The 60,948-nt window shown below is 54.4% G+C and overlaps 1 protein-coding gene across 1 annotated transcript; it reads right to left on the bottom strand.

Annotated features, from left to right (window-relative positions):
- Positions 1–10,328: 10,328 nt before the first annotated feature.
- Positions 10,329–25,698, bottom strand: WNT4 (Wnt family member 4). Its single transcript, XM_055800943.1, has 5 exons — positions 25,465–25,698; positions 13,956–14,191; positions 11,673–11,804; positions 11,198–11,340; positions 10,329–10,970 (listed from the first exon to the last, which is right to left on the bottom strand). The coding sequence occupies exons 1-5, from the start codon at positions 25,539–25,541 to the stop codon at positions 10,503–10,505; spliced, it is 1,056 nt and encodes a 351-aa protein (XP_055656918.1). The 5' UTR covers positions 25,542–25,698; the 3' UTR covers positions 10,329–10,502.
- Positions 25,699–60,948: the final 35,250 nt, after the last annotated feature.

The raw sequence follows: 60,948 nt of genomic DNA, 5'->3' as shown, positions 1-60,948 counted from the left end.
TGACCCTGGGCTGAATGGGTGGATCTCTGTGGAGCAGCCCTGCTAACCCAGGCGCCTCCCAGCAGCCTGTTGAGGCTTGTGGCAAGAGAGTCAGCAGCAGTTTTTGGGGGGCTGTGGGGTCCCCCCTGATCTGTGAGGCGTTTCCAACCAGCTGTCCCTCGTGGCAGAGATTTCGTCCCACTCCTGAGTTCTGGTTTGGAGCGGTGCTGGTGGGAAGGGGATGCAATGTGTGGGCTCAGTGGTGGAGCACTGGGGCCAGGAGGTCAGTCTGCAGCTTGACTGACCCTTGCCATATGGCCATTTTCCCTTGAAACGGTGTCCAAAGGATGGTGAAGGCACCAGGAGATGCCTTCTCATGGGTGCAAGAAAGTTGTGCTCCAAGTAGCTTCTCCCTGCGCCCCTGTGCATGACATGTTCCTCCCATAGCCCACCTGGACTGGGATGACATCCCACCTGAGGACACTGAGGTGGTACACGGGAGGCAGAGGACCAGGCTGGTGGCCACGGTGGCCCAGCGCTGTGGAGCACATGGCTGAGGTAGGATTCTCAGCAGGACTCAGCGTGGATCCAGCTGTTGTAGGGTCATGAGGGCGATGCTCCGTGCTGGTCCCCTCTCGGCACACCTGAATGGCTGCTGTTGGCTCTGACCGGGCAGGGACTCCATGCCGGTGGCTGGTTTCCCTGCCAAACTCCTGCTTTGGCAAACCCAACCAAAAACCGTGTTGGTCCAGCATCCCAAACGAGGAAATCCGGTGAAAGACAACAGGCTTTAAGGTGGTTAAGGTTGGGAAGGCAGAGGTATCAGTTGTTTTGAAGGATGGTGATTTAATTGATCCCATGATTACGGGATCTGGGTCCTGAGGAGAGCAGGCACAGCTAAGCCCAAGGAGCTGAACAGGGATCCCTGGGTGATGGATGTGAGAATGGTGAGTGAAATGCTCCTGACTTGTTTATAGGGCAAAAAGGGATTTCTACCTTGCCATTTTTTCCCTTTGCCCCCTATTTCTGTTGTTCCCCAACTCTGTCATGGCTTGTTTCTGGCTTGCCAGGGTGCTGCTGATGTGCCAGAGGTGCTGCTGGAGTAGCTCTGAGCTCAGATCCAACAGCAAGGATGAGACAGGGCTGGACTTTGAGTGATATGGAAGGAGGACCAGGAAGATGCTTCTCATGTGGGAGTGTTTTGTTCAGCTCCTGCTCGTGGTGCTGTCTGTGCTCACTGGGATGGAGATGGGTGTGAGATGTGTCAGCTCCCTGCTTTGCTGGGGACGTGCCTGTACCTATAGCTGGTGTCCTGTGCACAGCTCAGCATCTCCAGATCCTAAGAGGTGATGGCTGGGGTGGGAGATAAGTAGCCCTCAACAAGGATCTGTGATTAAGAGAGCTTTACACCACAAGTCCAGCCTGGACCAGATACAATAACCTCAGAAGTTGGTGAAATTATTAGGGAGAGCTTAAGTAAAAAGATCTGAAGACAGTGCTAAGGCAGGTGAGATTTTGCTTGGCTTAACGCACAAAATGGAGAAGAAAAGGAAAGGAAAGAATTTCCCCTGCAAAAGTCTCAGCTGGTTCAATTTCTAGTGACAGTCAAAGAGTTAAAGTGATCTGTTGGGAGTTATGAGTGTTTATCTAAAAGAAAAGTGGCAGGTGAAAGGGATAAAATAACACAGTTTGTAAAGCAATGCAATATGTTCGAATTATCCAAGGATCAGAGCTGGAATTTGGAAGGTAATATTGGATAGAAGGAAATGGGAGATGGAGACAGAAATAGGACTGGGAAAAAACAGCTTGAGGTGGCTTCCCCATTGGTTGTCACAAAAGAAAAAAAAAAAAAAAGAGGCTTGGCATTATTAGGACCATTGTGAATTTGTTTATTAGAGGGGATTTTTATTGTACTTTCAGAATTAAGCTCAGGGCCTCTGCTATGTCAGGGTGCAGAGCGGACCCTCCCGAGCCGGGTTTGGCCAAAACCCACGTGCAGAGTCTGTTACCGCGCCTGAGAGCATCCCTGGCAATGGTGCGGTGCTCGGGTCACCTGTGAAACACCCGCTGCCACCCTGGACCGAGTCCTGGGATCCTTCCCTTCCTCCTCTGGCTGCGGGTGCTCAGCCCCACGGCAGAATTGGGATCCCCCCAAACCTCTGATGGGCTGAGCACTTTCTCTGGCAGCAACGAAACTGCTGCTCTCCACCTTCCCAGCCGAGCATCCACTTCTGCTCTTGCCTCCGTAGCACCGGGGGGTCTTCTTCACGGGGAAGCGTAAGGGCGGGTGGGTCTCGGCGCCGTGGGAAGATGCAGGGAATGCAGCTGGGAAGCTGCTGTGCTAGGACAGCTTGGACACCTCCCAAGGGCTGCTCTTAAAACGGTGGCAGAGCCACGCAGGAAGATTTGTCCCACTGCCCTCACTTCTAACTGGTTTTTGCGACCTCGGCTGCATCTGCTCTCCACACACCACCCTCCCTAGTCCTGAGCTCAGCTTCTCCCGGGCTCTTTGCCCGGTTCTGGGAGGTTTCCAGCTCATGCTGCCTAAGAAACTCAGGGCTCGCAGCACCTCCACTGCTGCCTCTGCCCTGAGCCTTGCACCTGGGCAGGCTTCCCAGCTCCAAAATCTCCGTTTGCTTCCCCAGCCACATCTTTGTCCTGACCTCTGCTCCTCTAGATGGCACGTTGTGGCCTCCAGCATCTTCACCTGCTGAAGCCTTTAGGTTGGCGGCTCTCTCATGCCCATGGCGCTGGAAGATGCGCTCCCGCTGCGTGCCTGCCCTCTGATCAGGGCTTCTGCCTTTGACACCACGGAGACCAGGATGGTGTTCAGACCTCTGGTTTGCAGGCACAGCAGTATACACCAGCCTTCTCTAACCAGGAGAAGGTAACAGGGAAAAGCCCAAGAGCAGAGGTAACTGCTGCACTGACTCTCCAGGCATCTCCCGAATCTCCAGGCAACCCCGAGCAGGGACTCCGAGGTGTGCCATCATCCCAGCGTGCTTGTCAGCCTGGCTTTCCCCAGCTGTGGCACATTGAAAATTGAGGTGGCAAAGTGACTTTATTGAGAAAAAAAAAAAAAAAGGACACAAAGGACTGATTTCTTTTGCATCTAATTCAGCTCTGAGGCCCTCGCAGATGTTCCGGGTTTCTGGGTGGAAATGAAACGGCTGCAGATCTTCCAGCTGGCCACAGAAAGCAGAGCACTTGCACCAGGCCAAGTCCCAGATGAGCTATCAGCAGGGCTTCCACTGCTGCTGTTTCACTTGGGCTGTTCTGCCTTTCCCCCTGTTCATCTCAAAGTTCGTTTCCCTTCATAACATCCTGGGGGTCCTGTCTGTCCCACTCCCCCCGTCGCGGTCCCAGTCCTCTCGAGACCGTGCATCTTCCTGCTGTGCTGTGGGTTGTGGGGGTTTTTTTCCTTCTCTTGCCCCGTTGGTTGCTCGGTCATCCCATGTTCCATCCAGACCTACTCTCTTTCTTCCCTCGGCTTTGATGAAGCAGCAAAGATGTGGTACCACCACACCAGCTCACGCGTACGTGAGAGGCAGCCCCGGAGCTGCAAGATGGCCTCTTCTGTGCTTGTTCCCCACTTTATTACCGTGGATCTAGTGAGGTCTACTGATGACTGGGAACAAGGCTGCTTTTTGCTCCAAAACAAAGCAAACCAGCTGGAAGGACGCGTGGCTCGTTGCTAATGAAGAAAATGATAAAGTGCTCGAGTTGACCTCCGGAGAGAGGACTTTGCTCTAGAATGGAAGGCTGCACCATGAAGCCTTCTGAGATGCATTGCCTATAGCCTCCCCCCCCCTCCAGCCTGCAGAGCGGTGTTAGCATGCAAAATAAGATTGAGATCTTGCTGCAGGTAGGCTCCAGAACGTCTTCACAGTGTCCTTGGAAGTGGCCACAAGCTGACCGTCACCCTGTGGTTGGCCTTGGATAGCTTGTCTGTGCAAGGTCTGTTACCACTGGTAATTCGGTGAGGCAATGTGAATACCGATGTTCCTTTTCTTGCAGAATTTCAGATTTTTTCACTCTTTCAACTGAGAGCTGCATCTAAACCACAGTGCCTTGACCCCTGGCACTGCTTTGAACATGTTGTGTGTCTCTGTGGGTCTTTCTTGGACATCTTGTTTTATAGCCAAGTTTCAACTTTGAAGGCATCTATTTTAATTTTCTGCCACATTTAATTTTCTGCACAACTTCCATCCTGGACAGTAGCTCAGCAAGCAACTTTCTGCAGTGCAGCAGGGTGCCTGAACTGTCTTTTTCAGAAGCAGCCTGAAAACTCCCTTTTTAAATTTCTAATTCTTGGGTTCAAGACTTTCCCTCCTTTGGAAAAGTTGAGGTTCTGAGGCTGTGAATTGCGTGCTTTGTCAGGTGCTGAGTCTCTTGGGTTTCTTTGTTGGAAACTATAGATAAGAGGGAAGATGCAGGAGCACTTTTGGTGTCCTACATCCTTTCCTGGCCATGGCAATTTTCCTGACGTGTGGTGGGAGCAGATTGTGCATCTCTTGTTTCTGGACCAGCAAAGCGATGCTTGTACAGCGCTTTTTTTTTTTTTTTTTTTTTTTTTCCCCAAGTTGTACATGCATTGAGCTGAAATCATCTCGCAGGTCAAAGGATGGGAACTCATTATGGTGTGGGGGAGCAGTGACGGTTCTGCTGAGCTCCTGCTTGGTGAGAGTGGCCCTGTTCTGGCAAAGGGGGGCACCCAGGGGTGATGAGGCAGGTGAGAGAGGTGACCAGCCCATCAGGGTTCCTGTTGCTGGTCTGTACACCAGTAGCCACTTGTGAAGGGAGGGTATCTCACTGGTGGTTGCCTGCTTGGCAGCCCTGCTCGATCGCATTCGTTTGGAAAGGGCTGGAGGCAGCGGTGAGACCTTCTCATGGACTGAATTCAGCTGCCCCTCAGCTGAGGGAGGCTGGGACATCTGGAGACAGGCTCTTGTGTTTTCCAACCCCTTTTTTTATGCCTTGCTCTCACTTTGGCATGCATGTGGAGGAGCTCATGTGGGTATTCCTGGGCTGTCTTGCGTGGTTGCAATTACGGGAGCAAAGCAACAACAGTCCCAGGTTGGAGCTGGGAGGGACAAGTGAGCTCAACAGCCACTGAGGGGGTTTGGATGGTTATTTTTTGCGCTGCTGAGCAATCAATTCTAATTAAGGCTTGCAGTTTGTGCTTTCTCTTGTGGCTGGTGGGAGGTCTGGAAGGAGAGGACCTCTGAGGTATGATGGTTTATCTGCTTTGGACCAAGTATCTGGTGTCACGGTGCTTCCCAGGGCAGGTTGGGGATCCACAGGGGTACGGGGGCTCTCCCAGCCGGCACGCCTTGCTCATGTGCTCCAGGAAATATTAATAATCAGATTTGGGATGGGGGAAGGAATGGGTCAGGGGACCAGCCTAGAGGAGCTTGTGGCTCCTGAGGTCAGAGCACTGGCACAAGGATGGGGCTTGTCAGTGGGCGCATCTCTGGGAGCCCCGAGGAGGGGCTCTGCGGCTATGGAAGCTTCCCGGGCATGTCTGCGAGGGATGAGGAGGCGAGTGCCTGGTGCTGCTCGAGGGCCAGATGTTAGCACGGTCCAGCCTAACTGCTGGGATGAAGGGCCTGATCCTCAGCCTGCGTCCTGCCCCCTCCTCCCCCTCCCCTGCACTGGGTGTTACAAGCCAGCCTAAGGCAGGTTGCACAATTTATTTTCCTGTACTTAAAGCAGGATTTTGGCAGCCAGGGTCGAGAGGCCTCTCTGAGGAACGCTGGCTGGCCGCCCTCCTGCTGTCACGGGATCACGCTGCTGTCAAAGGCTCCGTTCCACCAGGCGTCCTTCAGCGTGGCCTTCTGCCGCTGCACCAGGGATGGCGGAGGAAGCGCCTGGGTGGCCAAGACACTGCTGACATCTCCAGCAAGTGTTGGTAGGAGAAATAGTCACCCCAGTGTGGGTGCTCTTGTGCCAGACCAAGGTGAGACTCGCCATTTCCAGTCATCACCGTGACGTGGCAGCTATAAGGACTCACCCTCTTCTGCTGCCTGACCATGCAGAGACCCATCCCATCCTTTGAGCATCTTCTCCCCGTGGTCCCAGGCTCTTGTTTCCTGCTGTCTCCATCACTTGGCTGCCCTACCACCAGCTGGTGAACTCACAGATAACGAGAGAGCAGGAGACAGAGGAAAACTATTGTGGTTGTCGCTGCAGGAATATGCAGAAGGATTTGCTACGATGTTCGCTGATGGTGTAAGGGAGGGAAAGGCTGTGGGTGCTAATTTGTGCTCTGCGTGAGCGCTATTAGCATTGCCCATGGTGATTTAATTGCCTTGTGGGAAGAGCGGCGGGTGAGGCTGAGCATGCCCGGGGAGGGAGCATGAGATAGTTGTGAGTGATGGAAGTGTTCGTGGCCCATAAAGGGCATGAGGGTGATGTGGTCAAAACAGCTGGAGAGAAACAGCAGCTCTGCCCGTGCGCCAGGCCGTGTCATGCTCAGGCTGGAGAGCTGGCAAACGTGAAGCCCAGAGCGTGGAGTAGCTGAGGTTGAAGGTATGTGACACGTGGGATGGGTTTTGCAGGAGAAAAGGTGAAGAAAAAAGAAGGAGCGGAAGATGGTGGCAAAGTTGGGAGTTTGGGGAATGGGAAAAAATCATGGAGTTACCCATCCGCTGGAGCAGGGTGGGGAGGACTTGGAGGGGATGTCCTGTTTTTGCCACGATGATCTCGAGTTGGCAGTGGGACATCCAGGAAGGTTTACAAGTGGGAGAGGCTGGGTGGAGACGTCAGCCTGTGAGTGCCTGGAGGAGACATGAGCTCACCAGGGAGAGGGTGTCAGGGGGGTCGAGGATGAGGAACAAGCGCTGAGCCTGTGGGGCTGGGATGGGGGCGAGCATGTGGAGGGATGCAGTGGTGGGGAGAGACCTGATGTCCTCGGATGCGTGCGGGATGCAGGGGACAGGCTGAGCAGGTGGGGGGCACTGGAGGAGGTGAACATCTTGCTCCATCCACAGTCGCGGAGGAGCTGGCATCTCCCTGCACCTTGTTTCAGCACAACAGTGAAGCATGTTTTGTTTCACCGCCAGGCTGGGAGGAGGCGTGGGGGAGTGGGGAGGGGAAGGGATGGAGCTGGGAGGTTGTGGGGTGGGATCCAGCTGGGGAAGAGAGAAGCTGTTTGAAAGAAGGGGTTTTGGGAGGCTCAGGGCTCATTTTCTCCCGTCCTACCATCCTATTTCTGTGACAACAGTTAAACTTAAAAAAAACAGCCCTCAACCTCTGCCACCCATGGAGGCCGAAGTCAGAAGCCATTGGTTTTACCGTGAATCCTCTGGGAAGGTGAGCTTGGAGAGCACAAAAATGGAGAGCTGCAACTAAAGAAAGGAGACACAGCAGCAGCCTGTGCTGATGCCAGCAGCTCGGGACCATAAGGAACAGAGTGAAAAAGATACAGCTGGGTGCCCTGGGCTTGTGGAGGGACAAGGGACAAGTGAAATGCACTGGCTGGAGGCAGCTTGGAGTGTGCCAGGCGTCTGGCACTGCATCCCCTCCAAATCCGGTACCCAGCAGCACAGGGATGGAGGCCAGAGGCAGCAGGTCCCTGACTGCATCTCTCGCCCCCTCCCAGCCCCAACACTCCTAAGACCACTGGTAAGATGCTTCCAGCAGCACACGTAGTGGCTGCGGGCAAGGGAGGAGAGCAGTGTTTTAAGCAGATAAACATCAGCGCCCTCTCGGCAGGAGGAAGTCACAGACTTAGTGAAATCTAAGATAAGTGGCCTCTTAAGCCAGCGGTGTGTCAAGTGGTTAAGGCAGAAGATTAGGGAGCAAGCTCTCCTTCCACTGCAGGAAAGCAGGGATGCAGCCTGTGGTCCAGCATCTCTGGAGAACAGACAGGAGCAGGGATGAGGACAGCTCTGGTGTCCCCTTTGCGCCAAGAGGCATGACGTGAGCATCTTTCCTCCCAGCTGAGGGCTCTGAGGAAGGGACCAACGATTTGGTGTTTGCAGCACACGCTGGTTTTACACAGCCTGGTGGAGCCCAACTGCTACAAGAAGAAAACCCCATGGCTCATTCAGCACAAACTCATTATTTAATAGATAAAGTAAATATGGGGAAAAAAAAAAAAAAAAGGCATTTCCCACTCCCCCTGTGGTGCTGAAATTTACAGTTGTGAGAAGAGCCAGAGCGCTGCAGAGCCGGGGTATCTCCGGGTGACATTTACAGGGCTCAGCTTTCATCGCAGCTTGAAAAAATCCCATCGGCAGAGATTATCTCCACACTGATCTGGATTGTCTTGTTCAGCTTTGGCCCTCATCCTAGATGGACAGTGAGCAGAAAACTTGGCCAGTGGCCTGAGGTCCGTGACCTCCTCTGCGTGAGCTGGGAAGAGGAGGAACAGTCTCCAAGGTACTTGAGAACTTGCAGCCTTGGGGGGCTAAAGAGATGGAGCTGGGGTGGGTGGGTGAAGCTTAGATCCCCCCCTGAAGACTTAATGCTCCAAACCACTGAGAGAGGCAGTCCTTGCTCTGGTGAGGAGATCTTTGGTTTACATTGAAGTGGATCAACCCAGGGTTGCTCCACCTGATGGTCTCCCCAGGGTGGCAGCCCCTCTGCCAGGCACCCAGCACCCTTTGCTGAAGGTTTTTTGGAGCTGGGGCTGAGCAGGCAGCAGGAAGGCTGACCCTGGGGGGATGACTCGATGCAAACTTCCCTGGCCCTGCGCTGCTTCAAGTCAGTTGTCAGCAGCCTTCCAGCCGGACGGTGTCTGGAGACCTTCCAGCGACCACAGGCTCTCCCCCAGCCCATCACTGCCACGGCACAGACGGGATCTCACGTACGTCTGCGCCTTCCCCCCCAACCTTTCCCCTCTCAAGATGAAGCAAGAGACAAAACCAAGACTGCAGGTTTGCAAGGACCCCCTCCTCCAGCCCAGCGGGTGATGGGCACAGGTCCGGGCTTTTTTGGACCACACAGGAGCTCTCCGCTTGCGCGGGAGGGCTTGGCCATGCCACCCCAGGGTGGGTCCTCGCCACGCCGCCTGCGGATGCTCCTGCTGGCTCCGCGTGCCACTGGGAGGTTTTTCTCTGCTCCCCTTTTGCCTTTCGATTCACAGACAAGTGGGTGAGGGAGAAAGGAACGGGTTTGCTTTCCACCTCCCCTCGCAGTGCCCCTCTGCTTATTAGTTCTCCAAATATTTCGTCCCACAGCCCAGCAGCAAGGATCCCAGGCGGAGGGGAAGGCGGAGGGGGTAGGACAGCGCGTTATCCTCGTGGCATCGCTCCAGGCCAGCCTGCAGGGAGCCAGACAGGGCAGCTGGGGCCCTGCTGCGCTAAATCCCAGTGGTCGGGGCACACATGGCAGCATCCCTCCGGCTCGGCCCTCCTCTCACACTTCTTGAGGGCCAGACAGCGGCAGAGCACGAGCGTAGCCCTTCTCCCCAGCAGCATCTTTCCCCCAGCCCCAACAACGACTCCACTTTATGCTTTTGGTTTTCTCAGCAGCCAACGGGACAGGGACCATCCTCAGAGCTCTCAGGCATGTGGAGGAAGAAGGGGAGACCTGGTTGTGGGATGCTGGTGAGCAAGGTGGGGGCAATGATGGGACAGAGGAAAAGAAATCCCCTGGGATTTTGTCCCATCAGCTCCCAGCTCCGTTAAGTTATGGGATTGTAGGTACCATGGCCTCTCTGGACCCTCTTCACAGTCTCCAGCTGAACAAAATGCTGGAGAAGTGATGGGGGAGGGCAGCTTTCAAGGGGAAAGGGAGCACAGTCAGAACATTGCGTCCTGCGACAGCCCTGGGCAGCAGCTGAGGAGCTTCTGGAAATCAGTGGTCACTGGAGCTGCTCCAAAATCCATCCAGTGCCCAGGGAGGCCATTGAGCATCCCACAACAAGGGGACCCAGGAGCATCCCACAGCCCCCTCATGTACCAATCGCTCTGGCTGGGCTCTCCCCACATGGAGCGTAACTCCTGGGGACGGTGCCACCCCGTCACCATCTGCCCATCCTCTGCAAGGCACCTGGCTGCGCAGGCTGGCCGCACTCCATCCCCTCCGGAGGCTCGGCCAAGGCAAGCAGCGTGCCGGGATGCTCAGTGCATGCCTTAAACAAATAAAAATAACTGTGATAGAAGATACCGAATGCGTAACGCTAACCTTGGCTTAAACACCTCCTGTCTGCAATGCTCCGCAGCCGGCAGGAGCCCATCTGATGAAAGCAGGCATCGCATGGGTCCCCGGCCAGCACCGGGAGCAGACATGTCCCTGCTGGCCCAGGACACCGAGGGGCTCAGGGCTCTGGCTTCAGCAGTAAATAAAGCAAGCAAACAAAAGCAAATAAAAAAAACCAAACCCAACAATGATCGATTTTTTTAAACTTTAAATATTTTTTTTCTTTAAAATCTGTTTTTCTCTGGGGCTGTGTCTCTGTAAAGAGCTGCGCTCTCCCTGCAGCATCTGGGTTACTTCCTCAGTCCTGGCCGTGGGGCAAGGGAGAAGCAGGGTCAGTTAGAGAAGGGGGATGGCTGGCTGCTCCCCTCCGTGCATCACCGGCACGTATGGATTTCCACCACCCGATGGCAGGGTTTGCACTTGACGGAGCAGCACCAGTGGAATTTGCAGCTGCACCTTTCCACAACCTCCACTTCGTCCGTATGAAAGCCTCGGCCGCAGCACATCAGCTCGCAGCCATCGATAGCCTTGGAGGTCTTGTTGCACTGCCGGCCGCTGGTGCCCAGCACCCCGTTCTTGAGGTCGTGGTCACAGAAGTCAGGACTGGAGTCCAGGTAGACGAGGTCCTCGTCTGTGTGTGGCTTGAACTGGGAGTTTTTGGGCACCAACACTTTGGTGGATCCGATCTCGCTCTGCTCGACCTCTGTGGCACCGTCGAATTTCTCCTTCAGGACGTTGCCCACTTTGCGGAAGGGGGGCATGGCTTTCCAGCACGTCTTGAACTCGCACGAGCCCGACACGCCGTGACACTTGCACTCCACCCGCATGTTGTTCAGGATCGCCTGGAGGGACAGAGACAAGAAACCAGACGGGACGGTCGGCGCGGGACGGACATGGCAAGGAGGGTGCGACGTATGGGGGCTGGGAGGGTGGTGCAGGAAGCGCTGCTGCTGCTGTACATCAGCCCACGGGATGCAACGAAGCCCAAACGGCTCAAGCGCCGGCTGCGGAGCCCAGCTGGGATGCTGCACAGCCGCGCCGGCTGCCCAGGTTGCCCCCTCACCATTACCTTCCTCCCTGCCTCGTTGTTGTGGAGGTTCATTAATGCCCTGTTGGAAGAGGCCCCTTTGCTCCTCTCGCGGACGTCGACGAAGGACTGGGAGAAGGCCACGCCGTAGGCGATGTTATCGGAGCAGCCCGACCACTGGAAGCCTAAGGCAGCAAGCACAGATGAGATGGACAAGCCACCCCGCATTGCTTATCCCCTGCAGCCGTGCCCCTCCTAAAAAGCAGCTGACCTGCCCCCCCTTCTGTCTTTGGGCTGTCTGGGGCACCGGGGACACACACCGACCTTCCCTCCCCCATGGGTGATGCTCCAAAATTGAGGGCACTCCTGGGGACTAACAGGAGGGTTTTTTGAGTTTGGTTATTTTTTTTATTTTGTTTTTTCCTCCTTTCAGGGTGGCTCCAGAGAATGGGCATTTCCATGCTTGGCTATTTTGCATCCCCGCTCAGTCTCCCCCCCCCGCTCTTTGCATGCTCACCCTGCGGGCTGCCCCCCTGCACCGTGCGGTCGCATCCACACTTGTCCAGCTCGCCGCTGCTGCAGGCTCGGGTCACTGCGAAGGCCACCCCTGCCGAAGAGATGGCATAGACGAATGCTGCCTCCCGTGTCCCTGCAACAGTACAAACGATGGTGGGAAACGTGGCAGCAAGTCCAAGGCATGCAAAGGGGGCTTTCTGGGGGGTGTGTGGGGGTGCAGCCAGGTGGCCAAAGCCCCTTGGTGGGCTGTTGTGTGTGTCTCTGCTCCTCTTCCCTCCTAACGCTGGTGTTGCACCCTTGAAAAGCTGGTCTGAAAACTGGCTCTTGGCAAAACACGCTATGCGGAGCTATGGAGTCAAACCCTTTGCTCTATCTCTTCCTCCCAGAATGGGGTACCCCACGTGGGATGCTCCATCCTCCCTGCTCCCAGGGATGCTTTTTGCTTAGTGCCAAGCCTGGACCAGTCTCAGCAGAGACACCTCGGTGCTGGGAGATCATTTGCAGCAGCGAGAGCCCGGTCTTGCAATAGTGAAGGAGCCAGGAACTGCCCCACGAGGTTAAAAACGTGGATGTGATGGGCAGATGATAACCTGGCAACGTGGCGATGGCTGTATTGCCAACGTGGGGAGAGCTCTCCAGAGTTTATGTGGAGAGACTGTCCTGCCTGGTGCTTGCAATGCACCTCTGCCGTGAAATCCCTCCTGCATCCAAACTAGTTGCCTGCTTTCCATGTCCAGGAACATCCCCTGCAGCTGCAGCTCCTTGCCATCCTCTCACACAGGGTCCTGTGGTTTCCAGCACCTCCCAAACCACCCTGCGAAGCCCTATGCCGCTCCCAAAGCGCCTTGCAAAACCTCGCCGGTCCCCAGGGTGCAGCCCCTTCCCAGCTCTTCCATCTACCTCTGTGGTGCCACACGGTTAGGAAACACTTGGTTGGGAAGTCAGGGAGCATCCCTGGGGATAAACACACAGGGCGGCGTAGCCAGGGATCAGCTCCCACAACACCCTAGTCCTCACCATCCTCCAAGGCTGGTGGAGGACACGGCCCCTCCATCGCCAAGCAAGGAGGGCTGGCGTTTGGGGTAGCCCCATGCTTGGGGTAGAGGAGGGGATGGCTTGTAAGCAGATGTCACCCTGGCTCGCCGGTCGGACAGAGGGCAGCTCCTTTGGTGGTCGCAGCCCAGCCTTTGGTGGCCCAGCTGTAATCTGGGCGGCAGCGGCTGGGGAGGACCCAGCCAGCGCGGGGACTGAACCGCCTCCAAGTTAATCGAGGTTAATAGTAGGATCGTGTTGGTCGGTTTGTGCTGTGGCTGCCTAAAAAGAGACGACTTTTAGTTTCTGGTATTTCTGGTATTTCCAGTCCCTGAACCTTCACAAGGAGAGATCTTCACCCCTGTGTGGAGGGGAGGAAAGTCAAACAAGGAGCCGGGGGGGTGGCTTTGGTCTATGGGTCCTGGGATGGGAGGCGAGAGGGTACATCACAGGCGGCACCTAAGGGGAGCCAAGGGCTGCTTTGGTGGTCTCCAGGGCTTGCGGAGGGGCTTTCCCCTTCGTCTCCTCACCCCGCTGCTCTGGGTCCTTGCTTGGTTTCATCACAGCCCCGTGCCTCCAGGACGCCTGCGTGCAGCTGGGATCAGATGGGCTGGGGGCTGCCCTGGCCAGAACTCCCCCCCCGAAGGTGGGCAGCTGGGTGGTGGTGGGCGATGATGATGATGTCCTCGGAGGGTCCATCCATAAAAAAATGTGTTTTACTCCCATCGGGCGGCAGAGGGCTGTCCTCCCAAGGGCTCCTCTGGCAGCGCTCATCGCTTCGGCTGCCCGGAGAAGAGGAGAAGAGACCAAACAAATGCGAACGCAGCCACGGCTTTGTGGAGAGCGGCTCCTGGGCTTGGTGGGGAAGAGATTAGACCGCAGCGTGACTTTAGGGCCCTCACCCGAGCTTGGAATTGTCCTTGTAAAAGGTCCGGGCTCTCCAGATGCCCTGGGCTGGTGCCTCGGGTGGTGCAACGGGCACCCTCTGGGTGCAAAAAAGGTTTGGGAGAGGGAGCACCCAGCAGCTGAGGAATTCCAAGGGTCTGGATACGCTGCCCCTTGTACTGTGAAAAGAGCCCTGCTGAACGCCCAGGGAAGGCTGGTCAGCCCCAGGATCCAACACCAGGCCATTCCCTTCTCCCTGCAGCTGCCGGCTCAGGGGCAGGCGAGCCAGACCCCCGTGCAGCCCACCGGGCTGCTGTGGCAGCCAGTCCCCCACGTAGCACCCTAGGCACACATCCTCATGGCTCACCTTGTGTTACCACCTTGCCGAAGACGGGCAGGGTGTCCAGCGTGGAGCAGTTCCAGCGGCGGTTGCGGAACTGGTACTGGCACTCCTCGATGGCCAGCTGGGCTCCACGCCGCACTGAGTCCATCACCTCCAGGTTCCTCTTGCACATCTGCACCTGGCGCTGGATCAAGCCCTTCAGCTTCTCACAGGTCTCCTCCTCGGAGATGCTCCCCACTGAAGACAGCTTGGCCAGGTACCTGCCACGACAGCCAGCACGACCGGTTAGGAGGCAAGGAGGGCTCGGGGGAGCACAAACCTGTGTTCAGCTGGGACACCCTGCACTGCAGAAGGCAAGGAGACCTACCCTCTCATCTCCTCCACAGCTGAGACCTGGTGCCCATCTGGGGTCACCTTCAATGTGCCACTGCGGTGGCTCCTCAGGATGCATTTTTGGCTGGCAGAGAGCAAACCCAAGCAAAACAACCTTCCCTCTGCAGCCTGGTCCCCCGTCTCTCAGGGAGCCCAGCTGCTGGCTCCCCTTTGCCTCTGTTGCCTGCAAGGAAGATATTTTCGGCGTTGTCTGAATGTGCCCGGTCAGGTCTCCTGAGTACCGGCACATCCAAGTGCTACTAGGAAAAGCCAGAGGCCTCTGAAGTCAGCCAAAACAAGCAGGACAGGGGCTCAGCTGCCAGCTCCAGCTGCCACACTGCTCCCGCAGCGTGGCTGTGCTCATCACCGACAAACATCACCCTCCAAACCACTTCCCTCCTGGAGCCTGCTCTTAGCTCCCCCGGCCCCCAGCAGGCAGGGATGGCCTCCGGGAGCTGCCAGGTTTCCCATCACCTGGGATTCGAGCAGGGCTTGAGGTGGGCAGGACAGAATCAGGAGCCTGCCGTGGGTAAGATCGCACGTGCTGGGCATCTCCTCCACCAGCACAGCTCGTGGACGTGGCCATGAGGTGACCTGGAAAGGACTGGTCCTGTGTGGGGGTGACCAGGTGCTCTGCTTTCCGTGGCCCATCCTCAGCAGAAGGAGTTACAGAGCTGCTCTTGGGCTTTAGAGGGAGGAGGGACCTTACTCCTTTGGGGCAAGCGCCTTGCAAGCTCCTGGCATCTCCTCACCGAGTGCTGGGGCACAACGGTCCATGCTGCCCACCCCAGTAACCCACCCCACCACCCCCTGCACGTGCCCAAGCTCACCCATCTCCCAGGTCCATCCTCCCGCTCCAGCCTCTGGATCCCAGAGGGGGCTTAAGGCAGCCCCGGTCAGATTGTCCAAGGGCTCATCAGGCCGTTGGATAATCCAAGATCTACAGCTGCCTGTGCCAGCACGCGCGTAGCTGAGCCACCCTCCTTCCCGTGGCTGCTGGCACCTGCTTTAAGTGACACTGCCACCGCTGGAGCCCCATCCTGCCATGCGGAAGGGAGGTCCCCTACGTGGGACAGGCAAAATGCACGTTTGCACGTGCCGAGCTTTAACGTCCTTGGGAATCACCAGCGTCAGCTCACGCTGCTCCCTCAGCTGCACCAAGAGATGTGGGTCCCGAGCGAAGGCTTTTTGGAAACCTCACTCCTTGACTCTGCATTTCCCAGCCCTACAGAGCTTGTGGGTTTTTTGTTTGCTTGTTTTTTTGCCTCCTCCTCCCAAGTTGCGACATCCTGCTAAGGATTTTTCCTTTGAAGCCCTGCTCGCCTCCGAGAAGTGACTGTGCAAAAGTGGCTCCTGCTCCCTGCCTGTTCCCATGTGTCCCAGGAGCCAGATCTGCTGACTCCAGCCACAAAATCAAGTTGTCACAGCCTCTTCCTCTCATTAGCCCTGCCAGTCTGCCCCAGGAGGAGAGAACAGGATTTTCTCTTCTGTGCATCAGCAGAATTATTCACCAGCTTGGTTTCACGCTTACAACTGGGGGCCGTGGGAGACGGTGAGAAAGCCGGCTTGGCTTGCAGCGTCCGTGGGGAGTCTGCATGGCGAGCCGTCAAAAGCATTCAGCTTTCCTTGTGCGCGGAGATCACTTGATGCAATGCCTCTCGGACAGCGGGAAGTGGCAGGCTGCCCTGCTTTCAGAGCCAAGTCCTCTTCTAGCCTTTGTACCAGCTAAACATCTCTGCCCAAGGCTTTCTGCTCCTCTGAGGGCATGGCTGTGCGGCTCCCTGCTGCAGATGGCTGGCTTGGAACCCTCACCGTGGCAAAACCCAGGGTTGCCACCTTCCTGCTGGCCCCCCACACCGTGCAAGAAGCATCCCCGGCCCCATGCTGCGGTCCCAGACATGGGATGCAACAACTGCCCTTCCCACATCTCGCTGCAGTCGGCTGAGCCAGGATAAAGGCAGCAATCCGCCCTTGGGAGCTTCGAGGATGTTTGATGCTGAGCGAGCCTGGAGTGGCTGTGACAGGTCTGCCCCCTTCCAGGTCCAGCCATCGTTTCAGCTTGGGCACGGGGAAACAGACACACAGCAAAGCGGTGAGATTCGCCGCAAGACACCGTGGGTCAGTCGATCAGATTTAAGCCTGGAAGCCAAGAAAACCAGATTATGCCTCTGGAACTCACCTCTTGTGCCCGTTTGGCTTTCACCCCCATCCTGCAACTTCAGCAGCATTTATCATAGCAGGGAAGCAGCTCCTGCGCAGCAGCGGGGCTGGTCGTGCAATGAGTCAGTGCCTGACCCGAGTGCAGGCACCTTGGCAGGAGGGAACCGTGCCATGGGTGTAACAGCCCCATTAATATCAGCTCCACTCAGGATGGGGGCATCATCTCCTTTTCTAATATATTTCCCAGCTCAGTGGGATTCTCCAGGCAATGGGGAGCTATAAATTCAAAGCACACATGAAGAAAAGCGTGACAGGAGCCTTTCAAGCCTTTCCAAGTAGATGCGCCTGATAAGATGCCTCCCCAACAAGCATTTAATGCCGTTTGGAATGATAAAATGAAGGCCAAGGATGCTTCAAAGATAGGTACAGCTCTCCAAAAATGGGTCTGGTAATTTGTTTTGCAGGGCAGGCAAATAAGATGAAGCTATCCAGAACAGTGCTCTGGCCTCAATCCTCTGTGACAGGTCCTCTGTGTGCCATCATCCCTCCTCGACCCATGCCACGTCTGCCCCTCCCTAGGGATGGAGGCAACTGTGCCCAGAATGCCATGGCTCCATCAGGCTACCAGTCTCCTACACCCCATGAGTACTATCGCTGTTTAAAAAAAACAACCGAGACCCCCGGTGGTTTCACAGTAGGAGGAGGCTCCCATCCTGGTCCCTGGTCCAGGAGGGATCCAGGGGTTGAGTCTAGGATGTAAGGAAGGACCTTTGCTGGAGGACCTCATCTCTGAGGCTTTCACATGGCATCTCTCCCCAACACATCCAGCGGCACTGGGCAGGAATGTCTCACCCCCTTCCCCTCTCCGGAGCAGCTGAAGGGTGAGATAAGAGCTGTGAAACCTGCTCTGCCCTCACCAGCATTCAAATATGCTTCTACCCCACAACTCACAGAGGGCTGTGGAGCCCAAGCAAGGCACCAAATCCATCCGCAGCATCCCACAGTCACCATGGAAATGCGGCTCTAACACTTCGCCTGGTCCATAAGGAGGATCTTGCTTCCAGGCTTCATTTTCCTGGACTGAGGTGGGAGAAACCACAGACAGAGCCTTCACCTACCTGCACATACAGCAAGGCAGGCGCAATGGGGGGAACCCAACCACTCCTGCCCACTCAAGGACTCGGTGCAGATCTCCATCCTGATATGACATCTTGGTGGTCGTGCAGAGCTCCAGATCATGGCTTAAGTCTCACATACAGCCTCAAAACAGTGGGAAAAAACCCCAACCCAAATCACGGCACATTTTCTTCCTTTTCTAAGACTGGGCAAAGAATCTTTCAAGGGGTGAGCTGCTGCCCAAGCCGTTTGTTCAGGTTTTGTTTTCTTGCTTCACCATGGCATTTACATTTCTTTTCTCCCACCTTCACATCCAGCAGAGTCACTCACAGAACAAGCTCCATTTTAATAAAAGTCACTGCTTTAACACCAAACTGACGGACAGCCCTTCCTTTTTTTTTTCCCCCCATCCACAGCATATAGATCAAGACTGAAGCCCCGTAATTTAAGCAGCTGCAATTGATCCACCCTGCAAGATGGCAAATAAGGAAACCTCAAATCCAGGGAGCTTGGAAAAGGCCGGGGGGGACACACAGACAACATGGAGGGGTGGGGTGGGGTGGGGAGGAGGAAGCCCTGCTTAAATTAAAATGATGATAATTGTTTCAGAAGGAAGAATAATTGGTGGAATGACAAGAAAACCATCGGAAGAACCACAGCGGTTGGCAGATAGAGCCAGAAGGAGAGGGGAGGAGATTCCCTGCCATGGGAAGGTGTGGAAATTTGAGTCATTGACAAATTCTCAATAGAGGCGGGCCAGGAAAGACGTAGCAGATGTCTTGGAGAAAGCAGAAATCTCTGGTGTTTCTTCTATTGAAACAAATGAGTTTCAAGTGTGAGAACTCTTTGTATTATTTCATTTTGGGAATATTTTCCTGAAGCAGCTAACAGCCAGCAGCATCACTGATCCATCACTTAGAGATGCTGAGAAGCCAGACAAGCTCAGAAGCTTCACCTCGTTCAGCAGATGCTCAGCCTGCCTGGGATACCTGCCCGGCCAAGGCCACAAGAAGCTTGTTCCAAGTTTTAAATTGCAAAGATGCTTCAGCTCTGCTCCTCTCCGAGAGGCAGCCTCTGCAAACATCCTCCCTGCTTGTGGAGGAGCCAAGCCAGCCTGGATCAGTGGCGCATCTTGTGGCTGGCTGCATAGTCAGCCAGCGACTCTGGGTTGTATTTAGGATTGAGGCTGCCCTGTGCAGACAGGTTTCTTCTGAGGAAGGAGAAAAGGCTTGTTTAGGATGGAAAAAACAGAAGAGCATGAAGATAGATGGATGGATGCATGCAGAGGTACTGACCAGGCACCGCAAGGAGCCGTCCCACAGCTATGGAGAAGGGGATCATCTCTTCCTTGTTTCTTTCCCCTTCCAAGCAGAGAGAGAAGGCACGGAGAGATGTCGCAGGGCTGGCAGGTCAAAGGATACTCTAGGTGGCCACAGATCCCCCTCTGTGCTTTCTTGTGGTGTCCTGCAGTGGGCTTAGTGCCACTCTGCCTGTGCCAGCAGGGCCAGGCTTGCTGGTACCACCCACGTCCTCGGCACGGTTCAGCAGGTCTGCCAACTCCGGCACGTTCCTGTCGGGATCTGCTGGAGAACCTGCACCCTGCAAGGTTGCTCTTCTCCAGCTGATGGCTCTGCAGCAGGTCTTTTCCCTCCCAGAGATCAGGCATCCCCCTCCTAGGATGAGATATCTTGCCTTTCCATCCCTTGAAAGCGTAAAGCATCATTTCCGAAGCCATTATCTGAGAGCCCGTTTCCTTCCCTGGAAGAAAAGCAGCTCTCGGGCTCAGCCCTGCCCATCGCAGTTACTGCAAGTGTCATCTCTTGGCTGAAACGGCTCTTTTCACACCCTCAGCTCCACCTCCGACCAACAAATGCTGAAACAGTCTCGCAGGAGGAGGCACTGCCATGATCAGCACGACCTGCCCGCAGACCTGAGCACGCAGCTCCACTGCCCAAGCTCAAATCCTGTCCCCCCTGCACCTCAGACCCTGCACCTAACACCACATGCGCCTAGAAAACACCCGCCCACCCATGCACCACACATCGCTGGTGGCCTGCCTCCCCCATCACAGGGCTCGGGGGGGAAGCGAGGTGGCCTGGCTGCTGGTCCCAAGATGCCCTTTCTGAGCATCCCGGGGCAACATCTCCACTTGGTGATGGGGAAGACCAGGGTAGAAGCTGGGGAGAGGCTGGGAGCAGCATCCACTTTGGAAATCTGCTTTGGATGTGTAGGAAATACCCTTTACCGCATCTTCCTTCAGAAGTCGATAGAAGCTGCTCCCGGGCTCGCATACAACAGCAATGCCTTGTTGCAAGAGGAGGCAAGCGCAGGCCACGGGGCTGAGCTCCGTGGGAATTCCCCTCGTGCAGTGCTTCAGGTTAGATCTGGTTGGAGCAAACCTGAGGAGTTTTTAGTTTCGATTCGAATTTGCAAATCCGTGGTGAGAGCAGCCTTCTGCAGGATTAGTTTGATCTCGCCCAACTTGCAACAGACCCCAGGCTGCTCTCCATCGGCCAAGATACTCAATTAATTCCCCCCCCTCCCCAGTAATTTAGTGAAAGCACAATACTGGCTCCAGTTCTGCTGAGCCAGGCAGATCCTGCACGCCACCTTCCCAGCTGCAAACTGCAACAGCCCATGGCAGCAGCTCCTGGGGAGCCTGGGAGGTGCTGTCAGGGGTCCCCCACAGGCATGGGGGAGCAGACACCCTGGGGCTGCAGCCAAACAAAGGTTACCTGCACTTTGTACCCAGAGCAGAGCCCGCTGTTCAGGCAGCCTTGGATGACTGAGATTTTTGTGGATTTGCAAATCTTTCAAGCTTTAAGGCAAAAAAAGTTACCAAGTATTGTAAGAGTCGGCATCGATGCACTTGTAAGGAAACACGGAAGAACCTCCTGGAAACTGTTAACCTCAGGATTGCTCAGTAATTTCATCATTTTAAGAAAGCCCAAAGAAATGGCTGTAATGCATTTCTCTCCACCTGCAAGGGTGAATTGATGGAGAGGACAGGAGCTCTCAGCAGAGTAACGTGTTTTTGGTTTTTTTTTTGCTTCAATGCAAAAGTCCAATTCTGACTCATGAAGTCACAGCAAACCATGGCAAAAAAGGAATCTGCTTCTTGCTGTTGCTCATGCTTGGAGCTGGTCCAGTTCTGCACAATCTGGGGTGCAGAGTGGTTTTATCTCGCTCACGTCCATCCTCCCTAGAACAAGGCTCTGCTGCTAAAGCCTGGGGTGTCATTTTATTTAAGGTTTCCTTAGGAAAAGATAGAGATGCCCATCACTGCTGGCGAGCCAGAGAGCACAGGTCTCTCCTATACCCTGGCAAATGCAGCCCTGAAGATTTCCCACCAGATAGGGCCAGTGCCCAGAGACAAGCCAAACTGGTCAGAAGTCCAGCACCAAGACCAGCAGAGGTTTCTTGCCTCTGCAGGATGCAACCCTTAAAGCCAGCTCATTTTCATTGCTGAGCTAAAATGAGCTGTTTTTGTCAAGCTAAGACTTAAAAGGAAATAAAAATTCAATTATATTTCTGCTGGAGGCTGCTGGTTTTGTTCTCCCTCCCCACAGCCTGGGGGAATGGGTGTCCCTGGTTGCAGGCACCAACCTGATGGAGCCGGCAGGATGCCCAGAGCGATGCAAAGAGACCTGGGCACCCCAGAAGTGGAGAACTGCTTGTCTAACCCACAGTGACCCTCAAAGTGAGGAAATTATCCATCAAACCCGACCACTGCAAGCCACCATCCCAGCTGCCAGAGGAGACAGGACTGGGGAACCTTCCTGGTGTATCAAAACCAGGAGAGAACCTTGCATCAAAACAGGGAGAGGGCAGGGAGGAGAGCGGGGCTCGGCGGCAGCAGCTCTGCCCTGGAGCTAGTTGCACCTGCTGCATCAGCGTGGCAGCGGCACGGCATCCAGCAGGAAAATGCTGGACCGGTTCCTCACCAGGTGGAAAACGGGAGAGTCACGACGATGAGGCGAAAAATCTTGTGCAAAATTAAACCAAGCCAGGCTCAAGGTGAAGTTAGCTCTCCCTGCTCTTCCCAAGCCGGGGAGATTCACCTTAAAACAAAAATAAATCAAATCCAGTTTGATGCAAGCGCAGGACCCAGGCACGCTTCTTCCCAAGTCCTCTACATTGCACAATGACCCAAGGCAGCACAAAATGACCGTTCAAGCTGCTCTTGCAACATCCCCGCGGCAAAGCTGGCAGGGACGAGCACGGAGAAGCGGGCCCTGCATTTGCAAAGCACCTTGTGATACTCAGATGAAAGGGGTCCGGAGAAATCCAAACTCCTTTTATCCCTTCCTCTCCAGCCCTCAAAAGTGGTTACTATTAGAGAGCAGCTGCTTAGCCAGGTTTGTTTGGACACTTGCAAGGTCTTCAAGCTTTCCCAGTGTGCTCAAATTCAGTTTTTTTTTTAAAGGGTTTAAAAGCCCATCTGTGCTCCTAGCCCTTTAAGCCAAGTCTCAAGCCCAGAGGGAAGTTTTAAACCCCTGTAAATAGGGGGTAGACTGAGCTGCTGGTGGCACACCCTGCTCGGCAGCAGCATAACCGCATCTCAGACTATCCAGCATCCATATGGAGACCCTCCTCCAAAGCCACTTGTAGCTGCAAGAAAAACGGAGGGAGGCTGTAATGATTCTCAGATAGCTTGATAACCAGGGGTCTCACCCAGAAAGGACCCCTGCCCGGTTGTATCCGATGCTTTCTGGGCAAGGGGTTTGACTCTCATCACTCAAACCACCCAAACAGCTTTGGATCACGGCAGCCCCAGTGCCACGTGGGGTTAGGGGATGCTTATATCCACACCCCACTTTGCACATTTTCTAGTTCACTTCTTCAGGTGGACTTCCCTCTCTTCAAAACAGATAAAGAAACAAATAAATAACTAAACGGCTGCTGGCCCCTTACCTCCCACTGAAACTGGAGCCTGGTGCTCCCACGCCAGCTTCAGAGAGGTGCTCATAGGGCTAAACCCCGCCCCCCCCCCCCAAAACACCTCCCAGCATCGGGGCGGTTTTGGACCACACTGAGATGACACGCTTCCAAACTCCACCACATCACTGCACGTGCAGGTTCAAGAGCCAAATCAAATCTGTGAAACGCGAGTTGCTTTGGGCAGTAACTCAGCCCCTTCCCCTGCGTAATGCACATCCCGGGGCTCCTCCAGAGACAAAGCAGAAGCCGGAGGGACATTGCTGGGCACAACCAGCTAGATGTAAAAGGCACTAACGACAGCCCTTTATTTAATTTTACAATTCTGTGCCTGAAGAGGCAGGAGGAAAAGCCTTAAAACTCTTTGAGCCTCCAAAGGCAGGAAGAAAAGCCAGCCTGAAGGTTTTCACAAGAAGCGGGAACAGAGCATCTCTTCAGATTGAAGAACAGAGGTTTTCTGGATAGGCAGTAAGCCAAGCAGCAACTCCCTAAACTCAAGACACTGAGAAAACACACCTGAGGTTTGCTTCCTAACCAGAGGGAAAGTAGCTTGGTCTGTTTAATGAAAAGATTCAGCAAAGTGCCTTCCAGCTCTATGCCTGCTAAGGCAGAGCAATCCCCCTGAGAGATACCTGCACCATCTCCCTTTTATATGGGATGGGGTGGCTCAGAGGACACCATCTGCATGGCCAAACCGAGCCCTTCCCCACCAAGCCAGGCTTAACAGGAAACCTTCAGCTCAAGTGTTGCAAGCAGCGTCTTTCCAAAGCGCTGGGGGAATGCGAGTCCGGACAGGTTGAAAGCAGCTTTAAGGGAAGGGAGGAAAAAAAAAAAAAAAAAAAAGTCACCACTGAGCTTAATCACTAATCCAGCAGGTTTCTGGAAAAGCAAACTTCACCGTGCACATGCCGATGCGTGGAAACACGCGGCGGCGAGGCTGGATCTGGCCCCGCTGCGCTGGGCACAGGCTGGCAGCGCCCGAGCACTATGATAAGGCAGAGCACGCCGGAGCCCACACGCGTGAGGCTTCGCGAAGACATACGAGGCACACTCATTCCTCGAATATCTGATAACTCCTGGGATCCTTCTAACTCTGTTTATTGCCTCCGGCAGCCTTTGTTTCTGATGTGAGAAGATAAACAATGGGAATTGTCTTAATCCTAAAGGCAAAGGATAAAAAGCATGGAGCGGCGGACGATCCTTTTATCACAATACATTTACAACATCAAAAAAGTTGACCCCCTTCCTTTCAAAGGCACTGAAATGGATCTGCTTTTCCTCCCCTGTTGGCAGGAATGAGCCCGCTGCTCTCCGGCCGCCGAGCCCCCCGCGCCCACCCCTCGCTTGGCCAGCACGGACGGCTGCACACAGCCCTCCCCGTCTGTTCCCCAGCTTCCCAAATGCGATCCCAGCTGTGCGCGGCGCCGGGGACCTGGGGGGTCCCACCTCTGCACATCCATGTCGACCTCGCTCACAAAACCCCCTTTGCCAGATAGTTCCCCATGCCCGTCCCAGGGCAGCCAAGGCTGCTCCTCTCCAGGGACCTGCCAGGTCCTGCAAGGCTTCCTCAGCAGGATGTTCTCCCTGCAGGAAAAACGCTCCCACAGTTCCTGATATACCTTCGCCAGAAGCATGACAGCTTAAAAGACCACCTTGAGAGCTGCTATGATCCACCCACCACTTGTTGGAGATGCGTGGCGCGCAAGTGGCTCCATCTGGCACAGGAGGAGGGGAAGAGGACTAAGTGCTAACGCATCCCAGGCAGCTACAGATGGGCGAGCACCTTTTCCCATGGGCAGGCCACTTGGAGAATGCTGCTGACCTGGCACTTTCCCCGGGGCGTAGGGAGCATCCTCTCAAACCCACCCACACCCCACAGCCTCCAGCCAGCCAAATCTCAAGGCAGGAGAGACGGGAGTCAGACACGGGATGAGGACACCAGGGATGCGCTCGTGGGACCATGCCCACCTGAGCACAGGTGGCAGGAGAGGCACAAGCCACTTGGGATCTTTCATCCCAACAGCCCCAGGGACCCCCCGCTGGGTCAGGCTGTAGCTAACCCACCGATGGGGAGGTGATGCGGAGGCGGCCCACGTTCCCAGCCCCACAGCGGGGACTAATTTGTTCACGGCAGCCAGCAACGTCGGGAGCAGGGGAAGCACCATCTCCCACCAGAGCAGATTAATTAGGAGGACCCTGTGCCTTCGTTCAAAGTTAGGTGGGAAAGTGCTGTCGTGCTCCATCCCCTCTGCCCTTGGGGGCGGGGGGGGGGGTCTCCCCAGAAGACAGTCCCACCGCCTTGGCAAACACGCAGGAATTTTCCAGAATGATTTCCGCCCCTGTTTACCTTACACATTATTTCAGTGTTTGTTCAGCGGGTTCCCAATGTCACCGGTCTTCCCTGCAGCATCCAACAGCCCCCCCCCCCGCTGTGGCCGGGAGCGGAGGGCCGAGGTGTGGGCAGCCCCCCGGGGCTGGCACCCTTGGCCACCCCCAGCCCTGCTCAACCCTCCCCTGCACCGCTGGCCCCTGCACGGCACCTCGCCAGCCCCCGACCCCTGCGCTGACCCCACGCCCCGACCCCCGGCGTGGTCCAGCTTCCTGGCTGAAGGATAAAAACGGGACGGGGGCTCGGGAAGCAGCCCCAGGCCCACCAGCCTCCGTGACACAGGGGACGCGAGCGGCTGGGGAGGGTCGGCACCCCCGCAGCTCAGCTGCCCGGGCTGCGACCCCCGCCCCCAGAGCTGGGGGGGCGCAGGGGGCGCGGCGCGATGGGGACGGAGCCCGGTGTCCCGCCGGGTACCCGGCAGCATCGCTACAGCGCGGGGAGAGGGGGGGTGGGGGGGTGTCGCACCCCGACCCCGGCAGCACCTGCTCCGCCTCCCCGAGGGGGGGATCAACAAGTGGCGAGTCCCCCCCCGCTTCCCCTCGCCCCGCGGCTACTCACAGCCAGTTGCTGGCGTTGGCCGAGAAGGTGGCGAGGATGATGAGCAGCAAGGAGCGCAGGCAGTACTCCGGGCTCATCCTGGAGCGCCGGCGCGGGGCGGGGGGAGGGCGGCCGGCGGCGGCAGCCCCCCGCCCAGCCGGGGCAGCCGCCGCCGCGGGTGGGCACCGGGCAGGAGCGGGGCGGCGGGCGCTGCCCGCTGGATGCGCCCGCGGCGGCCGCCGAGCCCGACTGTCAGCTCGGCCGGCCCATCCCGGGATGGAGCGGCGGGCCGGGGGCGGGCCGGGGGCGGGGGCAGCCCCGGGGGCCGCCCCAGCCCCGCCGCCGCCTGGGCGGGACCCGCCGGGGACACCCCCGGGGGCGGGACGGCGGCGGGGAGGGCACCGGGGGGGGGTCCTGCCGGCGCCCGCTGCCCCGCTGCGCCCCCCCCCCCGCCCCCGACCCCCCCAACCCCCCCCGGGGGTGCGGGGGGCTCGGGGGTCGCTCCTCCTGGAGGTGCGGGGAGGGATGGGGGTGTCTCGAAGTGTGTGTGTGGGGGGGTCTCCCCTCGCGGTTGGGGCTTTTAGGAGAATTTCCGCGTGGCTGTGGGAAAGCGGAGCCCTTGGATGGGGTCTGGCGCTGGGGGTGCCCACACTGCGGGGGGTGGGGGGGGTGGGGGCAGCCTTGGCATCTCCGGGACTGCCTTCCCCTTCACCACCACCTTCCATCCGGAGGGGTATCCCAAATCCCGTTTTCTAAGGCTTCACTATAAATGCCTAGTTTTGGCACTTGGAAATTCACTGGTGAGGAGAGGGGTCTGGGGGCTTCCATCAGGAGGGAACAGCAGTGGAGTTGGCAGCAGGGGTAGGATGCGAAGCCCCTCGGGAGTAGCTGGCCGCAGGGATGAGGATGCAAAGCCCTTCGGGAGCAGCCGCAGGGATGAGGATGCGAAGCCCCTTGGTAGCAGCTGGCTGCAGGGATGAGGATGTGAAGCCCCTCGGTAGCAGCCAGCCGCAGGACCCTGGCCGTGGGCTCCGGGCTGTGCCTGTCGGTGGTGATGCCTGGTCAAGGATCCAGGATCAAATCCACCTGTGGAGTTCTCCAGGAAGGTCAGCCCTTGGGAATCCCTGAAGCCCTGGAGGTCAGGAGATGTGGTGGGGATCCCAACCTCCTCCCTCACCCACCATGCCTCCGTCTATCCCCAGCAGTCCGTGCGGGTGCAAATGACTTAATTTAAAGCCGGGAGCAACACGAGATGGCTGCTTGGTGTGAAATCTAAGATCCCAGGCAGCCAACAACCGCGCACCAAATCTCCTTCTGACAATGTTGTTAGTTAGGTCCATTACTAAAACCTCTTGCTACCATCTCTAAAATCTTGCCAAGCTGGTTTGGAGCTATTCAAAATTCCCTTTGTCTTTTCAATTCCATTTTCTTGCTCTCAGTGGAGCTGGGACGCACTTATTCAAAGCACAGCAACTTGCACTGGGCTGCACACATGCCTGTCTAAGTGTATTACACCTACTTTAAAATCGCTGCATTAGTTCCCTGTCAAAGCGAGGATTTAATTTCAAAGTGCTTTGACTTATATTCCAGCTCCTGACAGGCAGCAGCCCACCCTCACCTAGTCATTCATCTGGCTTTCACGTCCCTGCTGATTATCCCGGTTGAAAGTGGGATGCTGGCTGAATCGGAGGTTGTTGCTGTGAGCCCCAACCGGGTAATTCAGTGCAACTGGAGCTGATTAATCTGGCTCATCGTTGGAGACAAAGCCGTGGCCTTCCTCTGGCTTCTAATCGCTCTGGGTGTTGAGTGAAGTCGTCAGGAAGGCAAGAGCTAATTGGAAGACTAAGGGGAATGCGAGGTTAGAAGCAAAGCCACGTGGGTCCCTGGGAATATCATACTTTCGCTCTGCTGTGTTATTCCCCCGCCAGGAGGAACACCGGAAAGTTCAGCCGGAGGGATGGGCACGGACCCAGATTTCTGCAGGGGTCCCCAGGGCACGCTGGCTGGCGCGGGTACCTGCAGCCTGAGGAGCATCCCTGGCTGTGATGCTCCTGGTGCCAGGGCTGGCAGCGCTGCCGGCAGGCTCAGGGCACCCTGCGGCTCTGGTCGGGGGAGCTGTGATGGCAAGGTGGTTTGGCGAGTGCCTGCCGTGAGCTGGAAGACCTCCATGAGATGCCGCAGTTTGATTTCCCAGGGCCTTTCACATGGATCCCTGGGTGATGCGTGATGCTCCTCTGCCCGGTGATATCCCCTCCCAGCGCCTGGCTCCAGGCTCATGTCGCTGGCCCTGTGTTAAGGGCAGGTTGGCTGGGTCAAGGAGATCTTTGGGAATGCAGATCCCCCAGCACTCTGCTCCTCACCCTGCAAGCAGTGGTGGAGGTTTCCAGCCACTTGGCCGCAGCACCCCTCGAGATGTTTCCCTCCAGGTCTGCTCCACCTTCCCTTTCACTTCCCACCTCCTGCCTGCAACCATGACACCTCTCCTGGCCTGGCTGAGGAGCTGTAGAGTATGTCCACCTGCTTCTGCAGCAGGTTCAAGCCACTGTCTCCAGCGTAGCAGGTAGAGCAGAGGGGAACATCCCGACTTACCCAGCAGGAAGGGAGGTACACGCGGAGGACAAGGGTACCTGGCCACTTCCAGCAGTCACAGCATGGGGTCTGGTTTGGGAGGGCGTTCACAGCGTGATGGGTGGGAGCCCCGCGCTGGAGGGAAGGCAGATGCAGGCACATCTGGAGTGAGTCACCCTGGAGGGAGGTGCAGTGGGAGCTGTCTGCAGAGACGATAACGACGCAGCAGGGCAGGAGGGGTGTTTATTTTACAGCCTGGGCGGTGGAGGAGATGATGAGTGTGAGCGGACACAATATGGAAATGGACACTCGCCAGGAGAGGGGGGTCCCTTGGTCTTGTCAAAGGTGCCTATGGAGCACCACTCGGTCATTGCCATCGCCCTAGGCGCTTCCTGAGCGAGGTTCTTTTGGCCCCTCATTCGTAAGATGCCAGGTTGCTTTGAAGACTTCAAAGCCCAGCTGATGTGGAAGAGAGGAAAGGCCAGATCCAGGAGGGTGTTTCAAGGAGGTACCAGATCTCCTGGCCTTGTGCATGCCACCCTCTCGGGACAGCAGCCAGGGGCGAAGAGTCCTCGTCACCCCTGGCTGGGGGCTCAGTGCCTGCTGGTGACCCCAGCTTCGCAGCGCAGCGGTTTTTATTACCGCCCATACATTGCTTTAATAAACATCAAAACCCCATTAGATAAGAAGGCTCCCTTTGATGTGTAAATATCCCAGCGGATGGGAAGCGGGATAAAATGCACCTGAGGAGTGTTTCATAGGCTTGCCCAGGTGCTCCTCTATTCAAAGGCTGCAGAGAAATCTCCATCACTGTGTCACAGGCGAGGAAAAGGTCCCAGCGGTGGTGGCAGGAAGGGGGTTCCCACCTCTGAGGCCAAGGGGAAAGCACAGAGCTCGCAGAGGATTTAAGCGATGTAAATACAACTACACTGAAGAATAAGCGCAGGCAGGTAGCACTCTGACTCGGTTCCTGGATCTGACCAGTGCTATTTATTAGTCATTGAGGCTGTGGGAGATATTTTACAGGTTCTTTTCGACTTCCTGATGCCCCTGGGGCTTAGCAAATGGGATCAAAAGTGGGGTAGTCTCCAGTGGGGATGGCGATCTCAGCCGTGTGACGGGGAGAAGAGCTGTGAGAAAGAGGGAGGCAAAACTCACGGGTGAATCTGAGGCTGTGGGGGTTGAGGCTGAATAGAAATAAATTCTGTTTTGAACTTAATGGAACATAAATATCAGACACTTAGCAACAGTACATGTATTAATCCTGTCCTGGAGAAAGGAGAAGCTGTTCTGGGAGCCTCCATACCAGAAAACACAGGACAATTGTACTCCTTTATAGAAACCTGTGGTTTTTCTGATGAAATTTATTTCAAACTATCCAAACATTTCAGAGCGGCGCTGATGACTGCTCAGAGAAGGTGCTGTATAGGAGCACAGTCCACAAACAGAAGCAGCTTTGCAAAGATGAAAATTGCTCCGACAAAAGAACTGTGTCCAGTCCATTATAAACGGAAAGCGAGCGGTTGCTCTAACCCATGCTCACCTGGTCGGCTAAACACGGCACGAAGGGCACTAGAGAATCCAGATGGTCCTTTTTCAGCTGCAACAGGATTAGCGCCGCGTGGATTGCTGAGCATTTCAGGATGCGTGCGTGGCAATGGGGATGTGCATTTATTCGTGTGAAGCTTTAGAAAGCGCCAGGCACAGCGGTTCTGCCCTAACAAATCTGCCGTGCCATCACCTGAAACCTGGTGCCAAGGCTGGAAAAATTCACGCCTCTCAGTTTATTGTCAAGTTGGGCACTGGAAAAAAAAAAAAAAGCAGAGTGACTTTAAGTCACAGTGGGATTTAAGGTTTTTGCTTTTGGATGTTGTTTCTGAACACCGGGAAAATTTATCTGGGAAAAAGGAGTGCCTGTGGTGAATTTGTGGGTGCCGTCCATGCGGGAACTGAAGAGCACCCCTGAATACGGTGAACGCTTTCAAACTGTACCATTGCAGAAAGAACCAAGTTTTCCACCAGCCAAATATATCCCCTCGCACAGGGCTGTGAATGAATTGTCCCTTGGCTTGTACTGTCTGCAGAGGAGATTGTATCACGATTCCAGGCTCCAGGGTTTAAAATATATCACAACTGACTTCATGGCTCACCCGGGTGCCGTCCAACCCAAACAGATTGTAGCACTGCTGCAACAAATCTTGATCCAGGTGCTGGACAAGTGGTCATAACCGGCGGGGCACGTGCAGCGAGCCAGCGTTGGAGTGACAGCCAGCGACTGCAACCTTTGCCCTACTCACCCTGCAAACGAGACTGCAGGCTGGTTGGATACATAACACCCCCATCGACTCCTCTTCCATGCTTATTATACCCCCAGGCATTCAGGAGCATGGAGGCCTCATCCCCCGTTGCAGGAGCTGGTGGGGAGCCACGTTCAGCTGAGCGGGCTGGGAGGAGGGATGGTGGCCACCAAGATGGCAAAGGTGGCCACCAGGCTGGTGATGGTCAGGAAAGGACTTGGCATGGATGAACCCTTCTGACCACTCGTGGCTTGCGGTGGCGTTGTCTTCATGCTGCCGATCAGACCTCCTCCTGCACCCGGTGGTGTTACCAAAGCCAAGGTGCTCAGCTCAGCTTGAGGGACGTCCTCATCTCTCTTCCTGCGTGTGACCATTTCCGAAGGAGCTTGTGGGGATGCGCCTTGGTCCAGCTCTCTCGGCACTACCCAACCTGTTAATGCTCTTACTGGTGTGGTTTTGGCCCAGCCAACTTGCAGCCTGCCAGGCAGTGGCTAAGCAAAGTTCAAGGGACGTCTTGTCCCAAGGCATGGGGTTGGGATAGACGAGGCAGCTTTGTTTTAGGCTTAGCTACGTGGTCTGTAGCAGGTCACTACCATTTAACCTTCTATGACACCTTTGCCTGACCTGTTTTGCTCAGTTGTACAGGCAGAGCCCTTTGGGGATAGAAACCCAGGGTCGGAAGGAACAGAAGGAAATTGAGGAAAAGCGAGATGATGATTGGGATATTAAGTCTACTGATGGTGACAAAAACGCTGCTGGACAAAATCCTTTAAATCTCAGGTGGCAAGAAAAACGACACACTAGAGCCTGGAAAGAGCCTGCAGGTTCCTCCTGGGACAAGGGAAGAGATGAATGGAGAAGTCCAGGACCAAAGTCCTCTGCTGCATCTTGCCCAAGGTGCCTGCCTTCTCCATGCATAAATCCACCCCCCACTCCCTTGTCTTCAGCCAAGAGGCTGCAGAGCTGCCTTGGCAAAGCCCTTTGAAGGCCACATGGAGTATTTTTTCAGTCTGGAGTTTTTTCTGTCTTATGGCAGAGCGTGGCTACGTTTGGAGGGCATCAACCTGTCTTCCCCTTCCCCGAGTGGGGAATGTTTTCAATAAGGACAGCATTTCCACTCCATGCCCATCTTCAGGAAGTCCCAAAGTTTGTGCTGAACCATCTCTTCTACTGGCCTGATGCCAACCATCTGCATCCACAAAGCGGAGGGAGCAGGAACCTGGGGTGTGAGCAGCATCTTCTGGAGAGCTCCTCTTTTGCTCAGCGGGGCCTCTTGGGTGCACGTGGAGCAAAGTGTCGGCTGTGGCTTTACGAATTCGTCCTGCTGGTGGCCAATGAAGGCACTTGGATAGGGCATTGTCTCCTGCTTGGGAGGGTGATGTGGGACTGGGCTTTGGGAGATGACCGAGGGATGGGTTCCTGCACTCAGACCAGCTTTGACCGACTTTATCAAAATGCCATCAATAGGTGACTCTGATTCCTTCTCCAAATCCTTGTTTCTCCTGAAATGCACCAGGAATGAAGCTCACACAGCAGCGCTGGGCTGTCTGGGGCTCTTCAATTTAATTTTCTGTTGTAGTGGGAAACTTTGTATTTAAAGTAATGTTCTTTTCAGAAATGAGGAGGAAATGTAAGAGACAGTAAAATCACCTCAGCTGTCCAGCGCATTCCTAGGTAAATATGGTAGAAAAACGATGAAAACAAAACCTTTTGGACGCAAAGGCAAGCAAGAGACCTGGTGACGCAGCAGTGAAAAATTTGTACTCTGTTATAATAAAGTGTGACCACTGTGTTTATCCTGTGCCTTGGAGGATTTTGCCAGTTCTTCTTAGGAAGGGAGGAAAGCCACGCAGAAATCAGAATAGTCCAGATTTTTGCTAAAATATTTGTACAAATCAGGTTATTCAACTACAGTGAGGGACTTCTTTGGGGCTGTTGCTTTTGAAATTATCCTGCAAAACTGGAAGGACCGTAAATGCTTGGCTTTAATAGCTAGCTACATACAATGCAAACCTAATCAGTGAAGCTTGAAACGTCTGAGGCAGGGAAGAAAGGCAGGGTTTTATGGCTTGACGGGAGGAGTACAGAAGACCAGACAAAAAAGCCACCTAACGCACATGGAGGAAGGTAACCGCTGGTCTCCCATCTGCTAAAAGTCACTTGGTGGTCAGGGACAAGGGGGCGAATTGTCCATGCCTTTTGCCTGGCTGGGGTGTGGAGGCTGGGAGGAGCTGTGCCGCGGGACCCCCCTGGCACCCGACCTCCTCCAGGGTGTCCGACCCCCACCCAGGCTGCATGCTGCGGGGCAGGGACCCAGCAGAAACCATCCCAGCAATCTGGGGAAGAATTAGGGTCACACTGTCTAGCTTTTGGTTTTGCCTCCAGCAAAGGCTAAAAATGTTCCACATCACTTAGAGGTGTCAGGTTTTTTAGCCGTAGGCTGGGAACAGCCCTCAGAACATCTCAGTTACACATTACCCTGAATATCTCAGCAAATTACTTGCAGCTAATTGAAATAAAGGAAATGCAGTGGCTTGGTTTACCCCATGGACTGTATATAGCAACGCAACCACTGCATTTTGCATTGATCATAAATCAGGATTTATTATCCCACCTGGCAAATATTGACTTTTTTTTTTTTTTTTCTCCCTGTCGGTACTTCCTTCTCACGTCAATATAGCAGTGTTCATCCCAACTAAAGTCAATAGTTTCTTATTAACATTTCAGCTCCAGAAGTGCAGAGCCTCTGAATCGTCTTCAGACGTTCCCCAGAATCCCAAAGCCTCTGGTCAGTGGTTTGCAACCTGCTTTGGTTTGCTGAGTCCAAAATTTTTTTCCTGTGGCGATGCAGACCCTTCTAAAGCAACTTAACTGTACTGATAAGAGGCTCCAGGTTGATGAGTTACTTTCTGCGGACCCCGCATAAGTAGGGATTTGTGGATCAGAGGTTCAAAAGTGCAGATCGAAGAGAGATACACGGGAGACGGTCAATCGGTTGGACGTGGAGCGTTTCACATAATGAATTTAGAGGGGTTCTGCAGTAATGAGGTGGCTGTGCTCGGGAAAACCTCCTAACAAAAATCAAAAATCACTAAGAATGGGACTATTGAGGCAAGCCATGGCTGCGGGTGCTCGCGTATGTTTGACCTATAAATATGCATCTATATATATATATATAGATATAGATCTGTGACTTCAGCTTCGAGTTAGAAAAATATCGCATGGGTCAGGGGATGGGCAATCATCCTGCACTGGCGGTGCTGCATCCATCACCTGTCCCTGGCTCATGGAAAAGCTCCTGGGGACAAAGTGGTGGCTGCGGCATGGGGAGTCTGGCCAGCTGAGTCTGCAGCACTGGGATTTCTCCAGAGCGGAACAAAGAGATAGGTTGTAAATACCGCAGAGTCCGGGAAACGGGGGAAAGGCAGAGGGGCTCAGACACAGGAAATTTGGGGAGGAGACGGGATCAGAAAGGCACATGTTCGCAGTCTCACTCAGGTTAGTGAGACGGAATGAAACGGCTGCAGGAAAGAGTGGGGAAACGCCACATGTTTGGAGGACAAGCCAAGGACGGGTGGAAGGAGCCAGGACGTCTTAGAGAAGATAAATAGCAAGTGGAGAGGAGATTACAAACGACAGCATGTGTCGTCTGTGTACCTGTGTTTCTTGTCCTCAATAACCAGGTGGTGATGGGTAGTGGAGCAACATCGTGTCTCCCTGATGAGGGGAGCTGCACCTCCTGGGTAACTGCTGGGGGGTTTCGGGGCGAAGGCCAGTGGAATGGTGGCTGTTGGGCTGTGAGGAGGAGCTCAGCACTGTTTCTAGGGCTGCTAGACCCAATGTCCTCTCTCATCAAAGGGGCAGCACTTGGACTTCGTGGAAGAGATGCTGGGGGCGGGAAGGCACAGCACAGAAACACAGCAGTGGAGATGGAGGATGCAGGGCTTCCCACCACCCCTGGGTGCCTGGGTAGGCAATGCCCCAGAGAAGGGGGGTGGTATGGGTCCAGAAGCTCCCTAACACAGGTATTTTCTGAGGCAGATGCTCAGCATCAAGGGAAGTGATCTGTCTAGGTCAAGACCCTCCAGGCACTAAGCAACCTGGAGACAGAAGTGGAGAGGTCAGCCACGTTCCCCCTCCTAAGGCTTTCTTCGGTCTCCTCTAACATTGGACCCTGGTGGATTTTTTCCTGCCATGGGCACCCATTCCTTCCCTGATGAGGGAGAAACAGCAGAACCCGTGGTGGGAAGGCAGACCTTAGGGATGCTGAGGTTTCATGTGGGGGTGCCATGCTGAGATGTGTAACACCGTACAGTGGTCTTTGAAACACCCAGAGGGCATCCTTGGCCTGCTGGACCCCTTTGAGACCCTCAGGTGGGTCCTTTGCTGTGATTTATAGGATGCAAAGGACAGATACCCAGCGCACTGTGGGGAGCTCACGCATGGCAGTCCACCACTGAGCATTCAACAGATCTTCCTTAAGTGTAACCACCTGAAAAAATGGGTGTCAACTCTAAGATAATCAGCCAGGGTCCCTTCTTAATCCATGGAGAAATTCTGGCTTGTCCAGTGGGTGTTCAGTGCACCTCTTCCCAGTGGGTCGCTCTTACAGAGCTTGTGACAGCGCTGGGCAAAGCTGTAGAGAAGCCCGTGCATGTTCCCAAGCCTGGCTCTTTTTTTTGGGGTGAGTGGATGAGATGAACTCATCCCTGGCCGCCCATGTGAGGAGGACTCAAAAATCAAATTTGTGAACCGCTTGCTGATTTGAGGCATTTTCCCTGGGTGTCTCTGAAGGGGAAATGACAGCAGTGGGTCGGGCTACCCAGACCCACAGAGCTGCTGTCACAGATGCCAGAATTCCTAAGTGCAGTTGTGGGTGACTCAGGGGTCTCCAAGGACTCCCAATTGTAAATGCTGACATTGATATATGGGTCATCTTCCACTCCAGAAACACTGTACCAAGTGACAAGCTTCATACAGCCCAGAAATGTTGCATGAGTCAGGAAATACCTTGGGGCACATCTGGCATCGAGGGAAAGCCAAAGGGAAGATGTTTAACCATCTCTCTGGCTTTCTACCAAGCTGGGATGAGCAGTACAGAGTGGCCAGTGTGCATGGACGCAGGCCTGCTGAAATCAGTAGAAAAATACTCAAAAGTGTTCATTTTTATTTTTTTCCTTCCCAAAGTGCATTTTGGGGTCATCGCTTCATTTTTCAGATTACTGATTTCTGTCGCTCGGGGAAATTCTTTGTTTTCAAGAAAATTGGGAGATATTTAGAGTGCTGATTTCCAAGCAGATCCTCTCCAGAGGTGAAGGAGATGAGAAGAGCCTCACGGTGAACGTGAGCAGAGCCTGCAGAACTCACAGCATCCTTTTCAGCAGATACTCTGATGCTAAGTGTAGAGGGGCTCCTAGTCTGGGGACCCCAATTTAGAAAGAAATTGAAACACACTTTGGTGAGATGCATTTATAGGGATCTGGCCCAATCCCAGCGTACTCAGCAGATTCCCAGGATGTCCCAGCATCTCTCAGAGCTCCTATGGTCACCTGCTTTAGCACCATGTCAAAACCAAAAGCGGGTTTGTGCTCCCACCGAAGGAAATGCTGATTCAACACGGTTCTGCTCCCTTGAGCAAAGCAGGGCCATTTGCATTGCTTACTCTACCAGGATATCTGGAAACACGAAGCTGTGAAACAATTAGGGTTCCTTAAGAGAATCAGCCAGCAAAACAAACACCAAATGTTTGGGAAAGCAAGAGCAGCTACGTCCCATGGCACGCACACAGCTAACAGGGAGCCTATCTGCTGTGTTTTTCAGGACTAAACACGACTAAACACGATAAATGCAGCAGGGAAATAAGTTTTGATCCTGCTCTGTGGTGTTATTATGGGTGGGGGAACATGAATCCAGAACTGCTGAAGTCCCAGTTGACAGTGATGCAGAGTGGTACATTGTCGTGGTGGTGAGGAGGCATCTTGCTAGCTTGGCAGCCTGGAGAGCTGTAACTCATCTCTTCATCTGCAGGCAACAGCTGCCAGAAGTGAATTCCACTTAATCCTCCCATCCCTCTCAAAAAAACCCCTTCAAACAAGGCAGGGGAGCCCTTACAAACTCTGGTACCTGTGACTGGCTGTAACATCGTCCCGCTTGGCCAAGCCATCCTCCAGCCCTTCCTAGTCCAGCTGCTGTAGAGCTCTGGGGGACTGGGAACATCCTACTCACCTTGATGGACCAGCCCTTCCTTACGGAACCTTGCCCTGCCACGGCTGATGGAGGCTGGCAGCACTTTTTCTTGGAGGTCCTCGTTGTGCATCGATCTGACCATGCTGCCACCAAGGGATCACGGATGCATGAATTGGTGGGGACCACCCCAAGGGTGACCGCGGCTGGCTGTGGTGGCCAGGAGCGTGCTGGCTGGGACACGCCACTAGAGGGGGACACAGCCACGTGTAACGGGACGTGGCCACCAGCCACGAGCGTGGACCTGTGGGGCATGCCCGGTGGCCCAGTGGCCAGCGTAAGCCTCGGATCTTCTGGACCTCGCTTGCCCATGGTGCTCACAGCCAGCTCAGACCCAGCCACAGGAAGGCAACATGTGTGTAAAAGTCTCTGTCCCTTTGGTGGTTGGTGAAGCTAAAGGCGGTGGCATGGGATGGGGTGGACTTGGCTCTCCACTCTTCCTGCTCACCGTTGATATGACTCCAGAGGTTGGCCGGCATTTCCTAGGTCTGAAAACCCTGGAAAACCTGCGTTAGGTCTGCTCAGTGTGTGGAGTGGGCGTATGGCATGGTGGGATGTGACCTGTGGGGAAGACCCAAAAATGACTCGAATGAGAGGAAGAGTTTCAAGAGTTTTCCTCTTTCTCTTTACCTTTACTGTGGCATCTCTTTAAAAAGAGATCACTAACTGGGGATAAACAGGCTGCGCGTGTGCCTGGTGTCGTGACCTGCAGCCTTCTGCTTCTCTTGCCTTACAGACCTTTTCTTGGGGACTCTTAGCTGCAGTGACTTCTGATGGTACAGCTGGTTAGATCTTGGATGTACACCTGGGTTGAGACCCGTAGGTGGGGAAGGGTTTCAGAGGAACCTAAAGGAGGATGTGACATGATTCCTAAACTGTAGTGGAATCAACGCTTAATTCTTCAGCCAACTTTGAAAGCTACAATTTTATGGATCAAATCCCCTACAAAGGGTTATACCTGGGCATGAATGATGCTGCTGATCTGTTCATCTGGAACGGAGGTAGCTGTTTGCGTGGTGGCGGGGTCTATCTGCCAAATGAAGCCAGAGGTGTGAGGATGCCCAGCTACAGACACGCGGTAGAGAGAGGACCATGTTCAGAGAGGAGTGTAGGGTCCAGCTGTAGTGTTTGATGCCCCAGGTGTGTTTCACACGCTCATTCAGCATGGGTGATGTCTGAGGATGGGATGAGGTGGAGTGTCCTTCCTGGCTGCTTGTGAATGTCAGTGGGGCACATGTAGCTTGGGTGACATCCCATTGCACGCCTGCAGCATGGACAAGGGTGGTCTGAGTGGACGTGGGGCTTGAGGAACATGTGTGTTTTTGTGTGTGTGTGTTTGGATGGGATCAACCTACTCCACGGCACGTCTCCAGCAGAAGTATTTCACGTGACGTATCTAGTCCTGTGCCTCATTTATGTCAACCTCAGCAGACCACACAAAAGGTCTGATGAAGGCACCTGATGCCATCAAATCGAACAATTCTCTGTAAGTGAGGGGCAATGGCAGGGGACCCCAGTACCTGCAGGTGCCTACAAATATGCAGAAATTCAGCAGAGAGGTCTAGGGAAGGCCAAAGTCTCTGCATCAAAATCTCTCCTGGTTACCTTTTTCTCTGGACAAAAGTAGAGGCTGTTACAAGAGGCAGCGGTCCATGTGGTTTGACTGACAGCTCATGATTTTGTCAAAAAACATGCAACCCCCCATATTTTCCTTCAATGTTTTTCAATCAGCCACAGAAGTTTTGGTTTTCATCTGAAGGCAAAAATGGCTTAAAATTCAAACTAGAGTAAATGAATTTAAACTGGTGGCTTGCAATTCTCAGCAGATCAGAAGAAGTAAAATTACTTTGCATTGTGTTAGCTAATTTGTTGAATCTTACGGTCATTTCTCCTACTCAAATGGTAGGCATTTTATTTATGAGATTTATTGCTAACTGAAACCCTCCACAGCAGTGAAATTACTTAGGATTTCTTTAGTATAAATTATTATGAATTTCTGCAATTGATTGCACAATGAATAGCTCTTTTTATCACTCCAGAGAAATGTAGGGATGGGATTTCATGCCATTAATTTTTATGGGAGTTCAATGTCAGGGCTCCTCAGGGAGCTTTGAAAATCACAGCCCTTAATTTTTAATTTTCAGTCCTTATAAACAATGCTATTTATTTGGGTGTGCCTGTGAGCTGAGGGCCAGTCAAACATCGGTTCTTCGTAGGCTCTGCCAAATGCTGGATCTTTCTCAGTTTATTATTTTAATCTGTAGTTACAGGGGAAGAGCTGAGCCCTGATGCACAACCCGATCCTCCGCTGTCCTTCCCCTGGTTCCTCACCCTGCTTGGCTGCATTGGATGCATTTAGCCAAGGACCCATGCCTGGACCTATATAAGGGCTCAGAGATGTGACATGTGAGAGCCAAAAGGGTACTTTTGGGAAGGGAATTGGCTTTTGTTAGGCCAAATCTGGGCACCTGGGCATCTACAGCAACTGCAGGGGCTTGGAGCAGTCAGAGGGGTTTGGAGGAGTCTTTGGCCACGGTGGTCCCTGGGAGGGTCCAAGTTCACACGCAGACGCTGCACTGGGCTGACCCCCAGGACTTGGGAGCTGCTAAGAAAATCAGTGGGGAAACACCTCTCGGTTGTCCCAGAGAGGAGACAGGAGAGGTTGGGGAAAGTCTCCCTGCAGCATTTGGTCCCATGGAGATCACGTGGGTTTTGTCTTTGTCATCTGCAGCCAAGACCAGAGCTGGCACTCCATGCCTGAAAAATACCTGCAGCTTTGGAAATGGGAACCCACACCATGATCTTCGCTTTTCTCAAGAGAAATGGCATTAAATCCCACATTTCGCCTCAGGGGACAGGCATCCGCCCAGAAGTGTCTCAAGCGGCTCCCACTCCAATGACCTTATTGCCCTGACTCACATCTTCCTGGCCCAGCTTCTCCTCCTCCCTGCTGGCAGGGTGCTGGGGGCACCTCCCTCTGCAGCCCCGGGTGATAGGACCCATTACACAGCCTGGCACCACCTTTGCTGCGCTGCCCTCCATCAGCTGAGGAGCAAATCCACCCCACGCTGATGTTTGGAGCCAACCCAGCAGCTCCCATCCTCAGCAGGGAGCTCGGAGGCTCTGGGCTGACCCAGAGGTGTTTGTACCCAGCTGCGTAGTGGCTGTGGGTGAAATTCACTTGAAAAGATGGGGAAGGTCACAAAAAAAAAAAAAAAAAAAAAAAAAGCTGGGTAAAACCCAGCATCAGCCCTTGTCCGTCAAAAGCAAAGCCCAGGGATGTGAGTTGTCTCCTCTCCCTTGCTCACCACTCCCTCCGCTGTGCCAAGAGGACGATTCACACCTGGTTTGGGTGGGGAAGGGGTTAACAGGGTTCCTCATCCCACTTGGAGCCAGACCTGGGTGATGGGGGGGAAGCAGAGGGGACTTGCAAGGAGGGGCTGGAAGCTCCCAGCATCTGAGGCAGTGGGATGCGGGGAGAAGGGGACACAGTCCTTGGCCTGCCCTTCTGCCCTCTGGCAAGGGGCATGTTGCTCTGGGGTTTTGGATGATGACAAGGGACCAGGATTTTGGAGGGTTTTTTTGACTTTCTTGCAACAATGGGCAACGGGGGTGGGTGGGTGGGGGGAAGAGCTTGCAAATGAGCGGAGGCACTTGCCCCAACATGGGAAGCTCCCTTGAGTGAGCAGCGTCCTCATTGACCCTGGTGGCCCATCAGTTGATGGTGGTCCATTAGCTCATACCTGGCTGTGGCAGGCAGCTGAGGTCTGCTGGATCAGGCTGAAGACGTCCAGGACCCAAGGGAGGCTTTAAGGACTGGGCAGCCCTGAGCATCTCCCATCACCACACACCCCATGCGTGGTGATCTCAGGTGGGAGCCTCTGCAGTGACCCCTTACTGCCAGGTGAGCCCTTGTTTGCGCAGTTGCCCAGCGGATGAGATGTATTTATAGCTGTTGTTAAATCATAGCCATGCAGCTGAGGGACTGGGCTGCTTCCAAGGACTGCTCACGCCGATGTGGTGGGGGATGGAGGCAGGTTACATATTTACACATTAGTTTAAAATGTGGATTCTTTCCCCTGGGGGCCCAGAATGGCTCATAGGCAGCTGCTCCAGCCATCAGCTCAGCTCATATTTATTTGTGTTTTTCAAACATTTAGTCAGTATTTACACAATAGACGCAATATTAGTAATATCTGCAATAATTTATATGATACCAAATGGGATTTCTCACGGCCAGTGGGCTGTCTGGGGACTTGGCCCCTGCTCCCTGTTAAAAGCTCGAAAAAGTACAAATTAACAAGCCGTAAAATAACGTCTTCATAAAAGAACAGGGGAAAAAAGGCCAGATCCTGGGAGGCGCTGAGTGACCGTGACAGCCCTGAGGGCCACCGGGGACGGAGGGTGCTCAACACCTGTGCAGATCAGGGCTCAGCTGTCCTGCAGGGGGAAGGAAGGGTCCTATGTGGCTCTCCTGGCGTGGACAACAGCGTTCCTCTGTGCCACGGTGGGAGCTGGAGCAAACCTATGACTGGGTGCTGGTGGCAGCAGGGGAATCCCTTCGCTCTCCAGCCAGTGGCCGGGGACCTCACGCCACCAAGGTAGAAAGCTCCTGGCTTCCCCATCTCCTTCTTCCTTAGGTGCTGATGGTGAGAGGGGGCAGCCAAGCCTTGGGGCAGGATTGGACCAGGGGGCACGTGCCAGCAGCAGTGCCCAGGAGAGAAGCCCATCCATCACCCTGATGGCTGGACCCTGCTTCCACCCTGGTCCTCTTGGCATGGTGCTGCTGCAGGCACCAACCCAGGGACCACCACACCATGAGGGCACATTTTCCTGTGGGATAGACCAAAAGGAGTGAATGGGAACACCTCAACAGGCCAACGTTTTCCCACCTTCCTCCTGAAAAGCAAGAAACGGCAGTGTTGCAGGGAGGGGGCTGGGGTTGGGGCTCCCTTTCAGTTTATTCCTGAACTTTTGGGTCGTCTGTGAGCAAAAGCTCTTCTGCCAAATCCCAACCTTGTGCCTCAACTTAACACCGGACCCCCTTTTTATTTCCTGGGTATGTTCACCCTGGGAAAAGTGGTTTCCCAGCCTGTATCTTTTCCAGCATGTGCTTCCCTCTGCTCAGGTACCCCTTCACCGACCATCCTTCCCCATGCCACCGGCAGCTGTGTGGCACTGGGACCCAAAGGGCTCTATGCAAGCAGCTCTTGCAGGCTCCCACATCTTTGTGTGATGTTGCAAAGCCCTGGTGAAGCTCTTGCTTCACTGGAGCCCCTGCAAAGCCCGTGACCTTGTGCTAGCTGGAGATCAGGGTGCGAATACAGGGGGAATAAGGGCATCCTCTGCACTCTGGTGTTGCTGGTGCCCCAGCACCTTGCACCCTGCTGCCAGCAACGTTAGATCAAAGGTTACTTCCCTCTGCTGAAATTCTCCTGGCGTGGGCTCCACCTCCCCCTGAGCCAGCCTCAGCACGCTGGGGACAGCTCAGCCCCAGTCCTTTCATGTTCCACTCGCTGCAGCCCCCGCAGTGATCACACGCCACTGCTTGTGGGCCGACGGGGGGGTCTGGGGGGGGTTGGAGTAATAAGCCTTTGGCATCCACCCTGCTTTCTTTTCCCTTTGCACCTCCCCTCCCACCCTCTCCTGATGCCAGGGAATGTCGCCATTTCATCTGTGTCATCCACAGCCATCCTGCCCATCACAGCCCACCCCATGGACGTCACCCTGTGCTGGTCCAAGGGGTTGTCCCCCTCCATCTCCTGCTCCTGCCTTTTGGCCAGGGGTATGACCCGCTCAGCAGTAGCGGTGGCACAGGTCAGGGTGTCGGTGGCCTGAGACGATGGCATGTGGAGATGGTGGCAGAAGTTTGGGGATGCAGGGTGGGGTCTTGAAGCATAACGTAACTGCAGGGCACATGGTCTGGGGCGGGTGGGAGCGTGAGGAGGCGTGTGTTGTATTTCAAGCAGCTCCACACTGTCTCTGCCTCTGCAGCCACTTGCCATATTCAAACCAGATGCAATATCCGCTTGTCAGCAGCGTAGCGTGCATGGGGGGATTTCATTCATATGTTTTGGACCTTTCCCAAGCCAAATAAATGATGGAAAGGCGCAATTAACCCAATCTCAAATCTAATCCGCTCTGAGTGCCTCTCTGTCCTGGGCTCTGCCTGCTCCACATGGTGGTGACTTGCCTCCAGATACGTGTGTGGAGACGTTGGACACTTGGCCAATAAAGCAAATGACAGGAGTTGGAAAGGGGAGGCTGGTGCTGGTGCTGCTGCTGGAGTAGGCTGAGCCTGAAGTGAAGGTGACACTCTTGTGTGGCAGCTGTTTTGTACCGGCATGTGGATGGGGAAGGTGTGTCACAAGGCTGAGATCATGAGTAGGAAGGGACCAGGTCACACACACCACCATCTCCAAGACCATGATGATGGTTGTGGGACATGGAAGTAAGGATAGAGAGGTGATCTATGGACAGCAGGAGGTTCAAAGTCTTTGGTGAGCTATGGCAGGTCCAAGGTGATCACAAGAAGCTCTGATGGTCTTGCGTGGACTCCTCAGCCCCATTCACCAGGTATGTTGCCACGGCCAAAGCAGAGGAGAAATGTGCTGGTTTCCCCCAACCATTCTGCTGTGTCCAGGGATGGTTCCACAGGGCTGTCAGTTGTCCCCAAGGCTGAGCTGTGCCTTTGAACACTTTCTGGCCTGTTCACACCAATTCCCCTCTCATGAGTGATGCTGGGAGATGCTCAGGGCCCTCTTGGGAGAGCATCATTGTGGAGAGATGCTGCGTGAAGAAGCTGGCTGTGGTGCTGCACAGGGAGCACAGTGGAAACATCCCCGGGGCAACCACTGGCTTCCCCCCAACCTCAGGTTCTTTCTCCATCTTGGGTGGACTCCAGGCCTTGGGGTAATGCTGCCTCTGCTCAGGTCCCATGGAAGGTGCCTGGATTTTGGATTTGCAGGTGGGGAGGAGGATTTGGCATTCTGCTGGGCTGGTCTTACCAGCTCAGAAGTAGCTCCAATCTTGCAGCACAGAGACTCTAAGCTGCTGCCAGAGCTCAAGAAACTCCCTGACCTGGTGTGTGGCTGCCCTGCATGACAGAGACCCTTCAGCCATGCTCTGGGTCATGGGAGGGGCCTTTCCCACCTAGCCCTGCTCATGGTAGGAAAGCACATCGTGGTGGACACTAGATAGGAGGGATGATAGGAAAGCACATCACTGGGAAATGGACCCAGGGAGCTCACTGATCCATCACCCATCCTGACTCCATCTTCACCTACCACTTGCCTCCTGCAGGGTCACCTATCCCACCCCCTCTGCCTGCACCTGCAATGACAAATCTCCACCTTTTCCTACAGGCCACCTTCAGCCAGCTCCACCCCATGTGTCCCTGTTCTCCTGCCTCCCTTACCCAGCACAGGTTGCTCTTGCTCCAATACCCCATATCTCCCGCTGCCGTTGCCCTGCTTGCTCTCTCTCCCATCTGCAAGGGGTGGCCCTGCTCCATAGCCACGAGCTCTGCTCTGCTTTCCCAGCATCTTGCAATGCCGACAGCTCCAAGGAAGTCCAGGACGGTCTCTTCAGCTCATGTCAGCCTTGCTTTCTGCCAGGGCCTGCCTGTCAACTTAACAAGCTGTTTGGGCTGGGTTTCTCTGTCTGGGTCTCTTTATAGCTTATTTCATCTGTCTGGATGCCTGGTGACTGAGTAGGCATTGTGGCCCAATTGTGGCAGCCAGCAAGGCCACTTGACCCTTGGAATGTCCTACAGCTATTCTCCTGAGTTAATGTCGCTGCTCCAGCACAGAAGCTCTTTGCCTGAGCTGTCCCACACAGGAGTGGCTTGGGCTGGTGCTAGGCACACGTCTGGCCCTCATCACAAGCCCCAACAATGTTAAAGATGTTGCTTTCTTTCTGGGGGCTGGCCAGTTGCCATGCAGATCAGAAATGTGGGGGACTAGCTCCAAGCCCCTCCAGCACCTTGCCCTTCAGAGCCTCTCCCCGGGCAGAGGCTGGACTCTAGTGGGCAACAACCTTCATGGGACCTCCAGCAAGGTCTGGGTTATCAGCTATAGCCATGTAGTAGCCTCTTTTCTCACCCAGGACCCTAATACTCAGGGCTGCTCTCCAGGACCCTCCATGGGTCCTGAACGCCCTGAGGTGAAGCTTCAACATGCAGGAATGAACGCTGAGAAACACATTGCCTGAGCCCTCTCCTGGATCTGGTGTCCCCAGTGAGGACCAATGCCAGGACATCTTCCTGGGCTCACTGGGGATTGCTGTGACAGAGACACAGGGTGCTGGGGTTCATCCAGACCAGGCTTACTGGTGTGGGTCATAACCGGTATTTCACCCAAACTGGATGGGGGTTTCTGATTCTCCCTCTGCTGATGCTCTGGGCGATGGGAGCAGGAGGGTAGCTGTGCTCAGGAGTGGGATGTGCAGACAGCAGACAGACAAATGCTCCAGAGGAGGAGGAGGATGGAAAACAGCCCACATCTGGGAGTGGAAAAAGAAGTTGGATGTTTTCAGAAAGTGTTTTCTCTGATATGAAAAGGCTTATTGGCATGCTGGTGTGATCTCGCCCAATGTGGCTCCTCCTAGCATCTCCATAACATACGAATAGAAATGTGTTTCTAAATGTGTGAAGGCACTACTCCACCCTCACAGAAAGGAAAAGAAAAAAAAAAAAAAAAGAAGTGCCATTGTGTCATTTGCAGCCATGTACATTTTGGATAAAATTATGCTTGTCCCCATCTGTGTTGCTGTATTTGAGGATGCACGCGCACTTCTGCCTGGCCACACCTGGGGAAAAAGTCACATGAAAGCAGAGTGCCAAATTACCTCAATGCCAAAGGTGAGGAAAGCAGGACTGTCTTTGTTGGTCCATCTGCATCCCAGCAGACAAGCCTACGGATGCAGTATCTAGCTAGTGCTGTGCTCCTTGTCCCCCAGTCTGCCTTTGTCCTCATCTCTGCTAGTTGTTCCTGCAGCCTGGTTCCACAAGCTTGCATGGAGGATGCCAGATGAGGTACATCCCAAGTGAGATATAGCTAAGGATCCCTTGTGGTCCTGCCTCCCTGCCACTTGCACTTCATCACACCAGTTCCCAGCCTGGCAGAGTGACTCTTCAACCCGTGTCTGGTGACCCTGTAGGCAGCTCAGCCAGGGGACTGGGCATCACCCCTGGCACCTTCCCTGCCTCCAAACCCAGGCAGCCACAGGGCCCTGCAGAGGGGGTGCCATGCCGTGGCACTCCACACAGATCAGGGGGTCTGCTGGCTTGGGTGAACGGGGCTCTGGCATGGGGGAACCACAGGGCATCTTCCCTCTGCCAGGCGGAGCAGGGTCTATGTGGGGAGGCAGCTGAAGGCAGCGAGGAGTCTGCCGCAAGGGAGGTGGCTGTAACACGTCCTTGCAAAGTGTTCATGGGTCAGGATGTGGCAAGTCGTAAGTCTGGCTTTAAAAAATGAGATGAAAGCACAGCACACACTCTGCATACTCCTTAGGTGCCATCTGCAAGTGGCATGCTACAAAAAGGTCTTTACAGGTGGGGATGAAGAGGAAGAACACAGCCTTTCTTTGCTAATTCCCTGACTCCAGCAGCTGGGTCTTGAAGGAAACAGCCAATCTTGTCAAATGTGTGCTGGGAGTTGGCCAGACCACGGTGTCCTTGGAAGTCTGGTCTCTTGCTGCACTGCTGGGCATTGCTTGCTCCATCCCAACCAGGGTTCCTGGCATTAGGCCCCTTCACACACACAGGGCAGTGGCTGATGTTGGAGCTTCCTCTTGTGTTGGAGCTGGTGGGAAGACACTGGGTGGGATTTCCATGCTAGGAAAGGTGTTTGGCACCATGGGGCCTGTCTGCCAAGAGCATGTGGTGTGAACACTTGCATGCATGCATGAGGGTGGGATGGCTTCCACCATGGTGGAACTTGGAGTGGTGCTGGACCTCAGTCTTGGCAGGCGGACAGGGACACGGGGCCATCTCACTGTCAAACTCTGTCTAGTGGCACATCTGGGCCTTGGCATGGCCCAACCATCTCCATCCCAGCTGCTCCACATCCTGGACACTTGGAACAACCAGCTGGCCCTATCCTGGGCCACAGGAACCGAAACACCAGCAGATTGTTCCCTACTCCTCTTCCCTGTCCCCAGGCTGTCTTGCCGAGTGCTGGGCAGTTTTGGAAGAGTGTTTTGTAGCAGCGATCTCTTTACGAGCAAGGTGAACAGCTGATGCAGTGGGGGCATTTGCAGCGAAGGCTTTGCTTCATCATCCAGTGGGAAGAGCCAGCGAAAAAGCAAGTTGGGATTTGGCCATTTCGATGGGACAATCCAGCTGGCAAGTTGTGCACATTTGTCCCTTCCAGGGGTTACAGATGTGTGCTGGACACTGTGGGAATGGGATTTTATAACAGTAATTAGTTTATTCCTGAGGTAAGCAGTATAAATAGGAGAAAAATTTGTTTCCTGTTCCAATGCAAATAACCAACTGGCAGCCAGTTGGATAAGGGCCATCGAATATCAAAAGCTGAACAGGGGACTGTGTCAGCTCTATATCCCCTTCTGGCTTATTTGCATGCTGGTTGGTAGAGGAATGTTTCTCTTTAGGTTACTAAATTTACTAGCTTACTGTATTTTTTTAGCTTGGGGCTGGTTATTTGAGTGGCCACTGGCCAACTGGCTGCCTACTGTTTATTTGAATGGCTGGTGGCCAGCATTTGTCACTGGTCCTCCGAGCATCCCAAACCCAGTCGACGTTATTGACCCAGGAGAACGGGCTTCTTCTCAGCTGGGCTGACCCCATGTCAGCAGCAGAGCCCTGCGTCACGTCCCGACAGGCTTCTCCTCCACCAGCCATGAGCCTCTTGCTGCTTTTGCTCTTGGAACAACCCCGTGTTTTCTTTCTGCCTTTCTTGAGAGCTTTTAGTTTTCCCTTCAGTGGAATAAGCCATGGCTAGAAAGAGCTCCTGCTGTTCTCTGCTGGGTGATGCTTTCTAATAACACTTTGGCCTGTCTCTGTGCTGGGGCCGTGAGGTCCTCCTCCTGCTCCAATAAACCTTGCATCTGTGTTTTCCTCAGGCTTCCTTCACGTCTAGTCCCAGACTTGTGGGGGATCCCCACCCTCTGCGCACCGTGGTTTGAGCAGAGCAGGACCCACAGAGCAGGAACTGTGGACTCTCACCGTGATGTCCAGATGGGACAAAGCTTCACTCCTCTTGTGGAGAAGCAGCTGGTTGTTGTCCCATCGACATCCAACCAAGCAGAGATCCCTTGTCTGGCTATTGATGTTGGATTACTGGAATAGTGCTCCACTCCCACCTCCTCAAGACCTGCAACAAAACACAAGTTTGTTTTCCTGCCTATGCTAGAGCCACATGGCCATTTTTCTGGGACTTTTTGTTTGTTTGGCAAGCCACTGGGTTTTCTCCCTCCCACTGATGCTTTCACATGAGAGATACAGCAAGATTTGGGGGAGCCTTGGCCATGACTGTTTCCTCAGGCTCTTGGCAATATCTCCATCCATTTCCCCCTCCACTGCACTTCCTTGCCTGCCATCCCACTTTCCCTGACTATCCCGACAGCTTGCTTTATCACTGTTGCAAGGACAAGCAACTTTTTACAGTGGGGAAAAACACCAGCCCACCTTCATCTTCCTCCCTCCATAGTCACAGTCTTGTGCGTTTGGGGCCTCACTCTTCTCCATCCCTATATCTCCCTGCTAAGTGTGTCCAGCTGCTTACACTGGCGTGAGCTCAATAAATTTTTAATGATAAAAAAAGTCATTTAATGGTAGCAACTGGATGAACATCCCTGGCTTTTCATCTCATCCATGTGGGATCACTGCATAGGACCAGCCCCCTGCTTCAGGCAGATCCTTGGCCCGTGAGGGCAGGACCAAAGGTTATGTCTTTCCTGCGGCTAGTGACAAAGACATTTCATGGGAGCTTTCCCCCAGCTTGTGGCCAGGTCCATAAATTCCTCCTGTTTGCCTGGAGAAACTCCACCCATTACACGTAGGTTGCTCAGTGTCTCCCACAATAGAAGATTCAGCGTTGAGTTCTTCACAGCTCTGCCAAGTCTCATAGCTGAGGCTGGAGTTGTCCCCAGGCTGGTGTTTGGAGTTTGTTTTGCTAGGGAAAGTGGGAAGTTTGGTAAAAACGATCTCTCAAAACAAGGCCAGGAGGAATGCACTGCGTGACCTAGATTAGGAACAAGTTGTGAGTGTGGAAAGTTGGTGGAGGAACAGTCTGGTGTTGGGAAGCTGCTCTTCATCCCCCTCTTGAATGTTTCCCATGCCTGGCTGAGGACCATCGTTGCCTTGCCCGGGAGATGGATACAGTGTGTGAGATGTGACCTCAGCCCCCTCTCTGGGCAGAGCTTCCTTGGGGACCTGGCAGCGGGCAGGGTCACTGCGGTTCGGTGCCAGTGGTTCTGCATAGCCCAGAGGCATGGAGGTTGGCGCGGGGCACTGCACTGACACCAACAGCCCTTATTTACCAGGCTGAGCTCCCTGGAAACCGGAGAGGGCTTCACACCAATCCCATCGGCTTGCATGGGGTCCTTCATAAAATGTTCTTCGCTGTCCTGTGGGAGAAGTGTATATTCCTAAGTGGAGCCTCTTTTCCTGCCTTGCACATGCACGTCAATTAAGATAAGAGGCAGATGCTCCCGTGACGGCTGAGGGCACTGCAGATGCACGGGATGACCCCATGTCTCTGAGGTCCCTGCAGACACCGCAGGGAATCGCTCCAGTGACACCAGATGCCAAACCCCGGAATCATGAGGGTATTTGGATCTATCGCGACATCTAAGCCCCCTTGTGAGGCTAAGCCCATCTCTCCAGCCACTCTGGAGTAAAATGAAAAGATGCCTTCATGCTAAAACACTTCAGAAGAGGCTGTTTGAGTCAGTCTTGGAAGAGCCTTTCCTTGCAGTAATGGTGAATCCAGGACCCGTCAGGGCTGCGGTGTGAAGAGGGAGGAACTGTGGGCTCAAGCCCCGTTCACTTCTCTGGTCAGTGAGGTTGCAGATCCCGGTCAGCACAGCCCATACCAGAGCACTTTATTGTTTTCCTTGCTGCCTTGTTTCTACACCCACTTCTGGTGCTGGGTGGCTCCAGATGGATTCCCGCTCCAGCATCTCCCAGCAGATGCTGGTGAGTCGGCAGGGCTCTGGCTGCCAAGGAGGAGATCAGGGCAGGGCCCCCGTACCCATCCCTTCCCAACCATCACCATACAACTCCCATGAGAGATGAGTCTCCTGCCCTCCCAGCCTTCTCCTAGGACGTGGGCTAGCATCACTCCCCTTTTCTGAGCTCAGCCTGGCTGGGTGCTGCTGGAGAGTCCTCCAGAGACTGGGAGGAAAATTTGTACCAGCCCATCTGGGATGGGAGGTGGAAACCTGACCATGAAGTGCCTGCAGGGGCTGAGAGCATCTCTGCCATTGTGTGTAGAGGAATTGTAGAGGAATTATAGGGGAATGAAGGCAGGTTAATTAACATTGATAGTATACAGCTGTGGGCTGGCTTCAGGGGCGGTGGGTTGGCTGACGTGGATAAGGTGCAGCTGTGGCTGGTTCCTGCTAAGTAGTTAAATAGCTCTGAGGGTCATGGAAGAGGATCTCTGGATGGAGAGAGGCCTGGGAGAAGCAGAGGGAGGAGAAAGAGCACCCTGGATGTAGGAGAGACAAGGAGAAGGATGCAGCAGAGGCAAGAAGCAGTGTGGACTGGCCTGAAGAGGATGAGGAAACAGCGTGGACAGCAGAAGAGCTTTTGAAACCTTGTAGGGCATTGGTGGCTGTGCTGGGGCGAGGTGTGGGAACTGCTTATTGAAGTTAACATGGGATGGTAAAAGTCTCATTGCAGCTGGCCAGTTTTGCTAGTGCTGTGACAATTGTGGGCTGAGCTGTAGGTCCCTGGAGAGCCCCAGGCCCACCTTGACCTTCCCAGGACCCTAGCTCTCCATGCCAGTTCAGAGGGAGGATGTTTGGGTCATACTTATACCTTATGGAAGACCTGCTCTGAGGAGCCAGGGGATGGTCATGGTCTCTGGGCCAACACAGGGCTGTGTTTGGTGGGGATGGGCTTGGGGGTCCCTTGGCCCCAGCATCAGAGGTGGTCTGGGCTCAGCATGGGCTTGCGACTCCTCTTTGTGTCCAGCTGCTGCCACTGGCATGAGCTCAATGAAATGCCTCCTTGCCATCCTCTCATTGAGGAGAACCCCCCACCGAGCTGCCTGGTGAATGAGGAGCTGCCATCACCAGCCCAGCGGCTGCAGGAGACGAGATTTCATCTCCTCACCCTTAATTCCTCCAGCCGCTCTGCCAAATCCAGCCTCCATCCCGCCTGCTGCTGGCTGGCTCTCCGGCACATTCACAGCCCGCCATACAAACCCGCTTGGGATTGTTTTGAATTTAAAATCCTATTAGTCTTAAATTAATTGCCTTTTCTTGCAGAGCAGCGGGTTGGAACTGGCGGGCCTGGCTTGTAATTATTAACTGGGGAAAGGCTTGCACGGAGAAAAGCTGCTTCTCTCCTGCTGGGTTGTGCTCTATAGGCGCAGCCCTTCTGTCCTGCTTTCTTCTCTGGCTTTTATTAACCAGCTCATCCCCTTTCGCTGATCACCCTTTTGTCTGGGAAGGGATGGGGAAGCTTTGAACCTTGGAATTAAATTCTCCGCAGAGCCATGACGAAGGGGCAAGTTTTGGTTCATTTCACTCTGGGGGGGGGGGCGGGGGGGAAGGGGAAAAGCCCTAATGGGAACCAATGTATACTGGTGGGGATGTCAAGGGGTTAATGCAGGGGGGGGCAAGTGCAGCACCTGGGGAGATGATCCCTGTTTGTACCGGCTGTGCTGAGCCTCGGTGCAATGCAGTTGGAGCTGGCACACACTGACCCGGCATCCTTGCTTGCTTCCTGCAGCAGAGCTTTCCCCAGTGCTGGGATCCTCTCCCTTATTCTGGCATAAGGACCCTCAGATCAGAAACAAGCCAGGAGGACCCTCAGGCTGTTCAAGCGAACAGCTTGGGCACAATAGCAGGCGAAGCTTTTTTTTAAGATTAAGTTTTAGGGAATTTTTGACACTAAGCCCTGGTGTCATCTTGATCCCATGGGTGCACTAAGAGGCTGTGCAGACCTGGGGCAGGGCCATGTAGGGTTGTGGGTCTCCAGACCTGCTGTGCTGGGGTGGTGGGAGGGTGGCTGGTCCCAGGGAAGTGGTCAGGATGCCAAGTCCCTGCTTGTGGCCTCACCTGTATGAGGAGCTGGTCCCAAAGCACCCATGGGTTTTGGGAGGGTGCTGGGTACAGGATGGGGGAGGACACTGGGAGTGGTGCTGGTCCCACTAACTGCTTTGGCTTCTCTTCCTTTTGGGTGGAGCTGAGGGCTGGTTGTGCCAGGTCCCATCCCGGCAGCTCTGCCTGCATGGGGCTGGCTCCTGCCAGCCTCTCTCTGCCCAGGAAGGCTGGTGATGGCCAGCGCTGCTCCTGCTGTGGATGTGTCACTGTAGGTTTTCTTGTGCCAGAGCCATCCCAGGTCACTCCCACTCCTGGGCCAGGACAAAGCAGACTCGGATGGGGTTTTGCCATTTCCCCAAGGACACTGCAGGTATCTTGGAGAACATCCTCATACTTTAAGCCCAAGTGACCAGCTGGAGCAGCATTGGTCAATGGGGACCACAGCAGCCCCAGATGCCCTCCATCCCCAGGCAGAACAGTCTGGTGAGCAGGGTAGCAGCGGTCTGGACTTTTCCAGGATTTTTTTTGATTCCCAGCAACAAATCTCTCTTCAAGTCTGTACATGACTGAAATTCATCTTGGCTCGTGGGAGCTCAGAAAGCCCAGCCAGGGAGGAAGGGAGGGGAGGCGAGGCTGGGCAGCGGGCAGCAGCTCAGCTCGCCCAGCCTGCTTGCCGGATTAGGCAGAAACAGCTCTTGCGACGACGGCTCATGGGCAGGGTGAAACAGGAACTCCGGCTTCACAGACAAAGTTATTTTGGTAGCTGTGCGCAAACCCCCCATTGGAAAATGTGACACGCTTCTTATCCCCTTGAATTTGCTCACAAAACACTAATTAAGGCATGTAATGAAGACAGCAGCATCCATTAATAAAGAATCATTATGGAGATGGATTAGCGAGCTTATCGGAAACAGGTGGAAGTGAGCTGGGAGTCTGCTCAGGGCAGCATGTGTGAGCTGAGGCTTTCCCAACCCTCCAGGACAGTGTGCCGGGAGCCTCTGAGGGATGCGCCCTGTGGCCCTCTGCCATGGGGTGGATGGGGCAGGCTGGGGGATGTGCATTCAGGGAGCTCCCCTGCCCCAGGGTTCGTCTTGGGACCTGGCTCTGCACCCTTCCCAAACTGCTCCACCGGCTGGGATGCTGCCAGTGGCACCGGCTCCCTCCCAGTGGGGAGCTGCATCCATCAGATGCAGCAGATAGGAGCTGGAGGGGGACAGCAAGACCCACGCAGCCCCTCGGGAAGGAGGGAGGTGAGGCATGGCTGAAGCATGGGAAATATTACTTCCTTGGAGGAATAATAACTTCTCAGACCAGGGGAGCGTGGTGTCTGCTGCGCCCTTGTTAGCCCCTGACACCTGCCTGGCTTCTGCCCTGCTATTAATATGGAGCTGACTCATGGTCTTTGCAGCCCCTCTGGGCAGGATTTAGGCTGCAAAGGCGCTCAGCCCAGTTATTTGAAGGTGTGTTGCGTCTATTTCTGAGCAGCTTGGCTAAGGGCTGTGACAAATAAAGGAAGCTGGGCTCCCCCTGGCCTTGTAACCTTTGTTCAGGAGATATCCCAGTGTCATCCTGCACTGCTGCCTGTGTGGTTGGGGGCCGCCTGCTGTCCTATGAGCTGGGGATGTGGCAGCCCTGCTTCCAGCCACAAACCCCGGTAGGACACCCTCCCACCCCCTCTGCCACCAGTTCCCATCATGTTCACACAGGGAATCCATCAGCCACCTCTGGTCCTTTGCCAGACAGGGACTCCCACACTGCCTCTGACTGCCTCCTCCTTTGAGCTCTGGGGTCCCAGTCCACCCACACCACTCTCCCTTTATTCCCAGTTACCTGACCAGGTTTGCCCAACTCACCATCCCAGTATCTGTCATCCTTCTGCATCCTCTTTCCTTACCGATTGGCATCCATTTCCCACAGGGTTCAAACCCACCTGGGGTGGTCCTGGCTGCGTGGTCCACCCATGGATGGCTACACCTGGGCTGGAGGTCAAGTAAGCCTTCAGGAAAAGGGCAAGGAATCTTCACTTACTGGCATGCTGGGGAAAGCTGCACTTTTTCTGTCTCCCTCAAGGGCAGGCAAAAAGTGGCTCTGCTCTCCCAAGCATCCTCCCCATGCTGCTGCTTGCATTATCCTTTATCCTGGACTGGTGGAACTTCTTAAGCATTGCCTGGGCTGCAAGAGGACCCAGCAGGGCTGTGGCTGTGGTCCCTTGTGGGTGTCTTGGGAGGGAAGTGAAGCAGCAGGTGGTTTTTCTCGCTCAGGGCATGATGCCCCGTGAAGAGCGGAGGAAGGTGTGAGCCAGCAGTTTGGCTTCATGGAAACGGAAACCGGAGAGGGGAGATTTATCCACGGGCATTATGTGTGGTCTCTACAGAAAGCTGGTAATGCAGAGAGGTCATGCGTTTAGCAGGAGGGATGTTTGGCTGATGGCTGGGGAATATTTTGTGTATTCTGCTTTTTTGTATACCTGCTATCACAGCAGAGGGATTGGGTCTGGGGAGCCCTCCTGCAGCCCTGGTGCTGGGTCCCAGAAGAGCATCACTTACTCCCACACAGGCCACCCATTGCCCTGAGACAGGGAATGTCCTGGCTTCATCTGGGGCACCTGGGACGCAGCATTTGGATGGAGGGACAGTCTATACTGGCATGTGGAGGGACAGAACTATGCGCCTTGTGGTGGGACCAGACCCTGCCTGGCTTTCCAGGGTGAGAGGATGCGTTGTCGTCAGCACTGAGCCCCCTGCTCTGGTGACTGGATGGATGGGGGACACCTGGGCAGATGCTTGGCCCTCAAGTGCCAGGAACTTCACATGTTGTTACTTGTCACCTTTTGGTCTCAGCTTAGTCCCTAAAAGTCTAAGATTAACCCTCCAGCTCGCCTGTGTTTTGATAACGTTGCCAGGTACTGGAGAAGGGACAACTGTGACGAGTCTCACTTAGGTGTTGCTGTCGGGGTAATGCAATGTCCTGGCAGCCTGGAGATGTCTTCACTATGGAAAGAGCTAAGGGAACCCAAAGGCAAGGCGATGGCAACAGCACCAGTGGGGTCTTTTGTGCCAGAGGGAGGCTCCTCTCCAGCAAGCAGCCCCCAACATCCACCCTACGAGGACCTGCTGAAGCTCACCCAGGCCTCGGAGGGCTGGGGCAGGAGCACAAAGGGTGAAGATATTCTTTGGATTGCATTTCCTTCCATGTCTCCAAAAGACAAGCAATATCTTCTTTTGTTTTGGTGGATGTTTACCCCTGCCGGGAAAGCCGTGGCTGGTTGGCAGAACGTTCCCGGGAACCGATTTCATGGCAGATCTCATAGCAGTGGCTATCTCCCAGCTCGGCTGCTCCGGCTTCACATTCCCACTGGCCGTGCCGTGGCTGGGATGTTCAAAGGAGCCTCTACTCCCACTGCATTCCTGTGCCTGCGCTCATCTGCGGATCAGCTCCAGCAGACCAGTGCGGGGCTGGTCAGGAGGCGCTGGCAGAAAAGGAGGAAACGCCTGCAGTTTTCTTACTCCAGACCATCTGCACATCTTCAGTCCAACGCGCTCTGAGTTTTCCCTGGATGAGAGTGGTTGCCTCCACTCAGCCCGGCTCACAGCATCCTGCCTTGTTCCTTTCTGTGGGAACTGGGCTTTGCAGTGGGAACTGATTCTCTCCACCAGTATGGCTATTTCCAAAGTATTTCCAAGACCCTTGGTTTCTTGGACCTGGAGGGAAGCTGCAGAGCCTGTTGCTGGAGTGCAGAGCTTGGCCACCATCCCTGTTGCCCTGGGTGCCCAGTGGTACATCTCCATGCACTTCTCCACACACATCAGCAGGGATGTCTGACAGAGATGCAGATTCTTGGTGGGGCTCCTGCTTGAGCTTCGCACTCCCAGTTTCTGAGCTCCTCCTTGCAAAATTTGTGAGGATGAAATTTCCTGATCTGGGAAGATGAGGGGAGGGTCAGGAGAAGAGCAGCAGACCCTGTGATTTACTGACTTGCTTTCGTCTCTTCCGGTGGATTTTCCTTTCTCCCTTTGGCTTGTTGTTTCTCTCCTCTCCGCTCGTGGTTTGTGGTTTCCCCCCAGCGTAACCTGAGTAGGTTATGTGTTTATCTGCGATTACACGACACGTTTTGTCTGCCTCCTTGGTTTCTGAGGTTATTTGCAGAGCCTCAGCCTTGGCCAGCCCCAGGCTCTTTGGGGTCCCCCCCCCCCGCACAACACGCTGGCATGGCACAGAAGGGTTTCAATGTCTCGTGTCGCCCTGTCCCGAGCATCTGTGGGAAGGCAGAAGTGTCCTGTGGTTGCCCAGGGTGGTAGGGAAAAGCCCGGATTCCCCATGCATGGCAAGGCTGTGCCATGCAGGCTCTTCCTCCCTGCAAACCCTCCTCCTCCTCCTCCAGCAGGCTCTGTCGTTTTCTGCTCAGCCTCTCTCCTCCCTGCTCAGCCCCCGGATGGACTATTGTCCTCCTCCCACTCTCCAGCCCTTGATGTCCCTGCCAGAGCGGCTGGCCAGCCCACCCCGGCAGGCAGCTGTCTGACAGGTCTCAGCTGTGTGCTGCCCGGCTCTCGGGCGGTCCCCGCCACTGGCTGCCCACCCGCTGCCCACCCTGCCCGCACCCACGCTGGCCCCATGGATGGGAGCTGGGGGCTGCGTGTTGCTGCTCCAGCCTGGGGTACCAGCATCTGGGCAGCGAGCGGTGGGAGTGCCCAGAGAGCGGTGGCATGGGCTGGTCCCCGGGATACTTTGCACCTTTTAGGGCTTCTCTCCTTGGCTACGCATCTCTGGCTTCCAGGTCCTGTTGCCCTTGAGGACCCCTTTTGTCCTCCAGTAGTGGAGGAGAGGATTGGGAAGGCTGTGCTGTCCATCTCAAGCTGGTTTTTCCCCTATAGACACCAAAGGAGATGCAGCCCAGCATTTTTTTGGACTCACTGCACAATTTCAGTTCCTCAGAGGTGAAACCAAGCTGAGACCTGTTGAGAAGTGCATGATCCAGGTCTCCTGCTGAGAAGGTCACCATGGTCTGGAAGATCAGACAGCAAGCTCCTGCTCTCCTGCTCCTGCTCTCCTGGCTAAGCGTTTCCCCAGCATCCCACCCTCCGATATCCCTCCCTGCAATTCATGCCCCATGTTGTACCCCTGGGGGAGGATTTATTTTCTTTGCCGCAGCCTTTTAGGGGCTTATGGACTTCCCAGCTGGTGAGAAGATTCATCCCATGGTTTGTGCTGGTGGAGGGTGAGCTGGTCCCACTGCTCTCTGAAAGCATCCCATCCCTGCTCTCTAAAGGCACTGACCAACACTACCACCTGTTCAAAATCACAGGCCTTTTTTCTTGGGAAACAACTAGTTTAGGAGAATAAAAGGAAGATGCCCTGGGTTGCTGTGACCTAAATGAGAGGAGGGAATGCGACCTCTGCAAGTTTGGGGGTGACACCAAATTGAGGGAGGTGGCCAATACATTGGAGGCCAGAGCTGCTGCTCAGAGGAACATCAATGTGCCCAAGAGGCTGGCAGGAAATCCATGAGGTTTGGGGCAAATGCAGATCCTGGCGTCTGGGATGGATTATCCCCATGCAACAGGAAGCTGGGAAGGAGAAATTGGGATCCTACCACCCCATTTTGGGCTCCTCTACGAAAGAAAGGTGTCAGTGAACTGGAGTGGGTCCAGTTGAGGGCACAGAGGGGGTCGGGGGCTGGGGGTGTGATGTCTGAGGAGAATTAGAAGGAGCCAGGTTTGCTGGAGGTGGAGAAGAGGAGGCTGGTGGGGATCTAACTGCCCACTGCACTACCTAAAGGCAACCATACAGAAGAAAAAGCTGTCTCAGGTGCACAGAGAAAGGACAGTGGCAACGGGAATGTGTTGCACCAAGAGAAATTCTGATGGGACATAAGGAAAAATATCTTCATCCCGGAGGTGATCAAGCACTGGAACAGAGGCTCTGAGAGGCTGTGGCCAAAATCCTCTCCATCCTTGGAGATTTTCAGCACTCAACTAGACAAGTCCCTGAGCAATCTGATCTAAATGCAAATTTAGCCCTGTGTTGAGCAGGGGGGGTGGGCGGGTGTGTTGGATGAGGGACCTCTGGAGGGCCCATATGACCTACATTTTTGTTCATTTCTATAATTCATTGTGTAAAATGATTTTCAAATTGCTTCTTCCCAGGTATCTTCGCTTGTACGCATGCTGCCTTGCAAATCACAAGCCATGCAGCTAGAGGCGTAGCCTGCAGTTCTGCCTGGAACATCTGTAATTACTCAGTGCAATTCCAATGTGTGCATTAAGTGAAAGATAGCAGGAGGGGGAAAATGAAAACGGGCTGGAGCTAAGGAATTAAAGAGGAGCCCTATAGCTTAATTCAGTTCCTGATTTTGTCATTTGTCCCCTAAGGGATGCTGGAGAAGTTTCGAGGTAATAATACTTTTTGCCCTACACTGACTGTAAGTGCATTTCCAGCACCTAACAAAATGAGACCTGGATATTTTTTTGCACAGTGGGGATTGGAAAAAGTACTGTGGGAGCATCAAGAGACACAAATCTCTCCGACAGAGGAAGAAGGTTGTACCTATGCAGTGCTCTGCTGCACATGGGTGAGATTCCCCAGCAGCTGTGAACACGCACAGGGGGACAAGGAGCAAAACTACACCTCGTCTTTATAGAAAACGGAGATCTTCTGGATCTTATGACCTCCCTGTGACTAATATAGCAATAATGCATCTCGCTGTTTCCACTGCCTGTCAGTTCATACCATGGCAGGCATACCTGGCAGGCTGTTCGGGTCATGAATGGCTTTTCAGGTGCATCAGCCATACTTTCACCCCTGCAAATGTTGGTTTGTCATGTGGGGAAGGCTGCCTGGGTGCCTCCTGCACTTCAGCATTTCTGCTATTTGCCTTCCATCTCCAGCCAGCCCACCACTACGCCGAGCAAAATGCTGGGAGGAGGAGGGTCAGGCGCCACTGGTCTCTCCTGGGTGGCAGGACAGATGTTGGACTTGGAGGAAATATGGAGACAATATTTTGGAAGGATGAGAGTGAAATCCCTTGAAATCTGCCATTTCCCCTGAGGTCTGCTTAGTAGCTGTACTAAGTGAAAAGGAAGGATGGGGTGGGGGGGTCTTCTCCATCCTTAAGTGCAAATGACCCATGTGTCATTCCCCATTATAACATCTGTACCATAAGAATTGCAGATGCTTCTAAATCCTATTAGAGCCACCCACCTTCCGGCACTGCCCTCTTCCCAGGGACACAGGGACAAGGGCGCGGGGCGCAGGACCACACAGCTGAGCCCAAGCAGAGATGAAAGATTTTCATAACAAACAGCTCTGAGCTGGGATAAAGAAAGCGAGGTTTTCCGCCTGTGAAAGGGATGATTAATTACACAGTTCTGTCTACCTGCTCCTTGCTCTCCTCTTATTAAAAATATCCTTGGTGTTTCCACGTAACCAGCTTGTGGGATGGGTGCAAGCAGCACCGGGGGCAAAAGCTCTAGGCAAAGAACAGACTTGCCTCTCACGAGCTATTTGGAGTGGCTTCCCCTGCCCCTGCAGGGCTCCTGGGCTCCCAGAGCTGATCTGGGAAGGAGACGGACACAGAGCAGGACTGCGGCTATTCCCAGACGGTGGGATGTCTCCTGTCCTTGACCAAATTAGAGCAGAGATAGGGATGTGAGTAGAGCACGGCTGCTCGCTCACATGGGCTGAGCACCCCGTATCCCTTCCACATTGTGATGCCTCCGTTATTCCATGCTGCCAGGGAAGGAACATGGGAAACAGGGAGGAGGATGTTCATAAGGGGGGTTTGATACCTTCTTCCCTTGGGTAAAGCTGCTGCTTAAATCCCCTGTGGGCAGCCGGTCAGTCAGGGTAGGGCTGTAGGGCTGTTTTACAGGGTGTGATGTAGAGGATGTCTCCTCAGGCTTGTCTCGGGGTGGATGGGCCTGGAGCAGCCCAGATCTGCTTGGAAACCCACTTAGACAGCCTTGTTCACAGCCCACCTCCTCACCAGCTGTCTCTGCAGGGATCACTAACATGCCTATCACAACGCCTCTCTAACATACCTTGAAATCATGAGCCAGTAGAAAGACTGAAGTCTTGCAAGTCCTTGTGGTCTGTGGGTCTGGCTGGTTTGAAATCCATCTCCGTTTGCTCTGGACGGTCCCTCCTGCCGGGTAAGAGACATGAGCTTAGCTGTCCCGTGTAGCAAGCAGCATGCAGACGTATGCAAGATGTGGCAGGTACTGCTATGCCCTTGGCCTCCCTCCCTTGTGCTGTGCACGTGTGTGGAAGAGAAATTCCTCCCCAAAGCGCCTGGGGACTGAAAGGACCCATCCAGAGAGACTTATCCTGCTGGAAAGGGATTTCACTTAAATATACGGGGTAATAGAGGCACTTCCAGAGCATCTCATGTGAATGCATCAGTTGGAGGAAGAAGAGCTGGGTGAGCAGGAAAAGACCTGGCAGCAGTTGGTGCATGCATCTCTACAGGGGTGGAGGAACCACCACAGGAACTGAAAAGGATGGAAGAGGTTATAGAGACAGCAGCAGCACCTTCCCAACCCCTGGGGGCTGCCTTATCTGCTGTGCTGGCCTGGCTGAGCCGTGCTTCTGGAGCTTGGGGGAGTGCCGTGGTCTCCCACATTGTGTCCAAGTGACCCGTAGTGACGTTCAGTGTTGCAAACACCAGCCATCAGGTCCTCAGAGTTGCAGAGACTGGAGGCTCCGGATTGTTCCTTTGGGATTCGTATTCCTGAGTTCTGTCTTCTCGCTAAGTCCACAAATATGGATTGGTGGTTGTTTTTTTCATGAAAACTGTGGTTCCAGGATGTCGCAGGGCTCCAGAGGCTGGGATTTTAGGAGCACCTACAGTACTTCAGGTGTAAGAGGCACCCAGGATAAATCGCCCCGTGTTAAACTCAGCCCTGTGGTCGCTGTCAAACCCATCTGGGGCTGTAAAAAACAATCCCACTGGATTGAAATCGCCTTAAATTGTTCCCAGTGAAAGGTGCTCGCTAATTCAATTAAAAGCCTAGTGCAGATGGATTTAGGAGCTGGGGTGGAGGATGAAAGCAAGCAGAGAAAGAGGGAGAGATCCCCGCAGTGGCGGGGAGTGGTGCTCCCTGGGCTCTAAGTCCATCACCTAATTGCCCTCTGCTTTGAATCAAAGGGACAAAGGCTGCCC

This window comes from Falco peregrinus, chromosome 3, assembly GCF_023634155.1.
Source record: "Falco peregrinus isolate bFalPer1 chromosome 3, bFalPer1.pri, whole genome shotgun sequence".
NCBI classification, from domain to species: Eukaryota; Metazoa; Chordata; class Aves; order Falconiformes; family Falconidae; genus Falco; species Falco peregrinus.
The sequence above is the reverse complement of the archived record's forward strand: the minus strand, read 5'-3'. Positions and strand labels throughout refer to the sequence as shown.

Coding starts and splice junctions, on each gene's coding strand:
- WNT4 (XM_055800943.1), bottom strand. CDS start 25,541: ATGAGCCCGGAGTACTGCCTGCGCTCCTTGCTGCTCATCATCCTCGCC. Junction 14,192..25,464: donor GCCAACGCCAGCAACTGGCT/GTGAGTAGCCGC, acceptor CTGTCGTGGCAG/GTACCTGGCCAAGCTGTCTT. Junction 11,341..11,672: donor GCAGGGGGGCAGCCCGCAGG/GTGAGCATGCAA, acceptor TTGCTGCCTTAG/GCTTCCAGTGGTCGGGCTGC.